General features: G+C 39.6%; 1 protein-coding gene across 3 annotated transcripts; it reads right to left on the bottom strand.

The window, feature by feature from the left end:
- Nucleotides 1-8871: 8871 nt before the first annotated feature.
- Nucleotides 8872-53466, bottom strand: SS18 (SS18 subunit of BAF chromatin remodeling complex). Of its 3 annotated transcripts, XM_085314347.1 has the most exons (11): nt 53048-53466; nt 49849-49925; nt 48664-48748; nt 34908-35061; nt 28281-28502; nt 19450-19617; nt 18611-18715; nt 16370-16462; nt 15530-15652; nt 12738-12871; nt 8872-10579 (listed from the first exon to the last, which is right to left on the bottom strand). In XM_085314347.1, the coding sequence occupies exons 1-11, from the start codon at nt 53114-53116 to the stop codon at nt 10553-10555; spliced, it is 1257 nt and encodes a 418-aa protein (XP_085170473.1). In that variant the 5' UTR covers nt 53117-53466; the 3' UTR covers nt 8872-10552. The 3 variants fall into 3 exon arrangements, with proteins under 3 accessions (XP_085170473.1, XP_085170474.1, XP_085170475.1); XM_085314348.1 differs by lacking the exon at nt 16370-16462 and having other exon boundaries at nt 53048-53376; XM_085314349.1 differs by lacking the exons at nt 16370-16462; nt 18611-18715 and having other exon boundaries at nt 53048-53380.
- Nucleotides 53467-67877: the final 14411 nt, after the last annotated feature.

Genomic DNA, 67877 nt, shown 5'->3' with positions numbered 1-67877 from the left:
AGAAATCAGTTTTTCAGAATAGCCTGGGAGTTGTGAATAAAGAAGAACTTTGCTATGTTTATTTAGAGAATCTAACCCCTTGGAGCCAGCATTTTCACTAATGCATTTTACATTAGCGGGCTGCATCAGGAAATCCTGACTTTTGGTGYCAGGGGGGTAATTAATATCAGATCATGTTTGCAAAATGGTTGTGTTTATGTGGGAATGAGGACTGAGCTCTAACTGGCAGGATTTGAAGTACTCAACTTTGCTATGGAGTTTCAACAACTTACTGGAGAGTGGGATGTTGAAATTAAAGTACTGGGTTTTGATGGCTTAGTAAAGCTTCTGTTGCTGAAGAGAGTTAGTCTTTTGGATTCTACTCTTAAGCCCTTGAGAAGTGTCTGAAGTATTTTCCTTAAAAATTTTAGGGATTTGTAGATAACATAGAAATGGTTGTTTTGTTCCTGTGGTCTCAGACGTTCCAGGAAGTGTCAAAATATGCGTAATTAGTTCCTTTCTTAGCATATTACCTCACATAATACATCCTTCCAAATCCCTGTGTTTACTAGCAAGGCAAAATCCAAATATAGTGTAAAAATATTTTTTTCAGCACACCTCAGAAGTACTTGCTTGTGGGAGCAAACCAGCTAGCACAGTCTGAGCAGTAGGTATGGTTCAATGCCAGCCTGTTTCCCACCAGCTGTGATCTCACTCAAACTAAGAAAGGTGTTTGAAAATGTATTTGATGAGGTATTTCTTCAACCACTGTCATGTCCTGTTATTGCAGTAYGAGGTAGGTGCCAAATTTATTTCTTCAGATTGGACAGAGTCTACAAGAAGGAGGGATGAGTAGTAGTTAAAAATATTTTTGTTCCTCTGGCTCTTTTCTTGCACCCTAATCCCCTAAATTTTGGAGAAACTAAGAGGGGAGTTAAAAGGAGCCAACTGCTAAAGCCATCCTCCACAGGCCAAAACTCCTTCTCACTCTGAAGTGATGTGGCACTTGGCAGGTTCTCCATAAGACAGTGTATTTACTCCCTTCTCTATTAGACACCACTGGAAGTTCATGGCTCCCTCAGTTCACCTTTGACTGAGATTAAATCAAAGGTGAAATCTATGCTACATCTAATATTCTTATTGTAATGAGCTGATATACTATCAGGGATCTTATGGTCAGCTCACTGTTTGATAAATACGATCAATACATGTTATTTCCCTCTGAGATCCATCCACCATCATCTTTCCATACTCACCTCTTGACAGTAGTCATTTGGGGATAATTATCCCCACCAAGACCCTACCTACAATGTGCCCATTGTCTTTCCTCCTGCCATAAACTGGTCTGATACTGGCCCTAAGAGACAACAAATCTAGACTATGTCACTATTATTGCTGTTATTTTACTAGTTCCTTGATCCTAAGATAGGGGTAACAATCTAACCATTTTCTATAGCTATAGGAAAGCTACAGGTACCTAATGAATTATTTYCTATCGTGTATCTATGCAACCAATTATTTCTATCTATCTATTATTTCTATCTATGCCTAGGAACAGTGCCCTAAACTCAAATATTCCTCAGCAACATTGTCTATAGCTTTTGTTCTCTGTGGAGGATTGGACCATCTCTTCCTTTTCTCTTTCTACCAGTATCTCTGGAGAGCTGTATTTCATTTTGTGGCTTGTCTTGAATTAATTTCAGCAAGTTCTACTATTTGTTTAAGCTTAGCCTAACAAAGCTCTTCCTCTTTTGTTTGAAGGCATTGATGAGTTCTTGATCCTCTATATTGAGATAATTTGTACTTCTACCCATAGCATAATTTCTTTAAGGATTTGCCTGCTCTCCTGAACACCTTTTTCTTTAGACCTTTCCCCTCATGTTACCGCTTCAATTTTGGAGATTACAGAAGTCATCTCTATGGAAGTTCTCTGTTTGTTAGGTTTCCTGAAGATACCTGTGTGCCTGCCTGCCTGCCTACCCTCCATTGAACTCCCYGGCAAATTTCAGAGAGGGATGTTTCCAGACAATAAAGAAGAAACTTTCATCCAGAAGAAACTAGGCAGGAGGGCAGGTTGCCCAGAGAAGTTGTGCATTTGGAGTTTCTAAAGATCTGCCTGTAGAAAATCCTAACTAACCTAATCTGATCTCACAGCTGACCAYGCATAGTGCAGGATGCTGCACTAAAGACCTCCTGAGGTACCTTCCAACCTGAATTACACTATGATCCTGCCTGATGWCTCCTGAGAATGCCATCAACCATCTAGGCCACTGTAAAGTATCAAGTTGTTCCCCTTGTATTGCCACTGATGCTACGGACCTTAACTGTCCCTTGTCTTTGCAGATCTCTGGAAACTCTTAACTTCGTGGATGTTTCTAAGCCTTACTACCTCATTCTCCTCACAGTTTGCTAAGTCCCTTTATTCAAACATCTATTTTATGCTTTAGAAGGCAATATAGCTCTCAGGTTCATCAGTATACAGCAAACATGCTGCTGTAATACATAGACCCCTTGCCTACACAGGGTCTCATGAACCTATGCCCACAGTGCACTTAGGGACCTACACTCCTTGGACATCATGTACCTAGGAGAAAAGAGGGCATCAGTCTCTCCTGCTCTGAAGACCTTGACTTGCAGAACATGGGTGGGGCAAGGGGAAGARTGTCACATGCTGGGCCAGTGAAAGCAGGAAATAAATCTGAAAATTCGTGAAGCCTCACATAATGATGGAATAGTAACTCTTCTTCTTAATGTAACCACAGGTGCTCTAGGATGGTCTAAGTGATTGGAACTGAGAAATCAAGGTTGGGAAAGATTCCACAAGACCTTGTGGATTTTTACATTTCCTTAGCTAACCTTTGTGGAGGACTTTAWTAAAACATCTTCCTGGTAGTGGGCTTTCCCACCTCAGAGTCATTGGCCACTGAGAAGAAAGCCTTTTCAGAGCAATGAACGCCCTCTTCCTCACATTTACTGGTTTGTGAAAGGTGTTGTGCCCTTTTTGAGGTGCAAAGGACAGTTCCCTGCACAGATTGTCAACCAGAAGCCATACTTCCAAATGACGGGGATGATGTAAATTCAYTAATCCATACTTGTCTCTTAGGCCTAGAGCCAACCTCCTCATAACATTGGAGAAGGTAGTTTCAAACACAGACTGAAGTAGAAACTGGAGAGGAGATGATTGGCAGCTCCATATAGATTCTTAAAATAAAAAGAGAGAGAAAGAAAAGAAAAGAAAGAAGTTACAGCCACTTTCCAGCATCTCCAGCAATTCTACTTTTGCATCTGTGTCAGTCTTCAGAGGCAGTCTTGCCTGCTGCCCTTCTAGAAGATGAACATGGTCAAAAGTTGAGCTATCATGGCAGACAGAAACAGGAGAGATGATCAATATGGTTGCCCAGAGAAAGAGCCAAAACGGAGAGAATGAGCTTCTCAGTTTTTGCCTAAATATACAAATTGTCTGCATGACTGATAYCACAGTAAAACGTGGTAGCCTACCAGTTAATCAGTTATTGAACCAATGTGTTGCAGAAACATAGCTAAATATGTATCAGCCCGCATGACCCCCTGCAGCATCYTCCTGTAAAAACTCTCAGTGTAAGTGTAAGCAGCTCAGTAAAAGGTGCTTTGGTACATTAGCTCATTTCAAACTAACTGATGCAAATTAGTAGTACAGACATACCGTTAAGTGCTCACTCAGACAGTGACTAGCTGTCAGCGGTCATTTAAACAATGATCACAGGGTAGAGCACCAGGAAAATCTAGTTAGGATGTCACTGCTATCGTGCTTGTCCCACAGACTTCAGGTCTATTGCATTTTAAACTACAAGTTGTCAACAGGCAAAACAACTAACCAAGCAGTCCAATTCATTCATCTCCATGTTTGTTATTCCTTCCTCTGGGTGGGTCTCTCATGTCCTCRGTTTCCTGCTTCCCTTGTTTGCTGTCAGAGAACGGGAAGCACAAAGCAATGCAAGATTGGAGGGCAAGTAATACCGGCCACGAACCCGAACTAAGCTGCTGATATAATGAAATATCAGTGTTGTCCTTACTGCAACAGCACAGCAACATTTGTAGCAAGCACCACTGAACACTAGGCTCTGTTAGACCTATTAGTATGCACACAAGCTATCTGTAGTGGTTACAGATCTCCTTGTACCCATCAGACATCCATTCACAGACCTCAAATCAACCGCTCACCATCAGTCAGTAACTTTGTGAGTTACAAATAGATGCCTACAGGTTTGCCTCAGTTTTGCTATGCTCTTATCTTCCCTGAGCATAGGTGGTTACAAGAGCAGGTGACAAATTTGAAATCAGTTTCAAGTTGATTAGTTTTGTCACTTTCAGGTGGGCATGCTCTCTGGGCTAAGAAATTTAAGAGTCATGTTTATGGGCAGAAGGCTCTTCCCTGAACTGCAAGCTTTTAAATAAGGTGTCTCATTGTAGGAGGTAAACTTTTTATCCCAGCTGAGAAAATAGTCTTGGGAGCAAATACAGACATAGCTATCTTGGTGCTCACACGAACAGCTGGCCCCAAAATGATATGTATCACTGCTGGGGGTAGGGGGAATTTTGATATCAATAACCTTTGAGATTGACCTGACAATCCAGCCATCCTAACCATCATATTGACCTGACAAGAAAGTATTTTAACAAGCAAGGCTATAATCAGTATTTAGACAGAAACTCTAAGAACTGTGGCACTTGTTAATACTGTAGCTCTGTGGAAAAAGAGGTCTGAAGCCTCTGAGCTGAGAACCAGAAAAGCTACTACTGAACAAATGTAAAGGTAACATAATACTGCAGACTGAAAATTCTTCATCTGATTTAAAGTTTGCTAAGAAAAAAGAGGCACTAGCACTGATGTAGCTTAATTTCATGAAAGTAAAATGTGTATTTCTACCAAATCTGCCATAGCAAATGGTATTTTTCTACAAAAGTATTTGTAATAGACCTATGTCAAGATGCCAGCACATTTCTGGCAACATACTACTGTAGTAGGTGATTAGAATTTATGCTGTGTAAAATTAACTTTTAGCTGAAATGAAAATAATGAACCAAAATACAAAAGGATTCATAAAGCAATTCACCCATTGCTTAAAAAAAATGTCAGGTCAAGTGAACATCATGCAGTGTTCTGCAGAATTCACAGACTAACAGCTTTGGATATTCTAGCAGCTTCTTTCCATCAGTTCTTTTAGACAAAAACCTGCAAGTAAATATGCAAAACCACTAGCATGCTGAACTACCTTGACTTAAGATTAAGTGAAGAATAATATGGCGAAATTAGAAAACATTACTTATAGAAGAATGAGGAAAAATACCTAATAAAATAATCAGATGTCAGGCATGGGAAATCATACAATCTGCTAAATTAGTCAAGAATTTTTATTGAAAACTTATGTCGCTAGAAACTTATGGGAATTGAGTGATAGCATCCAGCACCTTGCCAGCTTGAAACATAGATAGGAATTGGAGAGGGATATATAAGGCCTTTACGATAGGCGTGTGTTTCATGGAAGCCAACGTGCCCATTCTATCACAAGCTGAGAGCTGAAACTGCTCCGTACAATGCCCTCCGAAGAGCCAAATGCATCGCTCAAAGGGAGGTAGAAAATGAGTTGAGCAATTAGCCAGAGAAGCTGATGGCTGAGGAGTCATGTTACTAACATATGACCTCAAAACACAAAAAACACACACCCGTAATTTTTCAGTGGTGCCACTGATCAGAAGCAGAAATTAATAGGGCCAATTCTGSGTTTATGAGCAACTTCACCAAAAAGCCAGATTTAGAAGCTATGTAATAACCATGCAACTTATAAATACATTTACTAGGATAAGTAGTAATATACATTAGCAAATACATCCTAGGCATCTCATTACTTGCATTATTTTGACGCTTCATTTCACCATCATGGGGAAAAAACCTAGATCTGAACAGATCAGCCACACCAGTTCAGATCTACATTTAATTTTAGTTCTGCAATCTAATTCAATAGTCTGCTCCTAATAATGCCTACTACCAGCTTTTTCAGTCCGATAAGGATGACAAAAAGAAATCTAAACATTCTTCCACTTCCTGTCTGCAAGACACCAACAGGAATTTCTTCCAAATTCTAGCATGTCGCTTGTTATTTAATGATGTGAAACTTGAGGCTTTACATTCTTTCAGAATAAACTGTTTCATCTGATCAGATGTAACTGTGCATGTTTGGATATACATAAATATCTAATTCCTTTTTTAATCCTACTAAGCCTCTGGCCTCAACAATATCTTGTGGACTGAGTTTGCATTTCATAAAAAAGCATTTCGTATTATCAATTCAAATTGCTGCTCATCTTCAACATACCTTGTAGGTATCCTTGCACAAGTTGCACTATTTACTACACACCTCTATGTTACCCATCACCTTCTTTGAAATGAACAATCCCTATCTGCTAAACTTTTACTCATACTTCATTCTTTCATTGTCATTCATTACCCACTTACCTTTTACCTCACCTATCCTTCTCTGAGACAAGAGAAAAGAATTTACACAAAAATTTAAGTGTTGRAAGAACTCTGATCAGTGTTATGGTGGTTTAACACTCCATACCATCACATCTTAAACATTTTGTTGGCACTGTGATCTCTGATACTGAAGTTTCCTTGAACTAGCCTTCTCCTGATAGTTAACTAACTGCAGATGAGTAAATTGATACTACTCTTTCCAATACCCATTTTGCTGTATTGGTCAATAACAGCTCTCTTATGCCATTTATTAAGTTCWGCTATGGCTATGTTCAGGTCCTGAAGAATTTAAGTAGCACCATTTTCACCTCATTTTGCTATCTCAACATTGATTACTTATTTGCACTTCTTCTGATAGGTGTTAATCAGTGTATCCCAATACAGCTGTACTGGGATAATAAATTGGCATAATTTATTATCAAGCATCATCATATTTAACATTTACTCCTATTCTCCCATCTTATCTTCTTTACATTGTTTGACAGTCCATCTTACTGTATGGTCCATTTTCACAATAACAGCTTCTCAGAGAATTTAAGGCTGTGTGAATATACCAATATAGATCAATTCCATCAGACTTGCTCATCTTTACAATAATTCTAGTACATGTGAGAGGCAGATTTTTGTGAGAGTTTTTTGGGGTGGAGGGATGTAAGCATATATCATCTGGTATAGTATTTAACATCAGTTTAACTTACTACTTCATCCAGTTATCTAGTCTCTCCAGAAGATTCATTTGGCTTGATTTTTCATAGAGTATCTCCTGTATGATCCTATTTTATGGTACAGCAACTATTGCTCATGAAGAAAAATCAGCCACTTTTAAAAATTTCTTCAGGGCTTCTGCTTCTGGCTGAATTCCACCTGGCCTTGCTGATGTAATAACTTCTTTTCATTTCGTAAACTTAAGTACTCCCTTTTCTGGAACTATAACTTTCCTATGCTATGTGTACATACATACATATACACACACACACACACACACACACACACACACACACACACACACATATATATATATATAAAATAAAGATTAAGTTCTCAACATCCTCTGTGGTGAGAACTGCAAGAAGTACAAGGATATTTTCCACCAATGTCCGTTTTCCTGTATCAGGAGTATCACCTTAAAAGGTCAATTAATTCAAATGTTTAGAAGTACAGGTATCAAAACAAAAGTGAGACTATTTGGAAAAAGAAAAAAGTTTGTTCTTTCTGCTTTATCCAGCATGTTTTTTTTTTTTTTTTTTTTTAACACAAATTTCTCTGATTAATAAACAATAAACAGTCATCCCTTTGGATATCTTGACAAGAAAATGTTTTTTTTTGTTAAAACACTGAAGTGAATTCCACTCCAAATAGCGAGTCAGCTTCATCGTAAGTCATTCACAAAGTAGAAGGGGAAGTAAAATCATCTGAAACGAAGGAGCAAAATGTGATAGCAAAAATCACAATGCTATGACAAGTAAAAATCACGTCCTTCATTTATTCTGTCTCTTCACTCTTAAGACATTTGTACCATTTCTGTTTATGTATTTGATTTGCTATATAGGTCTCCCCCCTCCCTACCCCTCTTATTTTCTGCATTTGACATTTTACATGCAAAATGTAACACCTTCTCTACTAGTTTCCTGTTGGTTGGATTTTATTTAATCAAGGATACATATTAAAATGAACCTTGTATCTTGCTGTTTCATCATCTTTCTCCTTTTACGCATTGTTGCTTTTTTGTTTAGGGAAAACTGATTTTTTTTAATACAGAGTTTTAGTAGAAATACTCACTTTTGAGTAGAGCTACTGTGTCTCAAGTTTTTCTTCTAGCATAGTATCAGAGGAATAAGGCAATTTTTGTCACCATCAATTAAAAACTTTTACGAAACAGGACTGTTATAAAACAATTAAACCTTGCAAATGCAGTAGTCTCTAGGAAGGAAACCCTGGAGGAAATTCTGCTTATTAAAATTGCAATTTTAGTTTCCATTAAAAAGAAGAATAAGACAACAGAAGATGGGCTGGCAAGACAAATTATTTCTTAATGTCAGTTGAGCTTATTTCAAATAAGATAACGTATCTACACCAGGTTGGGTTCAACACATTTTTGCCTCCTCAACTCATTTATCTAATTCAGTCATCTTGATTATAACCTCATGGACCTGCATTTTCAGGAAGAATTTCATAACAAACAACCTACACAACATGCTGATTACTGAACAGTTAATTCTAATTAAGTTGGCTATAGCAAGAGAATTTTGATAAAGTCCTAGAATGTAAATACAGTTTGGTTATCCTGGCCCAACTTCCATATAATAAAACCCACAGCAGAGTCTCCAGATGAGACATCAGAGTGATAGAGATCTAATTTAAAGAAACAAATGAGAAAATTAAAATCACAAATAATTTATTCTTCCATTAGAATTGATGGAGTACAGTTTTAAATAGCAATGAAGTACACAGTGGTGGAAAATTGGCACAGAACCTACAAGTATTTCATTCATAATAATGCTCCTCATACCATATCTCTTCAAATCTTGACGTGTATTTTCTATCAACCAACTTTAAGTAAAAGAAAATTGTTTTCTCTTTAAAAATGATGAAAAAAATTAAAATCTTGTTTTCCACATATAAGGTCATACACATAATATAAACATCCTTTTTTTTCCCCCATATTCAAACATGATTGCCAACTGAAAAAATATGATTTTACTCCTGGGCTAATTTTAAGTTATGTCCTTTATAAAAGTTGCCAGGAATTCTTGTATGCATATATTCTTGCATATCAGAATATCCATTATTTTATCTGATGTACAGTTGCAGGACTGTCTCAAAACCAATTTTTGTTTACTATGCTACTGATCAAGGTGCTGCGTCTATCTCACATGCAACACTATAAGCATTAATGCAGTTCAAAATAAATTTGGCATTTACCTCACCAACAGGTTTTAATTTGATGTTCTAAGACATCTCTTGGTCTCATGTTAACCAGTAAGAAGAATGGACACACACACARAATGCCCCCTTTCTAAAGATATTAACTCCCAGTTAGGAAAGTTTAGATAGGTTTTACAAAGTCTTCTAGGCTATTTTGATACATACAAATTATTCAACTAAAGGTTAAAATACACTTACACAATACAGTCCTGTTCTCCATATTCTTTTCCAAATTCTTTGCATATTCAAGTCAAGTATAATTAACACTTGTCATTTTCTGTGTTATTGCAATTATTAGGAAGGATTACAGCTTGCTTGATGTGAAGCTGTGACAAAACACAGAGATATAACCCAAATATTTATCTTGTTAACCCAAAAAGTTTGCAGGAAATTGTCAAACTATGTTAGAAACAATTTTTACAAAAATGCTTCACTCAAAAACTGGAAAGCTTAAAAAATTAATCTTTGCACAAGACTATATTATACTGTCCTTAATTATGTTCCCATTTAGATGACTGGGATTCTTATTCTTTGTATATGAACCTATCAGTGATGTATGATGCTCTTCGTCTTTTTTCACTGTTATCTTTACTGTACACCATTTCGAGGACTTATACAATCAAGCACTTATCATGCCCCTATCCATTTTAACAGTAGATTTCTTATTCTGCCCAGCGAGTAGTGTACTGTCTTGCATATTTACCACATGAAAAACATAATATACAAAATATTGCTGTTGTAAAAAGTGTGCATTTCCCCTTTCCCCCTACAAAAAAAAATCCGTGGAAAAAATATTAAATTCCCATAACCTTCATAAACATACAAAGCTGTTCGCACCTTTCCATCTGTAACAGTCTATTTGATATACAGTTCTCAGCTCACTGCAAATTATGTCACATATTTTCTGTCCAATATTGCCATCTAGAGTAGAGATGGGAAATCAGTTTCTCAAAATCTACAGTCTTTTGTAATTAACCCATGAAGACTGTGTAGTATAAAACAGCCATTTATCCACGAGATTTTTTTCCAAAAGCTAGATGGATTGGGAAGTTCTCATCTCAGGAAGATGTCCACAGTGTTGAGGAAACAATATGGCTGCTAATAGATACTGCCTACCGGAATGTGAGTATTTTTTCACTGTTGATAATTTCCATACTGACCCTAAAAAGGAAATTTAAAATAAGGAATTAGACTAGCAGGTAGCTTTCCAGTATTAAAAGCTGAAATCAGAAGAACAATCATGTTAAATGGTATAAACATATGACAGTAAGTGGTAAGTTGATTTAAGTAGTAAAAAGTTTCACCTCACTAAATCCTTTATGTTTTCATGTGTAAATAAGACTAATGATATGGATTTAAAACCAGGAACTTAATAGAATCATGTCTTTAAATACAGCAGACTGCTGTGAAATTTGCAAAACACTCAAAAATAAAAGATGGGAATTACTTCCCACCTAAACATCCAAGTATATTTTAAAAAGACTATGTCACCTAAATTCAAAGAAGTTTAGAAAACTAAACTGCTTGCAGACATATCTAATATACTCATGTAACAGGCATCACAGAACAGACGGATAAAAKTAACTCAAAAACCAAGGCACATTATGGTGAACATGAATATGTAATCAGCTTATTCCACAGGAATCAAATTTTCTGTCGATCTGATCCACAGAATTATTCCCCTTGTTGATATCCTCTACTTCCTTTGACGGAGAAGTCCAATGCGACGTACTGAAGAGGAGGGCAGAGGTGAAAGCCTCAATGCTACAGACTTACCATAATCTTTTACCAGTGTTCAGAGCTCATAGAAGAAGTTAGCATGCTATCAAGCAAACATTCTTCAAAGTGCTATTTCACAAAAATTTGTTTTTTTTTTTTTCTGTCAACATTCCACATAAATACTATCACAATAAGGCAATACTTTAAATGCCATTTTTATGTTGCAATGTCACATTTCTCCATTGTAACACACTGATCAATGGGGAARAAGAGTTTCAGAACAGCTGCCAGATGAGTATTTAAGCAGTGTAATTCCTACAGGAATGGCTAGTATGAAAGAGTGGGAAGGCCTTCTATAATTGAATTTCCCAATGGAACTTAGATTGCACAAACTGGAGGACTAGAACATACCTACACAGAGGGTTATCCATTTTTACCATGAAAGAATCTGAAACTCAGCAAACTGAGTTTCCTTCACCCTACATTTGCCACCAGCAAAGCATTTTCCTACAGATTATTTTTCGTATGAGAGAGACATTACTGCCTGCAAAATTTATTTTTTAAATAATTAGGAGAAATAATTCCACCTCTAAGCTACCACACTAAAAGAGTCTGTCCCTTTCTCCTCGTCTTTTCTAAATTCTGCAGAAAGGGAGTAAACTATTCTCCTTTTGAAATGCTGATACTTGTATATATTCTTATTTCTAAGGTAAGTTCTTATTAAAAATTCAACCAACCCTTTACTGACCTATCACAATTCTCTTTGAACACCAGAACCTCAATTCGATCATAGTATATATTCAGTTATATCGATTTTATTTATGCCAAGTAATWCTGTCTACTCCAATGATGTTCCTGAACTGTTTATACTGCTAAGATTAGACTTTTATAGTTTAGTAACGTTTACATGAGTAATGCCTCTGCTTCGTGCTTTAATGAGAAGGTAGTTTTACAGGAGTCCTCAAGAACAACTCCAGCCTAGTGGGCATTTTTCTTTAATTTATCTCAGTAGTGATAGGAAAGCAGCAGTTGATTTTCAAGTCACTTTCCCATGTTCAGCATTCCTTTATACTGCTTAGAGGAAACCTGTGCAAAAGCAGGCTTCATACCTGCAGTTCTACATACACATACATACATACACACACAGTTCTACAACAGACGAACTTTAGTCGTTCACTTCAGGTACTTCTGCAGCTGGAGAGGAAGATTACTGGATTTGTGTTTGTGGAAAATTCAGACATTTTTAATGCAAAGTAGTAATGAACAATGAGTCTACATGGGATCAACTTTCACAACAATCATTTACCTTTTCACCTTTAGATTATGAAGCAGATCACTTCAGTTTTTAAGGTTCAAAAATACAGTCTGTAGGCCCTCACTTTGCCAAACTGCATTAAACTCTACAAACTCAGAAAAGAATGACTTATCACATCTCCAGATAATTATTTCTGAATAACTCATATGGAAATAAAAGCAAAAGAGTTGCCTATACACAACAGAGACCATGTTCTCAAATTCATTAGCTTAAACGCCTGCAACAAACTAAAACTATTGAATGAGCATGTGAGAATCACAATATTCTGTTTAAATGAATGCATACCTGATCATATCCATAAGGCCTCTGCTGCGGTGGCTGTGGTGGCCCAGGCTGTGTGGGTCTGTATCCCCCATACTGCTGGCCCTGTCCTTGTGGATAATTTGGATACTGAGGTCCTGGGCCACTCTGGGAAGGGCCTGGAAATCATTAAAATGGAAATAACAGAAGAAGGAAGAATTGATTAAAGGAGTTAGAAAGAAGCAGTGGTAAAAGCATTACCTTTTAAATTCAGCAGGGCTCAGAAATAGCACTACTGTGCAATAAGGCCATCTCCTACCTAAAAATGTATCAAGGATCAGTGGTCCTCCTCTTACACTGGAATACACCTTAGCTGACAGGGCCTGTGCTCTAACCATAGATCACTTTTTATTACCAATGCACATAGTTCCACACACTAGGTCACAGGACAGGAAGAATAAGGCAAAAAATTACAAACAGGAATCATGATCATTTCGTAGGATTTAAGGAGACACACTCTCCTCCTGCAATATGCTGCTCCAGGTCCAGACCCTTTCATTCCAGGAGCATTCAAAATGATCACTTGCATTTAGCATTTGGACTTTTGAAGAGACTAGCAGTGCTGCACTGCCTAATAATCAGTTCTCACATCATGGCAGGCAATCATAAATGGAGTAAGCAAGCAAGTTACACACATAAAATATGAGCTGTGACAATCAGTAAATGCTACTGTGGAATGGAAAAAGGCACCCTCTACTCACTGCTCACTCCTCTGGTCATTTTCACTTTCCCAGAAAAGGGTAGAAAAGAACTTTGGCTCCAGCTTTTTTTTGGCTGTAAAAGGAAGCAGTTCTTTTGTCTATACAAATTTTCTGCCACCACTTACAGGGACTCTTCTTTCCAGCCAGTTTACCACTGGAAGCTGCATGTTACTACCATAAGGCACTGCAGACACGTTCCAAACAAAACAAACTTCATCCCCTCCCACCTWATGAAGATGAGGTACTAAATCTTTCAGTGATACTCCAAGTGGCTTGTTTGCAACAGATGTCTTGTAAGTTACATTTTTCAGCACCACCCCTTAAATTGGTAGGGTCGGGAATTCCTGCAGCTCTCTAGGAAGTGCCTTCTGTGCAAATCTATTTTTTTTCCAGAAAAAAATGAATATGTTTTAGCAATAACGTGATTCACTGCTAGCAAGTGCTAGTTTTAGCTACAGGCATTGAACGTTTAGACGACATCAGCTGCTAACTTTGGATAATTTTGGATCTGTGACAGAGTCAAAAAGATGACCTGGAGAAGGAAAGCTTCATAGGCTATTACCTTTCTTCTCAGGCCTCAAATCCCCTTGAACTATACAGTTTCAGCTTTCTGCCGGGAGACAAAACTTAGAAGATTGATAACAACGACTGAGATGCTGATTTATTTTTTCAAATTAGTAAACAATTAAATATTAAGTCCAAGCAAAAATACTACATCCTAAAAAGCGCTGCGTTCATCTGACAAATGAAACTTGGTTTCATTTATTCATGGCAATTCTTCACAGTGATTCTTCATAGTAGAATTGTAAATGTTCAGTAACGGATTTTGTAAAATAAAAATGGAATCTATTTATTTGGGACTTTAATACCTATTTTTGCTAAAAAAATTATTTAATAATTGGAAATTGAGAAATACACTATCCGGGTGTACAAATTCTCTAGTAATTCTTAACCAGAGTAAGTCAGATTTATTTGTTTACAATATTTAGAATACTAGACTAGACAGACCTTCACTCTGTTCTTCTGTTAAGCTTAGCAGAATACAAGTACATTAATATTATTTTAGAACTATCAATTCATCCATAACCTTAAAAAGTTTGTCAAATCTCAGTGGATCCTTTCAAAACTTAACTCTATCTCAACATAACTAGATTTGATGTGAAACTGGCATTTATCTAGATGGCAAACAAASAAGGTGTGCATGTCCTTGCATATCCACAAACCTGAATTCTTACCGTTTAAATCTGCAACAAAGCTAAAAGTTAAATGTATGGAATGAGATTTCAGAAATTCCTTTTTAAAGGTTGCTGCTTCTAAGATAAATATGTACAGTTGTACAATATGCAAGCAAGGAAAACTTAAGAGTAATGTTTTCAGTATGACCTTCTGTCCTAAGTTTTTAAATAATAATGCACAAAAAAATCACATACTAGCACTACAAGATTCCTGTTAGAGAGAACATCCTTGAATCCAAGGATTATATCATCTCATGTGTGACAAAGAATTTTTATTGTGTCACATGTGACACAACAACTTTAGGAAGTTTTCATTACCACTGCAAATACTTTCTAAGACAAACTCTTTCCAAAGCTGCATTGGTAATGCTTATATCAGTTTCTTTATTCATCAATGTAAGAATTTTAAAATGATTCATACAGGTTAGATGAAATTCTACACTAGTTTTTAAAGAGATGCATTTCTAAACTGCAAAAGCAGAGACAAAGGAATGAGAAAAAGTTTTTTACCATCTTTATTTCCTGAGCTTAATATTCACCTACAGAGAATGGAAAAGAGCAGAGTCTTTTAGAGTCTTTCTAAATTACAGATACCTGTGCCAGTATTGTCTAGAAACCCCTCAGTTTGCCACGCTATCAACCTGTCTGAAGTTTGCCAGCAGATCTACTTCCCAATGGATGCTGTCTCCTGCACTTTCTTGTTCTGGCCCAGTGAGATTGAGGGCATAGTGCTCTTTTGCATAAAACTCAATCTTCAACCCAGTGAAATCGAGTTGGARTAACATATAAGGATCTCACTCAGTCTTTTCTACGATTACTGTCTGCCTCTTCAGGTTCTTACCATAACCCTGCTGTTGCCCTGGATAGCCTTGCTGGCCTGGATATTGCTGCTGTTGTGGTGGATAACCCTGCTGTTGTGGTGGTCCTTGATACGCATCTTGCTGCTGACCATATTGTGAGTTTCCTGTAATATGATTGGAAGAAAGAAAAAAAAAATTAAAGATACTTACTTTATTAAATTTTTCCTTCTAAGATGCACAGCCAACAACACAAGAACAAAATGAAAATGCAATATTGATTTCAAAAACTGAACGAAACAAAGAAAATTCAAACCAAACAGAAGGAATTCGGCCAAACAAACTGCAGTTAAAGCCAATTTTGCAAAGTTGAACTGCAGCATTTTCAGCATCTCTGCCAAACGAGCATTACATTTACTGGAACATCACAGTCATAAGATCATGACTATGCTAAATAAAATAAAAAAGACAAAATTAAGGACAGCTACAAGAGCACAGACTAGCTACACAAGATCAGCAAGCTGTTTCCTAATGGCACTATAATTATACAAAATATATACACACACAAAAATAAGATATACAACTGAACCAATAAATTTACGTTTAAATAAAAATTTCCATTGAGGGGAAAAAAAAATCTCTATAGTGTTTTAGTCATTTTACTGTTGTTAGAAATGGCAAATTATGGTTATACGTTTTAGGTGTTTGCAAGAAATTATTCTGAATGCTTCACGTTCCCTGCAATTTTCAAGACAGCCAGCAACTAGTATTCTACAAGAGCTTTGCATGGGTATAAGTTGTGTTGTGCAAGAATTTTTGTTCCCGTTGCAGGTGGGGGAGGAAAGGGAATGTATGTGCGTATGTGTGTGAAGGTATATAGATACCTCCTTCGTAGTAATGTTGTGAGGAATCCTCATAAGGCCTATCGTAGCCTTGTTCAGGATACGACGGTTGCTGATAACCGTAATCATTATGACCTACATCAATTCGACAAGAGACAGGAAGAAACGTTAATGGCCTCTGAGTGAAAACCCTAAAAATATTTAATCTTTCAGAAAAATGAAAAAAATTTCAACTGGAAATACATGAAAAAAATTCAATTGTATTAGCCAAAGATTTATTAATATGATTTCCTTTCATACTGAATTAACATGTGACAGGAAAAAAAAAGGCTTGATGCAGTAGTTTTAGCAACATCACAGCAAGGGATGCTCTTAACCTTCTGATAATCCTCGGTGGTGGTGGCGGTGGGGGGGAAGTACTTTCTCTTTCACCCCCCAAAAAAAGAAGAAAGCATTTAGGCCTTTCACATGTAAATAACCTGAATTCAATTAGCACGAACAAAAAAGCAATTACCATACTTTGTCTAACACCTGTTCTGCTGATCTCCAATTCAAAAGCTATATGCTATAAGAAGTGTGAAATATAACAAATAAAAGTTCAATTAAGTTATGAACCATAGTCAGTATTAAATTCTGCTCTGAAGTAAGAGGAAAAAAAAATTCTCAAGGCTGACTTTTCCCTAAAAGCAGAATTCCTAGAAGTCTTAAAGAACTTTTCCTGTATTGCGTTCCATGAGTAGATTCATTACAAAAGAACCTTCCTTTTCAGAGACTACAGACATCTCCAGTTAAGAAACCAACATATGGAGTAAGCACCCTACCTGTTAGTTGTTTTAAGACCAATACATTTGCAGATGACCAAAACATATCATATTGCTAAGTTGGTAAATGCTAAATTTTGTTAAAATCTGGGATAAAATTACACTGAGTAGCTAAAATAAGAAAATCGATCTAAAAGATCCTTGTAATCAGTTCTGCAACTGTATCATACTTCACTGATTGAATCTAATTTAAATACATAACCATTAACATAAGTTTCATAATATCTTCTTTTTATGTTCTGTAAAACAGTAATAATGAGGCAGTTACAAAGAATTAACTTTTAGGAGGAATAAGTATTAGCAAATTCATCTGTGCTGTCACTGAGCTGTCAATGATAATGTCCAATTTCCCTTACTACAGTGAATTACCTGTAATTATTTAGAGGTCATATGTTTAACATAAAAGTCCCAAAATGAAAGTTCAATAATTATGACTGAATGCAACTTGTAAAATACCTTTGCATGTAAGTATCCAAAAATAACATGTGTAAGCTTATATGCAATACCTTTAGACATAGTCCTGGGTATCTTAATAATTCAATTTAACATCAACTAAAAACATCAAACTTGTGTCCTTTCATTTGCAACAAGAAGTTCCTGTGGCAATATACAGCTTTGCTTTGCAAATATTTTTTTAAAATATTAATATCTACCACTTTCCTTGAACTTCATAAGATGTCATTAAGATGCAGACAGGGTTATCACAGCAGCCAAGAGCCAATGTCTTTATTCTCCCAGCCTGTGCTCAGCCTGAAAACAAGTAACTGCAACTCTAACTTAAAGCACAATCTGATAGCCTTTGGGATTCTAAATTCGAAGAGGCAGAAGAATAGATTTGTGCAATTCAAAGTTAAGGTCTTGTCTTGAAAGCACTGGAGGACTTTTAAAGAGGATTCACAATTATAAGCTCCTTAGGGCAGGGACCATTTTATGCCTGTGTAAAACATAAACTAAGCTAAAGGCCCATAACATAGCAGCAATAAAACATTGTGACTTACATTAAAACTAAAAGCTAATTAAAAAAACAAAAACAAAAAAACCCAGAAAAACGTATCTTTTCAGGAAGTTTTTCCACTCCAATAAAATCTTTTATAAAAGGGTATCACCCACTCTCTTACTTATTATAGTTACGACTGTTCTAATTCAGCTCAACTATATTAGATATAATATGGAACCCTTCATACTTTTAGACAAACCAATTACAAAATCTTCATTTTGAAATACTGGTATCGATGTTATGGTAACAAAYGGAAGTATTACAAATTGCGTACTTTAAGTTGTAAAATTAACTAATCATAATAACTCAAGCTGTAGTAACAATTCTGGATTGGGAAAGTTTTGTAAATGCAAAGTATGATATTCAGTTACTGTTGCCCCATTCAGTAATTTTGGGCAAAGTAATGTCTACATTAATACTGGGCAGGTATAGAAAATGGGAAAGTTAACATTTATGAGAGATTACCATCAGGGTAATACTGCTGGTTCATGCCTTCTGGAGGACCTTGTCCACCATGACTGTATTGGTCCCCATAATAGTCTTCCTGGCCTGAGTACTGCTGTGGTGGGCCTGAAAAACCACAACCAGTCAATATGTAAATAACTTGTTTTCTCTGTTATAAAGCTTGCTAATTGCTGATTCTAGTATGAGAAATATTTCTCAAATGTACTCCCCACCCATACTGCTGCATTTCAGACAACATATGTAATCTGTTTTACTTAAAATACACTCTCACACACACATGCGCGCGCACACCCCCCCGCCCCCCAATTCTTTGGCTGCACTAGATCTGAGCACATATATCACACTTCATTTCTGAGCTTGTTTTATGAATACGTATGTAAAAGTACTATGGCACTTAAAATAAGATTGTTCCCCCTTCTAAAAGGGCTGCAAAGAAAAAAAAAAGGTGCAAGATTGTGGAACATTTTCCCTTTCCTTTCTTTTTTGGATTGAGCAAATTCAGAACTAAACAGGTACTCAGCTCCTTTTCTGTATTTGTCAGTATTTTTAACATTGAAACAGAACTCTGCATCAGCGTATCTGAGATGCAGTTTGAGATACTTTTTGTCAGAAAGAACTCAAAACAGAAGAAATATTTGTCTTCAAATTTCATTCATGGTGATATCAGTAATCTGCTGCAAGATCCACCCTTAAGAAGATAACAAAAAAACGTCCACAAAGTCTACAACTGTGACACTCAATAATTTGATACAAATTTGATGTAAGCAAGAAAATGATTTAAAATAGTTTTAAAGGTGGTTATTCAAAACTGATATAAAAACACTGAAATAAATTCTTACCTTGCTGTGGTGGCCTATATGGAGGAATCTGTCTCTGACCCATCATGTGATTTCCTTGATTAACTTGACCCATCATTCCTATAGGTGGCTGCTGCCCCTGGTAATGCTGGCCTCCTGCCTGTGGCATATTGTATTGCTGTGAAGGAGGCTGCTGGTGCATCATTGGACCTGTAAAAAGAAAAACAGGGATTATATCTTCRGTAATACACGACCTTTAATTAAATTAAAAAAAACACACTAATATAGAAACTCAACCTTAAAAATGTAAATTAAAAAAGGTCCTACATTTCTAGTGCTTCCAAAGTACGGGTTGCTTCTGGATATCTGCATATTCAGATAATTCAGTGACCAAGTTACAGAAACTCAGCCTGAGCAGTAGGACTACTTTCAAGATGTTTTTCCTTTAAAGTACAGTTCCAATAGTTTACTCATATACAAAAGTAATCAAAACATTTTTTTCCTTTATTTAAAGAGTCCCTACAAAGGACATGTAGATGAAAACCTGATGGTTTGAAACTCTGACAGATTGAACTGTCTGATAGATTGCAACTTTCAGTATGACAAGTGACAGAAACATTACTTAACATTGTGAATTACTTGCAGCATGGTTTTGATACTGTTGTTATAGTCCATCAATGGGCAACTTAGCTGTTATCACAAAATACAAAATTTTACTTGGCCTATCAAGACAAACTACTTGTACCACTGGGTCAGGCTATCACACAACAGGTGTTATACAGAAAGTGTCCCAGAAACACAGGCTCTGCCCTCTGCCACCACAGAACAGCCTCAAGCAGCCTATAATATAAAGTTTTCTTTCATATCAAGATGGAAAAAGTTACTGTGAGCCACAGGAAGAGATTAGGAAAGAATAAGCATTGTCAATATTTTATTAATCAGGGAAATCTGGTTAAGACTGAAGTTGAAGAAATGTAAACTTGAGTATTGAAAACTGACAGTAGAAGAACTTTTATTGACATCATAAGGCAGTGAAAATTATAATGAAGCTATCTGAATATATCCGATTGTAGAAGAGGTTGATACAGTTTTTAACAAAGAATAGCTTCCTCACTTCCTCTGTAGCAACACTTCAGAAGAGTTATTCTAGTACTACAAAAATGAGAACCAAACAGTTGTGAAAAGGAGCTAAACTTTTTAAACAATATTTTAAGATGTTTATTCAAGCTAAATGATGCTTATTTTACACTTTATAATGTTGAAACCCTAAGTTTTTTGCAAAGAAGCTAAGCTGTAATCACTCTTGTGAAAAAACAAAGTGAACCAAAGTATCAAACTATCACCGCTTCTCCTTGTCCCTGTACTAGGAAATAAAGAAAGGTGTCATATTTCTTCTACTGAAAGCTACTTCTTGCTATTGCTTTTAATTTTTGTTTAAATAACTGAGAGTTGGAGCACAAGGAGAAAGTAGTATGTAGAAAACTCAGCAGTGGAAAATTAGCTGGACACAGTCAATACAGAGACAGTCAATTCAGAGAATGGATTTACACAGGGAAAGGAATACATAGCCACTTAAGTTTTGTCTATACAGGGTTACTGAAGAAATTTAAGCCAAATTAATTAACGGTATGAATTCAAAATCTGTTAGTTAAATCCTATTAAACCCCTGTGTGGAATCTCTCAGTGAGAAGTAAAGTAGCCTTAGTTTTGTTAAGCTTTATTTTCTTCTGAAGATGCATACTGGCTACTCTAAAGATGATCCAGTCATGCTTCTGTTTTTCAGCATGACAATTTCTGTGTCCTGATTTTAAAGTAATAAAATGGTTTAAATTAAGATTCTGTAATTATTTTTCACTTAACTACAACATATTTTATTTTTGATCTTCTGAGTAAGCAGGTAATTCACATCATTCCATTTCACTGCGTTTTTGTTTGGAAGTACTGAGAAAGATTAATCAGCTTTGGGGAAAAAAAAAAAAAAAAAAAAAAAAACTTGTTGCTGTGATGTTCCTAGATCTCAGGAAAGCTTGTTAATTAACAATATTAATATTAGTCACAATACAATGTGATAAAATGTGTTGGGTCCCCATGGTGCAATGTAGAGGTTTTCTGTTTGCTTTTTAAATTAGAACTTCATTAACGCTTTGTAGAGTCACAATGAGAATTCACTACCCTGTTATTAACACAACACAAAATGATACAGAGTGTCTGGCTTATTTCCAGTTTGTTCCCATTTCTCTCTTACCAAAAAGATACCTAAAAGAAGAATCATGGTCTCTAACATCTCAGAACAGGATCATTTTATGCAGTAGTTTTGAGGGGCGAGGGAAATTTAAAATTTTCTTTCAAAAAACTAAGCCTACAATAGTTACATATTCATCATATTACTACCTAATGTCATAAAACTGTAACTAAGAAAATCTCTTCACAAAACTGTAGTCAAGAACTGTCACTAGTTCATTATCTAAGAGTTTCTAATACTTATAGCATGTATTTTTCAGCCCATGTGAAATACAGATTTTGAAATGTCAACTAGGTCACAGTACACCATATTCTAAGGAAGTCACATCCAAGTCTGGAAGAGATCATAAGACATCACGTGAAAAATTTCACAGAAAGAGCACTGCAAGAGAATGCTCACTGCTTCCTAAAACTCTCTTTAGAAATAAATCAGTTTTTGATGAATTTCTAGAACTATTTATTCCAGAGGGGACAGAATATCTGATTTGCATTGAGCCCAAAATAAGCTCAAGAAAATATTATGTAGTGCTATTACTGTAAATATGCAGGTACAAAAACGATTACAGTCTTTCCAAGAAAGACCAGTAACTTTGACAGTACAAATCCAGATATGCATTGTTAAGTATTTCTGTATATTAAGGAGGGGCCTTCACATGTCAATATATTGTGAGCATTCTTATGATAAAAGAAAGGCTGAAGAAAACAATTTTAAGATAGTAATTAGAAAATCAGTAATGTAGGTCCTATGAGAAGTGCAGGTACTTTTGGTAGGCACTAAATAGGCATTTGAAAAATGCACTGTGTAAACCCAAATCAGTCTTTCAGAGCAAGTGAATGTGTAATAAAGCCAGTCAATAGGCAAAAACTGAGCTACTGTTTTTGTTCAATTTCCTGTAACTAAAAATAGTCTGCATTTGTTCCATTATCAAGAATGCACAAAGTTCTCTGCAGCTACTCAGTCCAGAGAGTCTTCTACAGCTACTAAATAAAATGTTCCACCTCCAGACAGTGTCTCATACACAGGACTAGTATAGGGAAGAAAATGGTATTGGAGTATCTCATAAATCCACTGATCTGGTAAAACTCTGCCAAGAAATTTCTTAAGGAAACTGACAACCTGTTTTTCAAATATTTAAGAACAATGGGGCAAAACAAAATGCAAACTAGAAGTGAGTCCCAGAGCAACCTGATAAATTTGAGACCAGACATGGGTTGAGGGTCAAAGAGCTGCAGAAAATCATAGCTGTTTAAAACAGCTCCTTATCCCTGTCTCTGCTACTGAGACTCACGTACTGGTTACAAATGCTGTAAGAGGACAAGAATAACTGACAATACGGTCAAAAACTCTGAAAATGGGAAATGAGGCACCATACTCACAAGTGAACTGGTGGTACTGCTGTTCCAGCTGAAGAACTAAGGGAACATGCTGGGATTAATTGAAAAGCAGTAGTTTCTTCAGTCTTCAATAATACAGTGACTATGTTGCTTAAAAAGTGCTTATTTTTTTTAGGTGTTTTATAATGTGCACACATACTGGTAAAGCAGCCAGATACCCACATCTATGTTATCAGCAAAATGCCGCACCAGATGCTCTAAATTTCACTTTTGTGCACACTATTATACAATCACAAAATGCTTGCCTAGAAATTTGGTGGCCCTCAGCAAAATTTTTCTTTCGTTCTTCAGGGTTACAAACAAACAAATAAAAGCAAACATAGGAAATAATCGTTTTCAAACATAATTGATAATGACAATTCCTGAGAGATCTAGTTTAGAAACTCTACCATATAATAAATTTAATCTTCAATTTTCTCAGGATTTGTGACAAAAGTTAGAAATTCCACTAGAGTCTAGATACTCTTGCCAAATGGACCAAAATCTTATTAAAAAAAGAAAAAAGAAAAAAAACCACATCATTAAGGGTCTGTTTAAACAATTTCTCAAAAAACTTAAAACTTTATCTTGAAAGTTTTCTGCTACTCCTGATACGATTTAGACTGAAAATTTAACAGTAGAAACTTCTCCACATTTTCACTCAAAGTCTTCATCTCAAATTGAATCTGAAGTTTCTATGCCTAACCATTTCAGATATAATTTAAAAAAATGATAGACAGAAATGTTAGACAAAAAAMCCCACAATGGTTACCAACATTTCCTTTCTCATTTTACATTACATAAGAAAGATGCATTTCTCTATCAAAAACAATTATCATGACACCTGTTTCTATCTTTGCTTTCTGAAGACAGGAGAACTGCTGTGTGTCTACAGCTAGACATCCTGGAAAGCCAGCTACAGCACAATGGCACTTCAGAATTTGAAGACAATTTTACTTCTTTTTAATAGGTGTGATGTCCAAAATACTGGGGTTTAACTCTATTGACACTGCTGTGCTTTATCCATGATACCATGGCAAGTAAGCAGGTGAGATACTCAAAATCAACAGCCTCTCTTTATATGGGAATAAACAGATAGCAAGACATTCACAAAGGGTCATCAACCTTGGAAATCACTTTATCCCAAACTGTCACAGCCTGAATATATTTGTATTTTGGATAAGATAGGGTGTTCCTATCTTTCTATTTCTTTACATGGACAACAAAAGGAGATAAGGAATTCCTCTCCTGCCTAGCGCTAGCTGTCTCTGTGCTGTCTTTGTAGTTGCTTTTGGTTGAAAGGGCTCTGAAATGTAATGGATTTTTTTAAGTTGATATAAATGAAATCTCACTAAAATCTCACCATCACATTCCAGAACTGCTCTTTTGCAAATGACCAAGTCAACACGACATCCTCATGTACAGTTCAAAGTAAACTAACCTCTCCCATTCCTCTGAGCCTTTCCTAGAAGCATTGTATAACGCCCGCTAAAGAAAGAGTTTGGCAACTTAGTTCAAACACTTCTGGCAAGGGTAGAGACTCTGGCAAAATGATCTGAAAAACATGATCTGAGATAGTCAAGCTAGTACTTCCTTGGTCCCTACTTTCAAAGCACTGGAATTCTACATTCATATTCCATTAAAATATTTCATTCAGTATAATGTAAGTAGCTTCCCAAACATAGAAGAAAACCACCCATAAAAAAAGGAGTTTCCACCACATTCACTTAACTACTGCTCATTCCTATCTTTTCCACAAAAAGAGCAAATATTCCTTGTGGATCTCCCAAAGTGCTAAGGTAGCTTTTTAACTAAGAGTCACCTGTAAAATCTTCTGTTTAAACAATCTATTTCTTAAGTCCAGAATGACTGAAATTTTACTTTAGCTAGATTGACTACATAAAAACAATACTGTGAAAATTTTGCTTCTCCTTTAACACATTCCTTTGGCTAGCGTTTTATAAACTAGTGTAAATTAGTAATAGGGATAGACTAGGGAGAGAAAGTAAAATCTAACACTGGACTCTGTTATTGTGTGTTGTATTTTTTAATTATAGCTTCCTTTCTTCCCTAACACCATCTGACTCAAAATGTATGTACAGTGAGATACTTTCACACAGAAAAAAGTTATGCCAAGAACATTCAAAACTTAGATCAACMATTTCTGTGTTTATGGCATATTCTTCTATTATAGGATGCCATGCTTTTACTTTATGGGTCCTGGCTTTATTCAGTATACAGTAGATACTCATTGAAAAGCTATTCAGTATTTTGTTTCATTCTAATTGTTCAGTGTGAGATGCCACGTCTATTCAAACATGAAGACAGAGTTTATTCACAACTTTTCTTATGGCAGTATAACCAAAATGTCCAAATCTTCATTAAAAATATCCTTTACAATACGCCTGTGAAATCAGATGGTATTACAATCTATCAGATTCATTCCTCTACAGATGRGGAACCCATGCACAGAAAGATTAAGGTCAAAAACATCTACTAATTTTTAACAGTCAATTTGAGATGCTGGGACCTTACCTTTCAGATTATCCAGCATTATATTTAATTAGTATTGTAACTGATAGGAATAGTAGGATCTCACACTCTCAGTATGGATTATCCCATGAGAGACAAAGAAGCAAACCTTGTTAAGGGCTCACAAATATTCCCCGACAGCAGTACTGAGGCTCAAAAATTTTGGTTTCTTTTCCGTTTCTGAAAAGCAGTATATCCTACTGATCAAAACAACAACAACAAAAAAACACTTCAAGCCATAATGTTTTTATTCCTTTTTTGTTTGGTTGTATCTAAGTGCACTTCCTATCTGCTCATTCTTGTTTCCTCACTCAGACAAGGAGCCTGCAGTGTTGAGGTTTGGCTACTCCATCTGCTAAGCCAGACTGAATCTTGGCTACCTCTCTGAATCTGTTTCACCATCTCACAGAGTTGTCTGCAATTCTTTACTCTGCTGTCTCGGAGTCACAGGAGAAGAAATATACAAAATATTTCCCCTAACTTGTCACCAAACCTCACAACGAATGCATTAACCAAGAGTGGAAAATGGAGGAAAATATTATATAGACAGGGGTTGGAATAATCTTAGGTCAAAGAACTAGTGTACCAATACTTAACAAATGCACACCTTCAGTCTTCTGGATACTCACGAGTATTTAAAATCTGACAAAGCTGGGGAAGTATTTGAAATGGCAAATGTAGTTTTGCTGGGAGAACAGACAAATTTCAAAGCCTTGCTATAAGACAAGGAGCAACTGCATTMCTACATTTTACATATGAACTGCTCCATTTCTTTTTGTGCAACATTTAAAATATTTTGAAGAATGTAATTTTTCACTCCATTTTCAGAAATGGCCCCATACTTCTGTAAAAATTCCACGAAAAAAAAAATCAGTTTGAAGCAGACATTTGACACAGAAAAATCTCAGTCTAGAGGGTCAAAATTGGTAAAATTAGAAGCACTCAATGTGAAAGCTTACTATGACCTTAAGTCAACGCTATCAACTCCAATGACACAGCTGTTCTAAAAAGAAATTTTGTCCTCTAGCCTAGAATTTGGTTAGATACTGCTTTATCCTTTATTCCCCAAAGATACTACAGTACTATCACCTGTCCAGAACAGAAACCTAAGTATCTTTCTGTCTAATTCCTAATGAGCTATTCCCAAGTTTGAAAGGAGTATTGAAAATACAGCAGGGGAATATTACCAGAAAGAGTAAAGAACTATTTTGAGATGGGAGAATGAGATGGGAGTCTTAAGTTGTAAGCCAATCATACAAAGTTTTTTTCTGTAGAGCAATTAAGTGGATGGCTTCCTCCTACAAACTACTGAATATTTACTGCTAACTCTCTGCAACTAGGCAACTTTAACTGAGCATGCACAGGACTTTCCTAAAGCAATACAAATTTTATAAAATTACTGCGTAATGTATTGTCCAGAACACACAGATACTGATTCAGAGATGGACAAAAATATTCCCAGTTGTGATGGATTTCTCTGCCCTGTGCCCATTTTTTTCTTTCCTTTACTGTCAGATTTCAAGAACAATGCCATTAACAATGTGTATGATGCAAGACTCAGCATTCCTCTTTTCACTACTTGTAAGAAAACTGCAGAAATACCTAGTTTGTCTTATTTTGGATCTCATATTAACTTTACATTTAGTCTGTTATAAACCCTTAACTGATCTAATAAAGTATACCTCATGAACTACTGACATCCATATAACAAAATGAAGCATTAGCCTCTAGGGAGAGTATATTGTGATAATAAGAATCCATGTCACTGGAATATTATTTTTATAATGACCACAAAAAGAATCTTAAACAGGGGAAAATGTTTTCTCCTACAGCATCAGAAAGGAAGAAAAACCTCAGTCTTATTAAAGACAGATCAGTTGAAGGGTATGAGTTCATACAGACTGAACAAAAACATTTACTGTGGTAATGCTTACACAGTACAAGCATTCTAAAACAAATTGTACAGCATGTCTTCTAGTGAGTGGCATGTTTGGATCCAGTGTAGTAAAAGACTTAACAAGTAAGCTGAAAATACTGCTTGCTGGCTTATAAAACACATTAATGAGAATATACAGTACAGGTACTATTCAATAATTTGGTCTGTTGTGACTCTAATGCCATATTTTAATACTGTAATGTCCTTGCACTTCAACAAAGACCATACTGTCAACAGGCTATATCATCTGTTTATGCTATGCAAATATCCTAGATATAAAATTAGTTTAGAATTTTACTATATGCACAAGGACATCTCCTAAAAACAGTAGGGAGTGGCAGATTTGTTTCCAGAACTGAATTTTATTTCTTAATCTTAAAGATTTTCCAAGCTAAAACAACATGCTGCAAAGTACTAAGATTAATTAGGCATAAAATCTGAGGGCTACCTGGCTTTAATTTTTCGATTTACCCAAGACATTGAAGAGCAGAGATTAATTTTATCCACTCACACAATACTTAGAAATGTAGAATCTGAGAAAGATAAACAGCAGTTCAGATTTATGACCCATGAAAACTGATCCAATCACAGATTTTAATGCAATACCGGAAAATAGTTCAACCTATGCAAACAGTCACTGACACACAGGAGAAAGGAGATGTAGAGTTTTACAAACATGGGACAAGTATTTAAGAGGAAAAAACTAATCTGCAAGAACAAGCCTTTTGAAAAACATGTCTGTATACAAAACCTGTTTAATTTTTATAGAAGTTAAGAGTGCTTCGCTTACCTTGGTTTGGTTGCATGTTCATGTTTGGTCTGGGACCATAGTTGCCCATTGGCTGTCCCTGGCTCATAGTCATCTGATTCTGCACTGGCATACTCTGTGAGGATGGCACTGAATGGTTATAACCACCCATTGACGCGTGACTACTTGAAGGCATGTTCATGGAACTGTTTGTCATATTGAGCTGGTTAGGTCCAGGTCCTTGCATAGGCATRTGGTTAGGTCCTTCACAGAAATAAAGAGGGGAAGGGCAGGAGAAGAATTTTACATTAAGCACCATAAAGCAAGCAAATAGTCACACTGAATCACAAAACCAAATAAAGTCATTAAATAGATTTACTTATGCTAAAGCATAAGTATTTGCTAGTCATTTCCTGACCTACTTAACTCCTAAAATACAATTAACAACGTTAAAGTTCAGTTCTACTCTGAAAAAAATTATCTGGGAGAGCAGTTGAAGCTGTTAGAACAAAACTATATTATTATAAAACTCATTTTATACCTGTATCATATGTAAAGCTAGTCTTTTTAATATTGCCTAACATCCTGAATTTCAACTTGAATTGTACTTGAATAGAGTACAGCAAGTTCACTAGGTTAAAAAAAAAATCCATCTAGAACATTTTTGTGTATTCAAACAAATCATAATAGACACTTTTTTGAACTAAAAGTTTTTTTTTTTTTTAAAAAAAAAAGATCAGGTAGAATTAATATTGATATGCTACAACTACATAGAGAATAGGCATGGCTAAAGACATATTTAATGCTGTTTGACCACCAAATCTATAGCCAACATTTTGCAAGCGTATTTAATGACTACAAGGGTGGAAGAGGATAACCGGAAGGGTAGTCACCAAATACCAGCTCACCTCTCACCCTTGCAAAGAGGCAAAAGAGCAGCAACCTGGTCATACACGTATACAGCCAATTACATCTGCTCAGCCTTTAGTTTCTCCTTTCCTGGCAACACAGGTTGGAGTTAGACTGTTCTCTGAATTACGTTTACTCTCAATAGATATTTTAAAAACCATGAACATTAGCTTGCCAGCATGTCATCTGACTATTTTAGCCATCACTTTAGCCAGCAGAAGCAAAAAATGATCAGGAGTAAAATTAATAAGATTAGATGTAAATATGACAAGAAAAAAGAAAAGCTAGTGAAATGCAGGAAATGCAAGGCTTATACATGCTACAAGCACCATATGAAGAATTTACGAAGAAACAAATGACTAGAGTACGTGACAGAGAGAGTAGGTCAACTGCAAACTAGGCAAGTGTTGATATACAGCTCATAAAGAATACATCACCATTGCCAAACATGCCACGTTTTTCTAGTTACATAAGCCGCAAAAAGCTATGAAATAGAGAAAACTTAGAGGAATCTAAAAGAAGCTATTCCAGTAAAGTTGTAGGAGGATACAGCTATTTGCTTACATATCTCCACATGCAAAAAAAGTTATCTGCCTTCAGATGAAAACAGCTGCTGAGTATTGCCTTGGCCAAAGAAATAACTAATCTAGCACAGAATGAAGGCAAAAAGAAGGATTTAGACTAGGAAAGTTGTACTCAAGGTCACAGATGCAATATCAACTGATATGCAAACAAAAACGGACGCAGTACTCAAGATGAGGCCTTACCAGGGCTGAGTAGAGGGGCAGGATCACCTCCCTCCACCTGCTGGCAACGCTCTTCCTAGTGCACCCCAGAGTATCACTGGCTTTCTTAGCCACAAGATCACATTGCTGGCTCATGGTCAACTTTTGTCCACCAGCACTCCCAGGTCCTTCCCTGCAGAGCTGCTTTCCAGAAGGTCAGCCCCCAGCTGACCCTCCCAGCTGACCAGGGCATGGAGCTATTCCTCCCTAGGTGCAGGACTCTGCACTTGCCCTTGTTGAACTTCATGAGGTCTCTTTCTGCCCAGCTCTCTGCCCAACTCTCCAGCCTGTCCAGTGCTGTCTCTCTGAATGGCAGCACAGCCCTCAGGTGTATCAGCCACTCCTCACAGCTTGGTATCATGAGCAAACTTGCTGAGGAGGCGCTCTGTCCCTTCATTTGTCCCCATTGATGAATAAGTTGAACAGGATGGGACCCAGTACTGAGCCCTGGGGAACAAAACTAGCCACAGGCCTCCAACTAGACTTTGCATAACTCTAAGCTCTGCCTTTCAGCCGGTTCTCAATCCACCTCACTGTCCACCTGTCTAACCCACACTTACTGAGCTTGCCTAGCAGGATGTTACAGCAGACAGTCAAAAGCCTTGCTGAAGCCAAGGTAGGSCACATCCACTGCTCTCCCCTCATCTACCCAGCCAGTCATTCCATCCCTTGGTGAATCCATACTGACTACTCCTGACCACCTTCTTTTTCTCCATATGCTTGGAGATGACATCGAGAATGAGCTGTTCCATCCCCTTTCCAGGGATGGAGGTGAGGCTGACTGGCCTGTAGTAGCCTGAGTCCTCCTTCTTGCCCCTTTTGAAGGCTGGAGTGACACTGTCTTTCTTCCAGTTCTCAGGTACCTCTCCAGTTCTCCAGGACCTTTCAAAGATGATGGAGAGCAGCCTAGCAACAACATCCATCAGCTCCCTGAGTACTTGGGACTGCATTCCTTATGGTCCATGGATTTGTGGGCATCAAATTTGCCTAAAAGATCTCTAATCCAATCCTCCTCAAGCAAAGAAAAAGTCTTCCTTTCTCCAGACTTTCTCTCTCATCTCCAGTGTCTGGGATTTTTGAGGGGTGCCTTTAGCACTAAAGGCTAAAGTAAAGAAGGCATTCAGTAACTCTCTTCTCTGCATCCTTCGTCACCAGGGACCCTGCCCCATTCAGCAGCAAGCCCACGTTTTCCCCTTCCAGACTCCCCAGCACAAGAGACATGGAGCTGCTGGAGAGAGTCTAGTGTAGGGCTAAAGATGATCAGAGGACTGGAACATCTGCCTTATGAGGAACGGCTGCAAGAACTGAGCCTGTTTAGCCTGGAGGAAAGAAGACTGAGGGGGGAATCTTATCAATGTGGATAAGTATCTGAAGGGAGGGTGTTAAGGGGACGGGCACAAACTCTTTTCAGTTGCSCCGTGYGACAGGACAACAGGCAAATGGCAARAACTGAACCACAGGAAGTTCCGCCTGACCRTGAGGGGRAATTTCTTCCCTGTGAGAGTGATGGAGCACTGGAATAGGTTGCCCAGAGAGGTTGTGGAGTCTCCTTCTCTGGAGATRTTCAAGGCCCGCCTGGATGYAGCCCTGTCTAACATGCTCTAGGTGGTCCTGCTTGAGCAGAGAGGTTGGACTAGATGATCTCCAGAGGTCCCTTCTAACCTCAACCATTCTGTGATTCTGTGAAAAAAGATGCAGAAGGAAAAGAATGATGGTCAAGGACCACAGCTAATAAAAGTCAGCATAAAGAAATAGAGAACATGTTTAAAGAAGCTCCTCTGGCCCTTTTCAGGATGCCTTGCTGAAATGAACATATAAGCTTATTTTATCAAAGAAAATGAAAAGGGTAATAAAGATATCGTATGTGCAGTTCACTGTTGCAGCAGAACAAAAACTAAAATTGAGAAGAGATTGCTGAATTGTGCAAAGGCAGATCCACCACAAACACAGAAGAAGGATCTCAGTACACAGCGTTATGATCATGACATGGAACTATAGATGCCTATACTGACACCTCTCCAAATGAAGAGTGCCTAAAAGTTACAGAGCCAACAACGTGGCCTAATTGGGAAATAAATGAGACCATCCCTAACAATGAGATCTTCAACGTTTTAAGGGAAAGCTAAGATGGCGGAAAGCTCTAGACTGTGGTGTCAAGAATTACAGGACGGAGAAGATTACTTTCTCAATACCTTTCCTAAAAAAGTAAAGGAGGACACAGGATTAGTGCTAGAAAGCCTAAGAAATTACTGATCTTCAGTAATAAAAATGAAACAAAATGGAGAAGATGAAAAATATGCAAGAGAAAAGAGGAAATGTCACATGTGCATGTTCTAGGATCAAAACCAGGAAATTAGCAAGAATATGAGAGACAAGGACAGGAAAAGCTGAGACTACTGTATAAAAAAAAAATCTTCCAAATGAAAGATATTGAGAACGTTTGACACACGATACAATATTTTTATTATAAAATTTGCCAAAAAGACTTCATGAAGTTCTCCTGCACATAAGGACAAAATAATTACATTTCTTTTTAATATGAAATAAGTATGAAAAATAGAGTAAAATATGAAGAGCATATGTGTTGTTAAAATAACTACATTACACTATAATTATGTGTTATATAAAAGTTAGTTAAATAAACATTTTTTGACTGTAAACAAAAAAATCATTTGCCTTTTAACTATTTATGGACAATGTCTGAGCTCTGAGACTAAGTCTTAAGTCTGCCCAAACGCATCTGGGACTACGTTCATAGGAAGGAAAGAACAATTCCAGAAAACTTCTTGGTAACATATAAGCACTTATTGTTCAGGAAGGACACTTACCAGTGCCAAGATCTTTACAGAACCCTATGGCCTAATCTTACCATTCAACCTTCTATAGGGACATCCATATTACAAAATAGGCTCAAGAAATCAGGGAGATAACCACCTACCACCAGTACAGCCCAGTTCAACCTCTCCAACATCAAGACCACCCATACTTTGAATTACACAAACTCAATTAATGTCACCCTTCAAACACATCTTTTTTCAGGTTAAAAAGCAACTAAATTTTATGGTAAGTGTCCCATGTCAGAAAGCAAATGCATACCGAGAATAAATGATTACAAGTATATACCTATGAAGTACAGAAAGGTACAAGTACAGCCAAACTAGCAGGCACTTTAAAAAACAGCTATCCCCTTAATAAGACAATTCTGTTTCCCCTTCTCCAAAGCGTAACTATGAAATGATTTTAGCATGCCTTCCCAATATTAGAGATACCCTCATCTTAAGCTGTTTATCTTCACGTCCTCAGAGACGACTTTAAACACAGAAGGGAAGGAACAGACATCCAAAAAAGGGAATATGTTGGAAGAAAGGCTAAATTAAAGCTTAGGTGGAAACTGTATTTAAATATCTGTTTAAATGAATACCCAAACAAATCTATTTACCTTTCACATATTTTCATAAGAGCTCTCTTCTTTTCCTACCTAATTACAAAATATGTATGTTTAAGCAGTGACTTTTCTCCCTTGCGGTTCAGCAGTGAAGTCATTATGCTCACATTGCRACTCAGTAATCCTTCTCCTTGGAAAAGATCATTATAACAACAATAATATGATTACACTAGAAGGTCAAAGAGACTGATCTGTGAGAGGCGATGCTATTCTCAATGGGAGATGATGGATCTTAGATGGATAGGAGACTCCTCAACCAGAATAACCTCTGCTCTACTTAAGGAGCAGCATGTATTGGTCTTTCMACTTCCAAATACAGACCATGACCAAAACATACGATGAAACTAACTTCTCTAGATCATTTATTATACTTGTTGCATGCAGCCTCTGCAGGCTATCCAGCTACTTTTCTCAGAAAAGTTATCACTAACATTATCAGGTCAATTTTATCAAGATTTGAAGGGAAATTATATTATAGCACTTGTTTTTTTACCTTCATATTTTAAATTTTGCATAGTGATTGTTTATTGGTATGGAGCTCATCCTTGTAAATTTGAGAGATGGATTTTGAAAGATCCTTTGACAACAGTTTTCTTTCCTGAAAGAATCAATGCCTTGAAGAGATTTTGTATGAAAAGTTCCTCCATATAAAAAAGCGAAGGAGTCCTGAACAAAAGGAATCCTAGGAATGCAATTTTAAGTTGAAAGCCAATTCACACGAAGTAGGCAGTGTGACTTTATGAGTGGAAATACTGGAAAACAGCATCTCTATAAAGAGCCAAGCTTTTCCAGGGCTCTCTCCATTCTGCTATGACTGCTGAAGGGAACAGTTACTCCCAAGCCAGGCTGGTGCAATGTGGAATTTTATCATCTTGTTTCATTGCTTTGTTTTTCTGACTTTTCAAGCACTTTTCTTTTTATTACAAAACAGAATGATATAAAAACTGACTTAAAATTTACACCCTGAACAATGATCTGGAGGCCATTTCTTCACAAATCCCTTACCATTTCAACATGTCTTCAATAATAAAGAACACACAAGATTAGTGGAAAGTGGATGGCTTTCTATATAAAAAGACATATATACACACACACACTTTTTTTTTTAAAGTCTACCCAAGCTTGAAACATCCTCTTTGAGAGATATCTATTTTATTACTAATTATTTAGCTATGATGATTTCACATTATATTTTTGTGGAAGGATTTGTATTCATTCAGCCACAGGCCAATACTGTTCTCCAGTAAGCCTTCTAAAGCCAGCTGTACTGTATGGTTTCAAACAGACTAAATTTAGCCAGTTCTGTTCATCAGAGGAATGCTGTGTGTCAGCTACATCAAAGCCCAAGGGCAGCCTGATAAACACTGAATACAGGTCACGTAGCTCTGTAGCTAACAAACTCTAAGAGAGCTTGTACTCGGGGGCATTCAAAGCAGTTTTGTCATCAACAATCTAGTATCCCTTGAGCCCCCATGTCGTTTCAGTTGCTAAGCAACGCTGGTGTTAATGTCTTGGAGGAGAAAAACTTACCAGGCATCTGGCCGTTCATCTGGTTCTGCATGTGTGGTGCAGGAGGGCCCCCACCTACCATACCATCTGAAGACATGTTGTGAGAACGCGGAGGTGGGGGAGGGCCACTCTGACTCATCCCTCCTGGACCCATAGGCATATTCTGTGTGGGTGGCTGAAAGGAGACAGTTTAGTCAAACAAGAGAAGCAGTTAGTCTGACAAATATATTATATGTACATATGGTACAGCAGTTGCCTATATTGTTAAGTGGCGTATGAAAGAAAGCATTGAAAAAACATTTTTTGCTTTTTTTCCTGACAAATTTAACTCCTCTTAATATTAATTTTCATAAAACATGTAATATTTCTATCAATTTTACATGAGGTATTACATGAAGGTTCTATAGAATTGCCTGTAAGTATTACTTCAAAATAAAAAATACAAATCAATGCCTTATTAAAAAATTATATCCAAACAGTTTAAGATTGCTAGAATTACTCTCCCACATACACACAAAAGCCTTCCTTCAAAGTAACATTYGTTCCACAGAAAAATAATTCTTCTATTATAATTCTCTCACATCAACAGTTTGTTGCTGTTAACAGACCTCGCACCAGGACAAAGCAGGTACAACAAGAGATGAAAGCCTCTAAATGCTCATAGAGTAGCAAAAATTTGCACCTGGGTGTGGTAAAATGTTTGAGATCTCTTCTTTTYCCCCCCCTGAAGCACTGAAGGCCTAGTTCATAATTTTGTGCCAAACACCCCCTACAGACTGGAAGCACATTAGTGCTGGCCTCCAAAGGTCCAGAGACAGCTGCCTAGAAAGGATGTTTTTGGCAAATTTCCTAATGAAATTGTGAGGAAAATAACTGAATAACCTTGAGAGTTCAAAGAGAGAGAGCAAGAAAAACAATAAATACAAAGGGGAATTTACTGTTAGGTTCTACTCAGGGCAATGTAAGAGGATACAAGAACTGCTAGTAGTTCCATTTTCCTATTAAAATCACCTGTGAGACTATACTTAAACCCTTCACAAGCCTTAGCCAAAAGCTTTCAAGGAAACAAAAACAATCTCTGTGACAGAGAAAACCCTAGGTCTATGGTTTTTGAAGATCCTCTCTAAAAAAGCCATAACTATTCATGCAAAATCATTTCCTGTGAAATAGATGTATCTATTTTTCAGTACTTATCTTCATAGAACAAGGGGATAARCCTTATGTGGTTCTCTGGTCTAGTCCCCCTCTTAACTATACCTATTCATCAGGAGGTTCCTAAGCACAAAATAAGAGTAGAAAAAATTCCTTCAAAATGAGTGTAAAGCAGGATCCCTGTTTTGCCTTGCAGAGGGCAACACATGCAACAAGCACATTAAAACATGTAGGTAACAGAGACATGTGCCCGCTTCTCCCGAGGCAAATGGCTGTATGATATTATAGCCACTAATCTGTTTTTTCAACATTCTCTTCAAAAGAGGCTGTCACATAAAGGTATTATCTTCCTTGTTATACTCAAAAAAATTCCTAAAGAACTTAGTGAAAGGCATTTTTCTTCAGCAGGAAGAAGGAGATGACTTGTCTTACTAGAATTCCTTTTTTCCTCTACAATGGAGAGAACAACCTTTTATAAGCAAGTTTCTTCCTTATCCTGTAGTAGGAGGGGGAGAARGTAAAAAAGCTGAGAGTAAAAAACAACTCTACTCTCCAAACAGTATAAGGAGTGAAATGTAGTTCCATTTTGCTTGATCTTTCTTCACAGTGAAGTCGAGAAGAGAGAAGAAAGGCCACTCCAGCTAGGTCTTGCTTCCTCTCACCTTCAAAAGATTACTATCATCCTATTTCAGCATCTGATAAGTTATCTAAAACCAGTGCACAGAGAAACAAGTAATTATAAAACTAAAATTATTTTTCATTTTCTTTTAGCACAAGTATTTCTTGAAATAGCAGCAAACCAATACGCACTTGCTATTACTACACAAACTGCTAGAGCTGAGTGTAACAATAGCCCTGTTTCAGCACAGGGCAGGGCCAAAAAACCAACCTGGAGCAAACAAACCATGCCAGTACTTTCCTGTTAACTTTTCAAAACTAAGGTGAACTTCTTAGTCAGACTTCAATTATAAGTCATTAGTAAATTCACTGTTCACACATTCTGATAATGAGAAATGCTGCAAGTACTAAAAAAATTAGGTCATACCTAGTTTTTCTGTAGGTGCAGTTGCCAAAGTTGTGAATATGCCAGTATTCTTATGCATGAGACAATATATAAAAAAAAATCCAATGACTATTTAGACAAAACTATATTTTCCAGCTCTAAGTTTATTCTGGAAGTTTTCTGAATATGTATTGGTTAAATATTGAGATAGACAGCAGTGGTATTAAAGAGTTCAGACAGAGTTCAGAGACCAAACATTCAAAGGCAGAAAAAAAMCCCAACTACTAATGGTTTTTAAAATTACATTAAAATGAAAATCTGCAAGGGACTTCAAGAACTGCTGGGAACTACATGGGAAGAGAGGCAGTAATTAACAATCCAAAAATGGTACTATCAGAAAATAAGCATGAGGAACTTCTGGATATGGGAACACTCCTAAATACCAGTATGAATCCATTTGAAACTCGGGGGTGGAGGGAAAGCCAGGAAAAGTTTCTAACTGCTAACATACAYCACCTTTCTTCAAAATAAACTACTCCATGAGATGACTAAAAGGTAGCAAACAAACACTGCAGCTCTTGTATAAATAAAACAGTAGGATGAATTACAGAAATCACAAATCTGAGAGCATTGTTCTCCAAGCTACAAGTAAATTGATCAAAATAGACTCCAAGAGCATTAAAAAGATAGACAAGCTAGTGGAGTGTCAATAAATGACATTTTATCTTTCTAATCTACTTGAATTTTTCAAGAATATATGCAAAAAATGCTTAGCTGCATATTTAACAAAAATTTGATAGAAGTTTTGACAAAGACTTTCTGAAAAAATACTTTTTCCAGGGCTACACACTTTCATTGATCAGAAACTGCCCAAAGGGAAGAAATAAACATCTACTTTATGCTACATTCAAAGGATAAAGGAACATATGAAGATTTCCTGGACACATTCATTAGTAAATGTCAACATCTGAAGATGCTATAATGTTAATAATTGAAAACTATGGAAGAAAGAATAAACAGAATGATGCCAGGTGGAATTCAACACAGAAATATAAGGCAATTATACCAGACTGAACAATCCTCTCTCTCTCTCTCTCCCTTAGAATTCTTCTGCTACTGTAATCTGGAAAAAGAATTGACCATGACCCAGACAGTCTGGTGAGAAAACAAGATACCCCCTCCCCACACACCCCCATCACCAACTATTCAAAATATGCATGTTCTCTTCCTAACTGTTTGCTGTGCTTGTTATATCAAAAGTGAGGTAAAAAAAATATAAGAAATAAAATGTCATGGTATTTCTGATGACTGACTTTGGAAAAGTAACCAGGAAAAAAAAAAGAGCAGAAGAATACCAAAGACAAGCACCTAGTGACTAGAGAATTCAAATACCTTTCACGTCAATCAAGTTGCAAAAGACTTTTTTAAATAAAAAGAAATCAAACATACATAAGAGGATATGACAGAAATACAATTTAATGTATGACACAGAAAACACAGGTGATCCAATTCATGCTTGAACAAAATACCCCAAGGACATAGTCAATAAATTGAGAAATAACATTAAACACAAGACAACAAAAATCATATAAACCTGAGAATTCATCAACATAAGGCACTAGAAAAAGGTCTAAACTGGATTCAGAAATAATTATACATCCATATACACAATAGACTTATATTAGGATATTTTTAAAGTGTGTTTTAAGCCTTCATGGCTGGGGTCATAAGCCAATCACTACTTGAGAGAAATTAAAAATAAATGCCTCCTGCTGGTATAATTTATCATTTAGTGAAATTCATCCAGAACTCTTTACTGGCCACAACTAGAAGAAAAAAAAAAAGAAAAATTTGATTTAAAATGGCAACTTGCATGTTTTTAATCAGAGTTAATGCAGGCTTTTAGAGATGATGAGCCTCATTTAAATGTTCTTTAATTATAAAAAAATTCCTGCRTCACTTTGCCAATTTCTGTAACTTYTATAAAGAACAAAAAGGTTATCTCCAGTAACATGCACTAAGCATAAACAGATCTTTAAAAATTGCCAGTAACACGCACTACATATAAACAGATCTTTTAAAACACAAACTGAACAAACAATATTCAAATTCAAGTGCTAAAAAACAAAAGAAAAACTCACATCCTTTTTCAAAAGTAAAGTGATCCAAGATAAATCCTACTCACTTGATCTAAAAATGAAGGATGAGATCACATCCAAAGGCAGTCAGATGGACAGAATAAGAGAAAAGTTACTTTCTCCTYCTTGCAGGATGAGTGATAGAAAGGAAAGGAAGTTAAAATCACTGCTGATTTTGTTCCTATTATGAAATAGACAACTAAATATGAAATATTTAATATTCCACTATCAGTAAAAAGTTAAACTAAACAAGCRTAAGCTCAGAGTGAGATACAGCTTTACTTGCTAACCTTTTTGTCTCTCCYCCCCAAATATACAGGTTGTAATTTCTAGTCACTATGAGCCTTTAAAATTTATCAGAGCACGAAAAAGAATTATAACTATTTTGCCTAGCTCCAGAAGGGTAAATTGGAGAGACCAAAACTGACATGCAATCATGACAGTGAAGAAAAAAATAACCCACATTCTCTCAAAGAAAAGTAAACATTAAAATTTAACTGACGATTTTCAGCAAATCCTACTGAACTGAAAAGTCATTTGGAAGTACGCACTGAAAACGAGTCATACCATACATTTTCAAGGTTTTCCTTTGAAGTAAYAGAATAGATCAGAAGCAAGAGAGCAAACAAAAACAATTTATCATGGTGGAACTGTACATCTAGAATTTTCATCTATTATCTCTTTTGTGCCCTAGTTTAAATGCAGATTTGCCATCACTACTGCCATCAATAGCAGGCTTTAAGATTTGTCWATGGAATAATCATTACTATAAAAACCCAGGTGAAATACCAACTCAGTAGTCAAAAATCTTAAAGTCATAAAAATGTAAGAGACAAGAAATTTTTTAAACACACTAATATATACTACTACTAATCTATATAAATAGCAATAAGTATTTTTAATATACTATTACAGCTATAATTTTCCTGCAGTTTTGAGTAACAATTAAAAGCTACATGCAATGCAAACATAAAAGCCTTTCTGATCTTTCCAGAAATAGCAAAATGCTCAAACTCAGGATTTAATCATCTTTGTTTTCATTTCTCAAATATAATTTTCTGCAAAGCAAAATATCCCATCCCAGGAGGTACCTTGCCCTGCAATCGAACTGCTAATATCACAGCCCTTGTCCCAGTCTCAGAGAACAGTTGTCTGTTGATAGGTGGTGATGGCACCTGCAGAGTACTTACTGAGGTGTCAGAGCGGGAAATAAGATCATAAAGGAGTAAATTTTTGAGATCTGAAAAAGGTGAGTTTTATTTAATTGGTTTATGTCTCTTATTCTACAAAGAGCAGGATATTCTTGTACTGAAAATATCTTAAAATAAGGAACCCATATCAATTCTTAGAACTTGTGGGTTTYGGGAGGCGRGGGAAGATTTCTKCATGAAAAGCATTTACAATCACGTCTAAAAGGGAAGTTTAATTACAAAYGTAATTTGTGCTCTCACTGCTGAAAGTACCAGCTGTGACACCAGCAGTAAGGAATTCTAAATTTAGAATGACAACCACTTTCTAAATCTCTGTTCATATTAATACCTTTAAAAGCAAAAAGAACTCCTATTTAGTATTTGCACAAAATGTTAAAATATTTGAAATAATAAAACATTTTGTCTAAAGAGTAAACTGGAATCCTTAACTGTTTCAAATTGCACAACGGATTGTGTGGAAGTATTTCATTGTYTGAATATTCTTTGACATTACATTAATAACCATAAAATTTAACCCTAAAATACTTGCTAATGTCTACATGGCAACAGCTCTTACAATACTTAAAAAGTAATAAAATACAATTTTTAATTCTTGGTATTACTAGAGATGTTTTAAATTGCAAGTTAAAAAAATCCAGTACAAGTTCAGATTATTTTATTGTAACAGACAAGGAATAAGTAACTGTGGGCATAAACCTGAGGAATATACAGCTACAGAAATCAAATTCATAGGCTCTGCAACAACCCCACAAGGCAGTTCAATTTTGTTTTGAAAATGATCTGCCCCTGCCCTTGAATACCTTCCTGGCAGAAGTAATTTAGAGAACCTCTAAATTCAGTGACATTTTTGAAGGATGCTATTGTCAAAATAATTAAAAGCAGGAACCTTCTGTTCTCAACAATGTATCTCCTGCCTCTTTAGCTTTTAAGATGCTTTCAGTGCACTACTTTGRGAAAAGTGTGAACCAGTATGGGTGAAAGGACTGGCATCCATGCATTTCACTGGGGGAMGTATGAACCTGTACAGGCGAAAGGACTTGCATCCGTATAAACGGCATCTGTTTTACAAGACTGCCTGGTACAGCTTGCTCAGAAAACTGTCTAGAGGAAAACAAAAACAAGACAAAATTTATTCTATAGATACTGTACTTGACTAGAGTCAAGTCACATCTTGAAGTACAAAAGGATTACATTTGAGAGCATTCTCCTTAATCAAATTGCCTGTTATTTTTACTAATTACTCAAATAGCTACAAAAGTCAGTGTGYAGTAAGAGTAGGGTTTTTGTGTACAGTACACTAGCTCCCCATGTGGACATACAGGATTAGCACTACACGTGGAACAGTTTACTGATCCTCTTATTCAAAGTAAAGTATGCTATCAGCCTGCAAAATCACCCCTAACATGCTAATATCTTAAAATAACATTCTGATGAGAGTATCTTTCAGKGGAAGTGTTGATTCAAGAAGCTCTCTCCAGCTGCTCTCCCTTTCCCAGTTCCATCCTTTCYGTTGTCCCGACACACCCGTTTACARGGCCCTGCAGTGAATCAGAACTACTCTAGAATCAAAATCCCCTCCCCAACACACACCACTAACCTAGACYGGTTCATCATAAAGCAACATTAAAACACAGCAGAACTGCAGGGAATGAGAGTACAGCACTGCTTAAGTCAGCATAAGCATTATCGTAAGGAGGAAAAAAAAAATCTTGTCAAACAACAGCCAAACTTCCCCCMAGCATTTGAAAGTCTTCATTTCAGTCTCTCTGGAGCAAAATGAACAACTCTGAAAACCAATTTTTATTGCAGGACTATGGCACATAAGTGTAAATTCAGAGTCCATAGTTTGAAAATTCTTTTAAAAAGGCATTGTACCTAATTCTCTTTTGCTAGAGYAGGAAGACTACTGGCCCTAAAGAGGTGTATCAACATAAAAATGGGTGTGCTATAGAGATTCAATGAACTGGCTAGGAGAGGAACAACCCACTACAACTTAATTGGTAAGAAACTTGGCTGTCATGCCTTCAAATGAGGACATTTTGCAGTTTCCTGGGTTTTTGTGACTAACAAGTTTTCTTCCATTCTTTGTTTAATAAAATAAAATAAAAAACCTCACTAGTTAGTTGTAAAACTAATTCTCTTCTGGTTACATTTTTATGGCAACAGTATAGGGAACTACAGTTTTCACTGAGAGGCCAGAAGTCACATGGTATCTAAAGCCTCAAGCAAATAAAACGGATACAGAAGATCACCTGTGGCCTTGGAGTAAAGATAATTAGTTGATACGGACACACTAGACCTCTTTGTAAAAAGCTTACGTAACTAGATCACAATGCATGTTCTTATGACTAGTTACTACAGCCATACCTAAGAACCAGGCTATTGACAGAAATAGAGAAGTACATTTCATCTCTAACAGACCTAGAGACATACAAAAAAAAAAAAAAAAAAAAAAACTTATTTACTTATTTACCATCTTGTTCAACGTGCTTAGTCTCCGAGATCGCTCCAATACCGCAGTATTGTGGTATTACGGTACCAACTTAGAAAACACAGATTTCTTATTCTTCAGCAAAGACAGCCAAACTGTAGGCTAGAGAGATTAGTCAAAGAGGCTTACATCTTGTGTTTCTTGCTCATAAATCATGAAATAAACATAGTAAATGAAAAAAACTATAGTATAAGAAGAGTTGTAAGAAGGAAAAATTTAAGAAACGATATTCTTTGGGAAGGATGTAGGCACAAAAAGGTTAACTTTTATCAACTATAGATTTGCACTGGCTAGATAATTTGTAAGAACAATATAGGAACATGAAACAAATTCTTTTAACTGCATCAAGTAGAGTAGCTTCACTTTCCTCTCATTCCAAGAGCAGCAGGAAATCATTCTTTTCTTTAAGCRACTCTAATGTGTAACTCAAAAAATAAAAGCATCCAAATTACTTGTTTTAAAGAAAACAAGTACTGATGATGATGTGTCTAGAATTCCTCCTCAGATTCCACCCACCATATTGTGCAGGTACACTCCAATAGCTTTTCTCCCTTTCTCAAAATTAATTAATATTAGTTAATAGTTAACTCACATTGTGTTCCTGTTCTCATCTCTCATCTAACCTTTCTCTTAAAGTCTTTTAGACATCATGCTTTTTGAAAACTGTTTATGAAACACTTAACAAAAGCAGGTTTTTTTCAGAATCCATGCTGAGCTGACTAATAGCTCACTTGCCTCCTGACAGGAAACATTCAACTTTTCTTTTACTCCCTGTTCTTATTAATTCAGGTTACAAATAGCTGAGAATTACTGAATTTGGCACAGACYTGTGCTCCAAAAAGCTAATGCTGAGCATCCAGTAAAACATACAACTTTGTGTTAAGATAATTAAGAAAATGTTTACCCTACTATTCACTGTACACAGAATTGAGACAGAGATTTAAAGACTGATGCCAGATGTAACCAGCAGGAAAACAGATATGAACAGACCTTCTCCTATCCTAAAGATCAGACTTTCCCAAGTAACTTCATACATACTAGACAAGAATTTTATTAGGTAGGATTCTCATCTTTAAAAATATAAATTTTACAAATAGAAATACAACTCAAATTTTAAATAGCTTAATAGCAAGAGTTCTTTTCTGCAAGCCATCTGGCTTTTTCAAGTTATATCAGTACAATTTGATTAGTGTGTGTGTGTGTGTGTGTGTGTGTGTGTGTGTATACTTATTCTGAACATAAAAACCTTTGTACTGTTCAATTCCTAGGTCTCTGAGCTGTTTCTATAAACTCATATATTCTAATCATGTCACAGCTACATTAAACCTGTACATTAAACATTGCCCTTTTCAAAAGTACTAAGTGACATTCTGCAAAATGAAGAAGTATCATGGAGGGAAGACAGATGGAGTAGATAGATCTATTTTCACTTAAAGTTTTGCAATGCCTTTTTAATGTCACTGAAATACTAAGATCACAYGAGACTTTTGACTAAGTAAAACCATTCTTATGATACTCATTTAGSTATCTGAATTGTACAGTTATTTGGCCAAAATAAACCGTCTTCCATCGAGGAACTTGAAGCAAATATTTTTRGTGAAGTTCTGGTTACAATGTTTAATGATTTTCCCTGTGGAAGCAGATACTTTGGAAGTAACCAGTATTTCAGTGGAGCTAATATTGAGTGTTTGTTTTAAAAAAGCAGCAATTTGCAAGTGGTTTGCAAATACAGTGACAAGGATTCCACTCWGGCCTTTATGACAATTTTCCAGCTCAGTTGGGAATGGTATTCATGAAGGGACAACATCAGTCCTGCAAAGAATTTTAGTTTCAAGAGAAACTTCTCTCTCAAAACCAAAATAACACACTCACTTTTCAATACTAATACCAAAATATTTCCAAAAATATTACGAAATGAAATGAAAAACAATTTAATAAGTTGTGCACATTTTTCCACAACTCTGAGATACAATGAATTTTCTTGTAAGTCATTTCACATATGTAGTTTACCTTGTTACTAAAAAGACAGGCACTTTTAATAGAATAGTAGAAAACTGGCACATTATAAAAGTGAACGATGACTGTATGCATTTATTTTCATTAGCTTCTTGAAATACACACTGAAATCAAATGCTCCACAAACACAATAAAACTTGACATCTATCGGAAGGACAACCTCTAAAGAATCATCTTCTCTTTGTAACATAAAAAACAGTGTTCCAAATAAAGTAATTCCTGCACAGCTCYGTATTTACCTGTCATAAAGCCAACACCAAAATGAATGGGGGGGGGGGGGAAATCAAGTGCAGGACAAAAATTCCCCTTCTGTTTTTCCAATAGAGTGATGCTCACTGGACCATCATTGCCATTTGGCAAAACAAAGTATTGGGAAAAGGAAGAACAGATGGATTAGAAAAATCTATTGTCACTCAAAGTTTTGTGATGGCTTTTTAATGCCACTGTCTCTTAAGAGACCTTAAAAACTAARTAATTGTCAGAGGAGGACAGGATACCTGTTTTACTGTTTTAGATTTCTTTTTATTTGGAAACATACCCACCCACCCCTTTACTAGCTATTTTGTGGGTTCTCAAGTCGTTTCAGAGACTTACTATCGATTGCATCTTTGTTCTCTACAATTCAAGTAGAATAACATATTGCTATTGCTTCCCAGATTGCAGTGTCAAAAACAGCACAGATGGAAACCTAAATAATGCAAGTGTCCTATTCCTCACTGTGTAAGGCCTTTTTGGACAGTTTATCCCACTCAGTGGTGGTAAACAGACTTACTTTCCTCTGCTATCCAAGAAATAGGAGGTTTGGCAGAACCTGCCAAAATTCAGTAAGAGGCAGCAAAAWGTTGCATCAATTTTGCATGCTGACTTAAACCACCATATTTATCCAGTAAAAACTCCAAAGCAGGCCCACCTTTAGTAATGCTGAGAAAAGCACAGCTGAGAAGAGACTGCTTGAATTAGAGTTCACTCCCTGCTTCTTTTGCCTTCCAATGTGATGGAAGGCCTATTCTCACAGGAGTCATAATTTAATATGAAACACTAATGATGCATACAAAGACAACATAAGCCTTGCTATAACACTGAAGTTTAGACAAGGTCTTTCTAGCTCTTTTCATTTAGTTTGCAACGTTTACTTTACCTGTTCCCCTTTTCCTCCGTTCCAAGCTGCTTTCAGAAGCATTTCTGTGCACCAATATAGCTGATTCACTATATTCCTGTTTAGCATAAGATTCATCTTACTCCTACAGGCAATACTGCACTTCACTTCAAAAAGGACGCACAGTCATTTTATTAGTATAGTGCATTCTGAAACACATGGCCAGTGGCACAGAAGCTGATTACTTTAACATCCACACGAACATCCAATACAAGAGACAAGAAGGAGGCAGTAACTAGCTGGTATGAGGCAGTAAGAAGATGTAGGGGAGAGCATACTACAAGCATTTTTCCCTACAATATGAAGTGTTAAGCTTAAGGACTACTATGAAAGGATACAACAAAGTACTGTTAGGTTCAAGTCATTTTTGGTTATATTAAAAATGTTTATTCACCAGAGCATTTAGCTTTGTTTTCAGCATGAACGCTACCTYAACAATAGAATCCTCATTTTAACTTCAGTTTGTCATCTGTAACTATTACTTTTTATGAAATGTTTTAAGTTCTGAAGTTCCTTTRGAGTGTATTTATCTGATTAAAATCAGGACAAGATAGACATAAGTACAGTTTAGTAGGAGAACAATCTTATAGACATGAATAGATCAGATATACTCTAATGTTAAGAGAAGTTAATTAGAATAAAGCCCTCTTAATTTACATGGGAAGCTACTGCATTGGCAACACCATAAGCTTCGTGTATTATACTTTACGATTAAATAGTAGATGTTTACAGATGCAATATCTTGCTCCATATTTAACTGTTGCCTTGAGTTTAATAAGATTGTACAACAGCTGCCACAGAAGAGTGGTGAACTGTAACCTAATACCTCTAAGTCAGCTTTGGCCTCATCAGCTCTCAAACAGAAAACCAAAGGGAAAGAGTTTGAAGCAATAGCATCTTACACTGAAAAGGCAATAGCTCACATGTTCCTAAGTTCTTTTGGCTACAATTAAGTGAGAAGATAGCAACTTTAAAGATTAATTTTCTTGAAAACCAAAATAGTTTTCATTAYCTGATTAAATTATTCACATTTCAGGCAAATCTTCAATGATCTGAGTTGGTAGATGTTTATGCTTAGATACAACTGAACATCCTAATTTGGTCTTGTATTTTATTTTAGAAGGAAGAGTAACCAAGAAATTACCTTTTCCTCTCCCTCCCCTCCCCCAATCCACATTTTCCCCACTACCGTGAAATCTCACTTACAYACAGGATCAGAAATACACTTCAGTTCTGATCTGCAGAAATCCTTCTTGCTCCCATCTTTGTTTTCTCTTAAGGAGAGAGTGTCACTACATTCAACTGTGTAAACAGAGCTGTCCACCAGAGACTAGAATAAGGTCAAATTCATTTCCAATTGTCATCAGAACCAGGATACGAATTCACCCTCCAAAAACCTATTAGTTGAGTAATACGCACAACCCTCTTAAAGGTTCCCAACCATCAGCMCCAATGAAGTTACAACAATAGATCTATAAGAGAAGCCTCTACAGGCACATAGGTTGGACATAATGAAGCACTGTTTCTAYAGTCCTCTAGGTACCAACTTGAAAGAATACTGCACTAGTAGCAATGATCRGAGAAAACTTCTCCAGAGACCAAAGAAAAAGTAATTTAACTTCAGTTYGTGAAATCTAATATTAGAAATGGTTGTTTTACAGACTCTTTTTAGTTTCATGTTACATAAACGAATCAAGACTACATTAATTCAAGAAAAGTCTTATTACCAAAACCAAATAACTTACTAATGTTACTAATAATAAATCCTCCAATCRTTCTGATAAAGACATAATRCAAACAGGTAACAAGCTATTTTAAAATTTGTCRTCTTTCCCTTGCTTATCTTCCTTAYAGAGCAGTAAGGAAAGAGGAAAAAACAATGGTCAATATTTTATAAAATAAGGGCTTCAGAAATACAGAGAAACCGCAGATTGAAGAAAAACAGCAAGTATTTTCAAAAAATTGCTTAATTTTTAAAGATACACAGCACATCAAGATGACCTTGCAGAACCTTGTTTTTTGCATATTATCACTATCCAGCTTAAAAAGGTTGCTTCCTGGTACTACAGAAGAGCAAAGAATTTTGAAGAGGCTCACTTAGAGACTAAAGCAAAGCTGATAAAGATTTACCTACCTCRTTTCACTGAGGCTGAAGAATGGATAATACTCTAGCCAAAAAAAAATAACCACACAAAACTCCATCACTTTTCCCTAAGCTCCAAAGCATAATAGATAAATCAGAATACTGTTATAGGGGCTGACTGGGAAGAGTCACACAAGGAGTGTTCTTAGTCTCCTTTTTTTCTCYTCTACTATCTGAAGCAGGCTAGATAACTTGTGCACTGTATATTTAATCCAAAGCATCAGTTTTCAGTTAAACAAATCAGATCTTAAATAAGAAGGACAGAAACAGTGAGATTACTAGATTCCAAACACTCTATAAAAAAATTCCATTTTGCACTCAGTGTACAGTAAATCTTAGGCTAAATGTTTGGTCAGTATCTCTAGCATCTTTTTTGTCAGGAACACAAATAAAATCCACTCTCAGTTTTATAGTATTTTGTATTTGCTGCTGGTAGTAAAGATTGCTTTATAATATTTTGTACTTACTGCTGGTAGTAGAGACTGCATGTTCTGGTTGGAGTCAGCAATAGTAGCTAGATAAACCAAGTTAGTATGCAGCATCTGCTGGTATCTATCAAAGTGAACAAAGAAAGACAGATCTTAAGTCATGAGTACAGTAATATTAGAATTTACTCAACTTTTCACATGTAAATAAAGTATACAAACCTTGTAAAACCTATGAACCTAYGTAAAATAAGGTTCAAAAGAGACATGAGAACATTTAGGAATCCTGTGTCTTTGCCAGCACTTCCCTATTGCCCAGCTTTTGGTAATTCCTCCACAGAGATACAGCCAGTTTTGACAACAATCTTTCTATGAAAATCTAAAGTAGAGTGACAGTGTTCTCATCTATTTTACTTCCTGCCCCAACCTAAATCACTAGAAAACATATAGACTGCATAGGTGTGTGTGCGTGTTTGGTAGAGTTTGTCTCACGAGCACTACAAGAATCTCCTTTCATTATGYCCCCAGATGCAAGATACCATACACTTACGTGAATTATGACAAAGAACAGTACAAACATTTTAACAGAAGCCTGAGCTTTGAAGATCTGCTATGGAATCATTTATTTTCTGCTACAGAACCACATCCCATGACATCTAAGCGACATTTGCAAGAATAACCTTCAAAGCAGGAGCAGATTATGGACATGTAACTACTGTATCAAGTTATACGCAAACCTGTTCCACACTCTACTCACATCAAYAAAAACATTTGTTWAAAAAAAAAAAATACCTACCTTTTGCCCCCCACAGACTACCAATCATCTTAGGAAGGGACTCAATAGCCATACTGTGATGTCCTATCTGGCACATAATGGAATATTTGTCAAAATACTATGGTATGGTATGTTATACTATGTTATCTTCGAAGGTTTGAGGAAAAGCTACTTCCTTCCCAAACTGTAATTATGATACAGGTGAAAAAAGTCTCTATACTGTGGTTATGTAGTCCCCATAAGTGTCATCCTGCGATCATCTTGCAGTAAAGTTACAATGTTTCAGTSACCAAAGTGATAGTACTACTGCAARCAAAATATATCGTAAATGTAGTATCTGCAGCATTTTCATATTCATACTAGCACAGATCTCCTATGGATAAAACAAATCAAGAATTGCAGTCTAGATGGAAATTCACACAGTTCACAGTAGATTTGGATTAATGTCTTACTGAGAGCATTCAGATGTCTTTCCTTTGTTCTGATAGTCCATTATACACTGAATAAGATGGTTATTTTCATCCAACATCTGAAACAACAAAGMAGAAATTTAGAATAAGTTTCATGCTCTTTTTATGGAAAGCAACTGAAGATGAGTTTGAGTCTTACTCCCTTCTCAGAGATATTTTTTAAAGTGTTCCAAAAAGCCCTATCTTAACCAATTATTTATAGAATCTCTTTTACTACCATCTCCCTCCTCTTCCCTCCAGCCTTCATTTGAAAAGTGTCAAGTCACTGCTGTAGCTATGTATCTGAAGACTTTCCATTCAAGTATCTACACAAAGTTCTTRCAACATTTTCAAAATGTTTCAGTTTCTTTATCTTTACCCAGAAACTTGTTTAAAARCTTATGTCCTGAATTTCCTCTCTTCTATTAAAGCCTGTAGCTGTTCAAAARTTTACTAATAATAGGTATTGAAAGCCTATGGATAGCTACTGAACTTACCAGACAGCCTTTGTTTCAAGGAAATGCATAGGAAAGTTAGGCTGTATTTATTCTAGGATTCTGTAGCTTAACAGCACTTTATAAATACTCTATAACTGGCACAATAGTCGTATCATCCTTCAGAACTGTTCAGAAATATGAGAATATGTGAATTGCCATCCTGGAGAAAAAAAAAAAACTAACCTTGGGACATTGCAGATTTCATTGCTTTCTACAAAAAAAGCTCATGAATTCAAGATGTTGCYGAGTTCTACAAACAGGAAAAATAATATACTCTGGTCTCTCAAGAGTTGCACATTCCCACATGCACATCTTGTGATCACTCTCCTGCACTCTGGTCAGACAAGAGACAGCAGAGCTATGGCTAATCTGATTTACCTTGGGTAATTTGACTAGTAGCTGAACTAAACAAAAAATTTACTGTCAAATGGAAATTTTTGCATCAATTTTTCCCTGAATTTTTCCCTTCAGTGGAGGGTTAGTTTAGATCTCTTTCCCAGCTGCTGAATTTCACAAAACTAGCAAGATCTTAATTATCTCCCTTCTTCCAAACATGGTTGAAATTAACYAGTAGGCTCATGATTCTGAAAGAAAAGCACAGATACCATAATTACATCATCCCCAACTCCATAGGAATCTAACATTAGAAAAACATCAAAAGATACTTCTTTTTTTCTTCCGAATAACCTATGTATACTATAAAGAAGGTACAGACTCAGAAATTTCATGCAGTCCACTCAGGAACTACATCCACGTAAGAACAAACAACCCAACAAACCAAACAAGTCTGTCTAAATTCAAACCAGTAACTCATCAGAATTGACTAGGAGGATAAGGGAAGAATTATCCTTTGCCTAAAATTGCTAAGACCTGGAAACAGTATCCTTAAGCAATGGACAGATACAGAATTGCAATGTTCTGAACAACTGTCTGAGCTCCAGAAACTAGGCAGAGTTGTACTTCCATGCTCTAGAGGGGACTGCAGACATATTCTTATACAGACGTTTCATGGGTACTAACATCCAGTTTTGTAATAAATATAGTGGCTATTTTCACCAGAAAAATGAGGTAAAAAAGTAGTGTGGGTGTRTACATACGTATGTGTATATACACACACATACATAYATATATACACACACACACRTGTRTATATRTRTRYRCAYASAGAGAGWGTRTGTGWGAGAGAGAGAGAGAGAGATACAAGTCTAACAGCACACTTGTAAAGGAAGCCTTGGATTAAGGCTCTGATCAGGATGCTTCCCATCTCCTAGAAGATGGCACACACTTAAGGATAGTCAGTTCATCAGACTGCCACTTAAACGATTTCRTTCTCTTCAACCCGTCCTCACCAGTAAGCCAGACCTCTTTGAAGGAAAGAGTTAAAAAAAATAATAATAAATCTTGGAATTCTAAGGCCAGGAAAAAAGCAAATAAGATGGAATACAACTGTAGCCTAAACTCAGCTGCACGTGCTGTTTTATACGATTTTCATCCAGCAGTTGCTGATTAAAAAYTGAAATAGTTCTCTGAAAGAATTATAAGCACCTAACACCAAAAAAGAATCTAGGTTTCCAGACAGATGAAGACACCTACAAGGCTTCCCACAGCTTTGGAACACTACAAAAACTTGTCAGCTATAACTATACTAGGATTTTGTGAGCACTGCTGTATCAAATTAATGATGTCTACAGCACAAGAAAAGAAAACTGAAGTGACTATGTTCTGTAAATTCATTCCACTAAGCTGAAGGCTCTACTAACTACCTGTAGGCAACTCTCCAGTCAGTAGGCATGTATTTTTGGGCTACACTTCTCAAACACTATTTCTGCTACGCCGCTATGGAGGTCTGCATCCTAACTCCGAGGTCTTCTTTGAGGTCCTGATCCCTACAACTTAAGACGCCTCACTGACACTCTTGTCCTCCAATAAATCAATAAAACCTGCCAGCTAGCTCTACCTGAACGGCACCTCCTCCTACAGGAGGAGCTGACGGGCAAAAATTAAACAGGTTTCAGATCACAACTTAACTTTAGACTCTCAGTCTTCAGTTTAAGTTCCCAGACTTAACGGACTTGAGTTCTGCACCGCGACGTGCCCCTCTGCCGACACYGCGCACTGTTGGGTACCACAAGCTCTGGAGCCCGAGCGGACAYGCCGCCTGCCATCGCCCCAGCCACGGCCTTCCCCCCTCACACCACCCTGGGGTTCGCCTGGGTTTCGGGGGCTACCAGCTGGGCCGAGCTGGGGGGGCCTCCGCTCCCCGACGGCGGCACAGGCCAAGCCTGACACGGGCTTGGCAACAGCAGGGCTGAAGCGCGGTCTGAAAGCGCCTCTCGCGGGAAGGACCCGGCCGACTTCTCCATTTCCCCAGGGCGCCGGGCGAAGGCGCCGCGGGCTACAGCTCGCGCCCGGCACACGCTGAGCCCGCGAGCGGCCGCGGCACCGCGCTCCGCCGCGGCCGGCTCCCCTTGGGGGGTGGGGGGCGGGGGCAACGGCCGCCCCTCGCGCTCCTCCCCCCGCCCCGCGGCCCCGGAACAAGTGCCTGAGCGCAGCGGGGCAGCCCCGCGCCCACCCCACGCCGCGCGGGGACGGACCCCGCCGCGGGCCGCCCGCAGCCGCCCCCCCTCCGCCTCCACGCGCGTCCCGGCGGCAGGAAGCAGCTGCAGCCCCCGGGGCCGGGCCGGGCCGGGCCCCTCCTCCCTCACCTTCTGGATGGCGGCCGGCGTGATCTCGCCCTTCCCCCGCTGCCGCGGGGCCGCGAACGCCACCGACATGTCGGGCCGCTGCAAGGAGGGGCCGGCCGCCGGCCCGGCCCCCGCTCGCGCGCCTCGCGGAACCAGCAGCAGCAGCAGCGGGAGGCGGCGGCGATCCGGGAAGAACGCGCGGCGCGGCGCGGGGTGGGGGGGCGGCCGCCCGCCGGGCCAGCCCGTCTCTATCCCGCCCGGGGGAGGGCGAAAGACGAAAGTGTATTCTCACCCTCTCCCGCACGGAGAGGCAGGCTCGTAAGGCAGTGGCCGCCACAGTTAACGTTAAAAAAAAAAAGCAACAGGAGCAAGAGTCGGCGCTGCTGCTTTTAAACGTGGCCTCCCTCAGCGACGCGACCCTCTTGGCTACCCCTTTCCCTTTGTAGCGTTGGTACGTTCCTGCTCAACGCTGCTCCGCTCCGGGCTGGCAGCGAAGTGGTACGGCCGGCGGGGGGGGGAGGGGGGAGGGGCCGTAGTGCTCATGTTACACAGGCGCCTCCTCTCCCCTCCACCCGCGGCCGAGGTGGTTGCACCCAGGCGGCCCGCTCTGGCGGCAGTGCGGGGCGGTGGGGGCAGGGAGGCGCCGTGAGGCGGCCGCTGCCGCTGCCGGGGCTGCGCTCGTTGGAGTCTCGGGCGAGGCCGCGGCGGCTTCGGCGCGGCGCCGTCAGACTCGATCGTGCGGGGAGCCGCGCACGCAGCCCCGGGGGCTGCGAGGCCGCGGGAGTGCCGCTGCCGCTGGGGCGTTTCGGCCGCGGGCGGTGGCGCAGGCGGTTTGTCCAGCAGCGTGTGCGCCGTCCTTTCCAGGCTGCTGGTTTCGTGTGTTGCCGCCAAGTCATTGCCAAAACTGGCAGGCTAAAATAAATAAATAAATTTTAGAAAGGGAGAGGAGCAGGACCTAGAGGTGTCCAGCTGGCTTGTGTGGTGGTGGTTGCGTACTGCTCTCCCCTGCCACAGCTCGCCTGTCATGAAAACGAAACCAAAGGAGGAGAAACAACTGAAATAGCTGTTGCTATGACTTTTAATAAATCATAGACGCTGAAATTGCAAAAAGCAGTGTTGGATTTTTTTCAGTGCTGCCTTTGGAGGGGTCTCGGGGGGCTCACCACAGATCCTCATATTTAAGCTTGCGAAGTGTAGGGCTGTTCTTTAACAAGAGTTTCAAAAGTAATGGCAAAAGACAGTAGAAAATCACAAACTAAAATTTTCTAAATCTACTTTTTCTCAGGCCTCTCTCTGCCCTGCTTGTATGCTGTTTAGTGCCGCACTGAAGGCCATGAATACTGTCTCTTCCTGATCCTTGGGGCATTTATCCTTGGGGCAGCAGCTGATTTCTGCTCTCGTGGTTGATAGATAAGTCTGTTCCTGTGGCTGACTGGACACTGCTCTGTTGCATGACACCACACGACAAAATGTGAATATCGTCCCTTATTYCACGCATTTCTGTCTTTGCCTCTCTCAGCTGTTGCTGGCTCAAGTCCCTGGCTCTTCCCTCCAGYCCTAGCCGGTTTGGTTACAACACACATTTGTCAGTGGCATCCTCGGCCACCCCGTGGCTGTGCAGCTGCTTCCCAACTGGCATATTCTCTCCTCAGACTGTTTCTAGGCTGGCTTGTTTCCTCAGCCCCATGGAGATTCTTCTCTTCCTGGCTCTGCTATCCTAGGATTGACTATGACTGCCCATCACCCCATTTTTTTTTCCTTTGACAACCAGTTCCCAGGTTTCTATCTCCAAGCTGTTCTTTCATTCCCACAGCATCCAAGGCTGCTTCCCTCCAAGGGCCTGTCACCTAGGCCTGATTCTCTCTGTTCCCAGAATGGTGCTTCTGCTCTGTCTCTTCAGATTATAYAGGGCCCTTAGTTGATGTGATGCTAATTGCTGTCCTCCAGAAAATGACTCTGGGCCAGTCATTTCACCGTAGGGTCATTCTAAGGAGGAGGAGTGGTGCCAGCATATCCATTAGGTTGTTTGTGTTTCTAAGCATTTCACTCATCACCATGGTATCTGAGTCCATTTTACTTTTTTTGTACRAGTAGGGTTTYTTCTCTCTTCCAAAACATTTTATTATTATCTGCAGCAGCAGCATATTATAGGAATGCAAAGGCAAAAAGGAAGAGTTGAAGAAACCTTTTTTTCTGAAGTTGATGAGCTTTATGGTCATTCATGGTTATTGTTGAATATTCTTGGAGTGAACTCATGCCACAGAGATGATGCTCTGTGCTCAAATCAATATTATTTCTGGATAGTACAAATGACAATCCTAGGAATGAAGAGTACAAGATCACAGTGGCCAGAACATAATAACTCCTAGCCAGCTGCAATTAGAAAAAATAGGACTTACTTTAGCRGAAGTAGATACTTGGCTTTTGAGAATTAGTGAGGTGTCTGACAGTGTTCCTAGGCTGCAGACACCTTCAACAGYCTGAGGACAAACACATTCGCATGAAGTGTTCTGAACACTGACAATTCTTCAAATGCTTTTCTCTTCCCACAAGTATAACTTATCTTGCTGTCATCCTCTAGTTAGACAACCACTGCTTCTGAAATGTTTTGCATTGGGGTATCTTGGTGATTACAGTATTTGTCACAGTGTGGGTTAGGTGTCAGCCACATAGCAATTGTTTTTAAGCTCTGAATGGTGTATCGTGCTCTTCCTACACTTTCAGGCTGATGATCAGTGGAAGAAGAAAAGTAGGCTTGTGGGAATCCACAGGTGAGGAACCTTAAAATGAAAGGAGTAATTGCCCCTCCAAATTCTCAGAGGTGGTCCAAATTAAATACCAGATACTTTAAAGTGCATTTGTATTTTCAATCCCAAATGCAGAAGAGTASTGTTTTGAATTCAGCTGTTTGATATCAGAGGAAGATACAGTCATAAGAAAAGATCATTTATTTATAACAAAATTGTCTCTTTTGCCTGGTTTTATCTGACAGTTGTAAATTAAATCCAGTTATTCGCCTTTCTTTGTGATGACTTTACATGTGTTTAAAATTTTGGGTTTCCCTGTTTATAAATAGCAACAGATCTAAAGAACAGTTCAAAAAAAGAGACTGCAGCTTCATTTTTTAACATAAAAAGAGAAATTCATGTTGAAAATCAACATTTAAATAACGACACAGATGCATACAGGCAGGGAAATAGATAGCTACAATGGAAATGTGCCACATGTCTCAGAACACATAACCACAACAGGGTGTCTCTTTTATGACGTTCTTAATGCACTGCAATATGCCTAGATATCGAAGGGCATATGGTATATTTTCTTTTTAATTGCACATTTCTTTACTTTTGTGAGTTACTCACAACCTTAACTTTATTTAATTGTAATTTTGATGCATAAATCTAGATCATCACTACGAGTTTCAAATACAAATATGTTTCATCTAGCTCTTCCATCTCTATTCCAACAAGAGTGTAGTACCTTATTTTTAATAYGTATTTCAGTATTTCATATTTTTTTGGAAAGAGAATGCAGATAGAGAAGGATGGACCCTTTTCTGAAACACTGTTATCCTGTGTTTCCAACTCATCTTTCTCAAACACAAGTACAGGTAACGATACAGACTTTCARACTAGGGTCCAGAAATCATTAACACATGGTTCCTAGAGAAAGCTGTTTATTTGAAAGGAAGTGCATAACAGTGGAGTGATTTTAGCTTCCTCAAGAATGTGTCAAAATTCTTCATTGCACTGGATTTCCTTTGATTAATTTTGGGGAAAGCTATAAGATTTGCAATGATCTGGTCTTCTAACAGTTCTGAGAAAAAGAATAAACTAGCTTCAATTTCTGCCTATATTTTCTGCCATTTTTATTATTTGAATTTCCATAAATTCCCTAGAAAGAAGAGACAGATAAAAGAAGGGATCAGGAAACATTCTCTTTCACAAGCAGGAAAATCCAGAATGCTAAGTCGTCATAACTTTCAAATTTAAATTCAATACTTAAATTCAAATTTTAAGGTTGCTATTTACCAAGATGACAATACAAGACAGAGGAGAGGAAAGAAGTTTATGGTAATGCTGCTTACACCTGCTGACTAAAGATTGCAATTTTAAGCTGASAATGATTCCTGAGAGTTAGAAGTTTCTCAGAGACTAATATGTTGGTGACAGCACCTCATTTTATGCATTCACCTCGAACTGACAAGAAAGAATCATAGAATCAGTAAGGTTGGAAGGGACCTCTGGAGATCATCTAGTCCAACCTCCCTGCTCAGCAGGGTCACCTAGAGTATGTTAGACAGGGTTACATCCAGGTGGGCCTTGAACATCTCCAGAGAAGGAGACTCCACAACCTCTCTGGGCAACCWSGTCCAGTGCTCYGTCACTCTCACAGGGAAGAAATTCCCCCTCAYGTTCAGGCGGAACTTCCTGTGCTTCAATTTTTGCACATTGCCTCTTGTCCTGTCACACGGGGCAACTGAAAAGAGTTTGTGCCCATCCCCTTGACACCTTCCCTTCAGATACTTACCCACATTGATAAGATCCCCCCTCAGTCTTCTCTACCCCAGGCTAAACTGGCTCAGCTCTCGCAGCTGTTCCTCATAGGACAGGTGCTCCAGCCCTCTGAATATCCTCGTAGCCCTACGCTGGACTCTCTCCARTAGCTCCATGTCTCTCTTGTACTGGGGAGCCCAGAACTGGATGCAGTCCTCGAGATGAGGCCTCCCCAGGGCTGAGTAGAGGGGCAGGATCGCCTCCCTCSACCTGCTGGCAGCAGTCTTCCTAGTGCACTCCAGGAGACGATTGGCCTTCTTGGCCACAAGGGCACCTTCCTGGCTCATGGTCAGCCTGTCATCCACCAGCAYTCCCAGGTCTTTCTCWGCAGAGCTGCTCTCCTGAAGGTCAGCCTCCAGCTTGTACTGGTGCCTRGGGTTATTTTTCCCTCGGTGCAGGACTCTGCGCTTGCCCTTGTTGAACCTCASGAGGTTCCTCTCYGCCCARCTCTCCAGCCTGTGCAGGYTTCTGAATGGCAGCACAGCCCTCAGCTGTATCAGCCACTCCTCCCAGCTTGGTAGAATCAGCAAACTTGCTGAGGAGGCACTCTGTCCCCTCATCCAGGTCATTGAWGAAGTTGAACAGGATGGAACCCAGTACTGAGSCCTGGGGGAYGCCACTAGCCACAGGCCTCCAACTAGACTCTGCACCACTCATAACAACCCTCTGAGCTCTGCCTTTCAGYCAGTTCTCAATCCACCTCACTGTCCGCTCGTCTAACACACACTTCCTGAGCTTATCTAGGAGGATATTATGGGAGACAGTGTCAAAAGCCTTGCTGAAGCCAAGGTACACAACATCCACTCTCTGCCCTCATCTACCCAGCCARTCATTCCATCCTAGAAGGCTATCAGATTGGTTAAGCAGGATTTCCCCTTGGTGAATCCATGCTGGCTACTCCTGATCACCTTCTTTTCCTCCATRTGYCTGGAGATGACACCCAGAATGAGCTGTTSCATCACCTTTCCAGGGATGGAGGTGAGGCTGACTGGCCTGTAGTGTCCTGAGTCCTCCTTCTTGCCCCTTTTGAAGACTGGAGAGACATTGGCTTTGTTCCAGTCCTCAGGCACCTCTCCAGTTCTCCAGGACCTTTCAAAGATGATGGAGAGCGGCCTGGCAACAACATCTGCCAGCTCCCTCAGTACCCGTGGGTGCATCCCATCTGGGCCCATGGATTTGTGGATGTCTAGCCTGCCCAGAAGGTCTCTAATCCTTTCCTCCTCAACCAAAGGAAAGTCTTTACTTCTACRGRCTTTCTCCCTCACGTCCAGGCTGCAGGATTCATGAGGGCTGCCCTTAGCAGTGAAGACTGAAGCAAAGAAGGCATTCAGTAATTCTGCCTTCTCTGTATCCCTTGTCACCAGGGCCCCTGCCCCATTCAGCAGCGGGCCCACATTTTCCCTAGTCCTCCTCTTGCTGCTGATGTATTTGAAGAAGCCCTTCCTGTTGTCCTTGACATCCCTTGCCAGACTCAATTCCAACTGGGCCTTAGCCTTCCTCACTGCATCTCTACATACTCTGACTGCATTCCTATAATTCTCCCAAGTAGCCTGTCCCCTCTTCCACATTYTGTGGATTTTCTTCTTCTGCCTGAATTTGGCCAGGAGCTCCTTGCTCACSCATGCAGGTCTCCTGACTCTTTGCTGCACTTCTTACTCATAGGGATGCACCGCTCTTGGGCTTGGAGGAAGTGATGTTTGAATACTAGCCAGCTCTCCTGGACCCTCCTTCTTTCTAGGGCCTTAACCCATGAGACTCCACCAATTAGGTCTCTGAAGAGCCCAAAGTCCGCTCTCCTGAAGTCCAGGGTTGCAATCCTGCTTGTTTCCTTACTTCTTTCCTGATGGATCTTGAAATCTACCACCTTGTGGTCACTGCAGCCAAGGCTGCCTCCAACCTTCACATTTCTAAGCAGTCCCTCTCYGTTGGTAAGGACAAGGTCCAGCAGGACACCCTTCCTCGTAGGCTCCTYCACCMTTTGTGACAAGAAGTTATCATCACTGCATTGCAGGYGCCTCCTGGACTGTTTGTGCCTTGCTGTGTAGTCCCTCCAGCAGATGTCAGGGTGGTTGAAGTCCCCCATGAGAACCARGGCCTGTGATCATGAGGCTACTTCCAGCTGTCTATAGAAGGCCTTATCAACTTTCTCTTCCTGGTCAGGTGGCCTGTAGTAGACAYCCACAACAGTGTCCCCCRTGCTAGCCTGCCCTTTGACCTTTACCCATAAGCTCTCAACTGCCTCCTCCTCCTCCCCACCTAGGCAGAGCTYGATGCATTCCAGTTGCTCTCTCACATAAAGAGCAACTCCACCACCTCGCCTTCCTGGCCTGTCTCTCCTAGAAAGCACGTAGCCATCCACAGCAGCATTCCAGTCCTGTGAGCTATCCCACCATGATTGCAATGAGATCATGGCCCTGTGATCACACACAGATCTCCAGCTCCTCCTGTTTGTTCCCCACGCTGCGTACATTGGTGTACCAGCATTTCAAAGAGGTGGTCATGCCTGCAGGTTTCCCAGGAAGGGTGTGCGGGGGTCCCCATAGCCATGTCCCAAACATACATCCCCAGCTGCATGCACCCGTTGGAGGCCTCCCCAACCCAACTTGTATTTTGTTGTCTACCCTGTCTCTATGACACCCTCCTTCCCCCCTCCTACCTAGTTTAAAGCCCTCTTTACTAGGCTGGCCAACCTGTTTGCAAAGGCAAATGTGCCCTGCTTGGTGAGGTGAATCCCATCTCTCCCCACCAGTTGTTGGTCTTCAAACCATGTTCCATGATCATAGAATCCAAAACCCTGTTGCCAACACCAGCGATGTAGCCAGTCTTTGATTTGGGAAATCTTCCTATTCCTCCTCCCATGCCTCCCCCTAATCAGCAGGACCGATGAGAAGACCRCYTGGGCTCCCAGACCCTTGACCACCRTGCCCAAGGCCTTGAAGTCTTCCCTGATTGTCTCTAGTTTGCTCTCTGTATCGTTAGCACCCACGTTAAAGAGCAGCAGAGGGTAGTAGTCTGATGAGGGGACAATCCTTGGCAGTCTTTCAGACACTTCTCGTATTCTCGCCCCTGGCAGGCAGCAAACCTCTCTAGAGGAGGGATCAGGTCGGCAGATAGGCACCTCTGTCCCCCTCAGTGTGGAATCACCCAGTACAACCACTCACCGCCTCTTCGAGTGGTCATGCAAGGCACAGGGTCAGACGGCCCAGTTGCTTCCCTTGAGGCCAGGTCTGGGTTCTCTTCATCCTAGAGTGCRCTAAACCTGTTCTTCAACTGTAACTCCAGGTCTACAGGAGGATTAGGGGCCTTTCTTCTTTTTGTTTGAGAAGCAACTGGTTTCCAGCCTTCTTCAACGGTCCTGTGCTGCACTATTTCACTCTTCACAGAGTCCTCCGGCAACTCCCCTGCTGCAGGGGATTGGGACTCCGGGAGCAGCATGGTCTCCAAGAACACCCTGTCTATCTCCTGCTCACTTTCTCGCATGCTTCRCAATCTACTGACTTCATCCCGCAACTCCCTAACTTGATGACACAAATCGTCAACAACAGCGCACCTCTTGCAGGAGGGYGGACCATAAGTCCAGGCCTTCTGGAGAGGCTCCARGCACTTCCTGCAGYCTGGGACCTGTAAGACAGCATCTGCTACAAGAGGCTCTGTCTGGGTTGACGCTTCCGACACAGCTGATACAGCAATTCCAACAGTCACTGGCAAATATGCTTTACGGCGAGTTACAACCGTATTAGCAAGAGTGGGCACTACTGGTGCTGGAAGAAGATGTCCTCTTGCACCTAACTGCGCTCCTCCTGTGCAAACTGCTGCCTCTGTTTGCTGCGCTCTGGGAGCTGCACTCCMGGCCTGGCTCTTAAATAGAYCTCTTTTTACTATTGACCCACAGAGTACTTGATTCACCCTAAACAGGGRCTACCTGTGTCAAAAGCCCCAACTCCCTCTATTCAGGGGCAAGGGAGACTGCTCATTAGCAGTAGCTACACCCAGCTAGAGTGGGGGATAAGTGCTGGGGCTTCTTCCAGGAGACCCTAAGGCTACCTGCAGTTGCCCTTGCCCAGCTCCACTTACCTGTTAGCAGAGTCACTCTCTAGTCCCCTCGTCCCACAAGGGTCAGCAGACCACAATGTCCAACACRGGCCCCAGAAGTTCAAGGCAGAGCAGAGACAGTGCTGCACAAACTGCTGCRTCTGTTGGCTGCCTCTGTTAAAAGTAGGTATCATGGCTCAGAATCTAGTGTTAGTAGGATGGCAGGATGAATTTGAGCCTCTTTTCATGGATGACTATCATTTATCTTAAAGAAAGAGTTTTGAGTTTATGCCTGTGTTTTGTGACATTTTTAGATTAGCAATCAGGGAACAGTTACAGCAAATCTCAAGTGAGTAGCTTCTTTTGGTAGGTGAAGAGGAAAGGTAACAATAGGAAKAAATGCTATTTTTGGTTTAGTATTTCTATGGGCTTCATCAACTGGACTTGGTGTGATCTTGTGACTTTGGTGAGATTTCCTAGTGCCCAGAATCATGCTAATTCTTCTTGATGCAAAATGGAGCTAGCATCTGAAGGTGTGCCAGTGTAAATAGTTGCTCTTAGAAGATAGTTCAGATTCAGTTTCTTTAATTAATTAGTGAGTTGTTATCAAAATATACAACAATATCATATTGTTAGAGTAAATGGTCTCTCATGGTGTTTTTGCTTCCTAAAAGGGATCATGCTAATAGGGTAATTTTTTCTGGAATTTATTCTGTCAGCTTCTTATCTGGTTCTTTGAATTTTGCCATTTATTTTGCATTGGCCTTTGTATAGAATATTAATGAGAATATGAATATTGTATAGAGCCTGAAATGCAAGCTTATATGTTCTGATATAAAAYGAACTACCCAAACAGCGTGAAGACTACAAAGATGTTAGTGGCTCTACTATGTTTCAGAGGGGCAGTAGCAAAAACAGGAAAAACCATTGCAAAGYTAAGTTTTTATTTAAGTATTTGCCATGCTAGTTTGCAAATATAAATATTGAGAATGAAAAAACTCACACCATGTTCTGCAGTCTGCACTAATGGGAGTAAGTGCAACAGCTGCAGTGAGAAAATCTTTGTGTCCTGATTTTATTCTTCAAAAGGGAATCTCCAGCTTGTAGGAGTGTATGCTATAAATAAAGAATAGAAGAACATTTAGTCTAAACCTCCTTAGAACTGAACATTTGTAAAGAATTTCTAAAGGCTTTTATTTTATTTTAGACAAAGTATTGAAGCAAAGTACAGAAGCAAAATACTATAGTTCACTGGCTTCTTCATTTTTCTAATGTCAAAAGCAAAGCAGAAAAGAAAACATGAGAGAGTACTGCCCACCACTGCCGAGGAAAAGGTAGCAATGATCTTGATGATAACTGAATACTCATATCTGTATAAGGCAAGAAATTTGCAATGGAGASGCATGCTATGCTTCTGAAGATATTTCTGAGGACTCACTTGGTCATCACTGGCCTTCCAAAGACTCATGGCCATGAAAGACAGCAAAAGTGACTGAACAGCTATACGACATTACTTCTGCCTTGTTCTAAAGTTCTAAACAACTTGTTGAGGAAATAGAGAAAGAGAATTATATGAAATGCAATTTTCTGGCAGAGGGCAGGATCCCATGGCCTAAAGAAGACCTGGAACTTCTGCAGAAATAAATCAGCATGGACATCATCAATGAATGATCACTTTATAATTAAATTCAGAAAAAAAAACATGCACTCTATTCCTTAAAATATTATGAAAATGAGTCAAAACCGGTTACTTACAAGGCTTTTATGAGGAACACAATTTGCTTGCATAATTTTAAGCATATCTTTAAGAAGACCTAGCATCTTGAAAGTCTTCAAACCCATCTAGGAACTGAGAGATCAAAGCCAGATGCCAGTGATTTGGTGGTCTAAATTCTGCACAGCAGAAGATACAGGGACCAAAAAACTTGGATCTGTAGAAGCGTTTGAAGGAGAAGACATAACCGGTGGAGAAGTATAAAAAAGGAGCAGAGCAATTTTGTCCATTCCTTTGTTGCGCTGTCCTGCTGCCGTTTTATACTATTGAGTATGGTGTGCCTTTCAGGTGTTTTACAATGTACAATGCCATAGTACTCTAAATTCTAATCCACAGTTTGGCAGGAGACATGAGGATACTGCATATGGCAGCAAGTTGCACTCTTCTCTGCCAGAAAGCATTTTGGATGATACTTCCAATCTCTCTTTCTCCTTACTGATAAGTCTCTGTATGGTAGTACTGATCACAAACTTACAGCGTTGTAGTTCCTTCTGCTGGCTGTTATTTCTCAATCTGATGCTGCTTACATGTCTCTGTGCTGTCCTGYATATGTGATCGTAGATTCATGGAATCATAGCGTGCTTAAGGTTGGAAAGCATCTCTGCAGGTCGTCTGCTCCAACACCTCTACTCAAAGCAGAGTGAACTCAAGCAGGTTGCCCAGGACTGTGCTCAACTGAGTTGTGGATATCCAAGGATGGAGGATGGAGACCCCACAACTTATCAACCTGTTCCAGTGTTTGACCACCCTAACATTTTTTTAAAAAAAAGTTTAAATGGAATTTCTTATATTTCAGTTTTTGACCACTTCTTCTTGTCGTATCACTGAGCACCATTGAGACAAGTCTSGCTCCATCTTCTTTAAACCATCCTATCAGGTATTTAAACACCCTAATAGATACTCCTGAGCCGTCTCTTCTTAAAGCTAAACAACCTCAGCTCTTTCAGCCTTTCCTCGTATGATAGATACTCCAAGCCACTAGTCGTCTTAGTGGCCTGCCAGTGAACTTACTCTGGTATGTTAGTGTCTGTCTTGTACTGGGGAGTCCAGAGATGGACAGCAGTCCAGATATGGTCTCACCAATGCTGAGCAGAGGGGAGGGATCACCTCYCTTGACCTGCTGGTGACAGTCTTCCTGATGCAGCCGAGAATGTTGTTGGCCTTCTTTGCTGCAAGGGCACGTTGCTGGATCATGTTCATCTGGTTCACCAGTATCGCCATGTCTTTTTCTGCAAAGATGTTTTCCAGCTAGTCATCCTCTAACATGGTGTTCTTCTTCCACAGGTATCGGATTGGCAATTCCCACTGTTAAACTCCATGAGGTTCCTCTCTGCCCATTTCTCCAGCCAGGAGAAAACCACCTGCACCTTGTAACTGACCAAGGCCCCCAGGCTCTGTAGCCACATTTGGTACATTCCAGGTTGCCTGGGCAGTATCGTTGGTGACCACAGGGAAGAGCAGCAGAAGGCGTCAGAAGGRGACTGGACAAGCCTCAGCAGTCTCTCCACAACATCCTGGATCCAAGCCTTTGGCAAGCAGCTCACTTCCCTAGACAAGAGGTGAGGTTGGCAGATGGGTGCAGCAGGCAGTYACCACTTCCTCTGGGTGCTCCTGCGTGGCACTGTGTCTGTCGGCCCAGTTGCTTGACTTGAAACCATGCGAAGCTCCTCCTCAGCTTGGAGAGCAGTGAACCTATTCATGAGCTGCCAACTTTCAGAAGGAGCAGGAGCCTTCCTCCTCATACAGGGAGATGCCAGCTTCCAGCCTTCACCTTCTTTGGAGTTACCGCTTACAGTCCTGCAAGACACAGGCTGTAGGGTCTCTGAGAATATCTGCTCTCTCTCTCGTTCATCCTCTTGGATGCTATGCAGCTGGTTGACTTCCTCCCATAACTCCTTGACCTGGCAACACAACTCATCCACATGAGCTGCACGAGGGATGACTGCCAGCAKCAGCCTCTCAGGGAAACCCGAGGGGCACTCCCTGCAGCCTTGTAAAAACTTGTAGAGCTGCATCCTCTGCCAGAAGATCTGTCTGTGGGGACACCTGCAACAGGGCAGGGAAACCATCTCCAACAGCTACTGGGGAAAGCTCCCTGTTGTGTGTCACAACTGTATCTGAGAAGCRTATGCTGCTTTGAAGGGAGACAAGGATGTCTCCTCTGCACCTTTTGCCACAAACTGCTGCCTCTGATGGCTGTGCTCCGGGAGCTGGGCTCTAGGTCTGGCTCTTCTCTAGGCCTCTCTCTAGCACTCCCAAGGTCAGCTGGAATGAAGGCCTCCTGTGCCTCTGATCAGGGGCAACCCACAGAGCTTGCTAGCAGCAGCTAAACCTTGCTAGAGCTTCCCAGAAGTTGAGGAYGCCTATGGCTATCCTTACCTGACTGTCCTTAGCTGTCAGCAGCAAGCTGTGTCTGTTGGTGGCCTCTGTAGCTGCTCGGATGCATCTTGTTGGGCACTTCTGGCACATCTATCCACTGCCAGGATGGTGTCCAGCTCCTGAGCCCAGGGCCCACTGGGGTCCCAGGAAGAGCCCATGGGGATGAAACATGGCAAGACCCTGCCCCAGTCCCCCTGGGGGCCATGGCAGGACTGAGTGCGCGCTYGGGCTCCCAAAGCACAGATCAGGCAGCAGGGCCCAGATGCTGGAGCAGGGGTGGCTCTCCATGGGCCTCTTTCAGGGCTGGGGCTGCCAGGAGGTGCTGGGCAGGGGTAGGCTTTGCTGGGGCCCTGCAGGAAGATGATCCCATGCCCTAAAACCCTTCCCCATGGGGCCCTGGCTGGGCAACGAACACACAGGGAATGCTGATGTGTGGTAAGGCACCTCCCCCAGGGCTCTGCTGTCACCCATCTGCCTGCCAGCAACCCCTTGTGCTGGCTGTAGCCTGGAAGGTCTTGCCAACATCTGGAGAGCTCACAGCACCACTGGTCCCATCCCCCAAACCAACTGCCAAGAAAGGCAAGGGAGGAAGCAGCCAAAGAAGAAGTGAGTGGTCTGTCAGCACAGTTGTGGTTAGTTGCCAGTTTTATTCTCCAGGGGGCTGGATCTTGGTGCCCTTGCTTGGGGCTGGCACATGGCTCATCCTGCGTGGCCGTCACAGCCTGCTGTAGGGACGTTGTGACTGTCGTAATAACCTGGAGCGAGCTGCCCTTCGGTCTGGCCCCGTCTGGCCTGACCGGCTGCTGCTCTCAGGAGCTGGGGAGCTGGAGGACGATGATGATTGTGGCTGGCTGCTGCTGCTGGTGCCAGCCAGGTCTGGCTCCGCAGCGGAGGCTGTAAGGGAGCTGGAGGATGAGGACGATTCTGGCTGGCCGCTGCTGCTGGTGCCAGCCAGCTCTGACTGCTCGCTGGGGCTGCAAGGAGAAGCGGCAAGGTCAGCACCACGGCCCCAAGCCCCCACAGCCAGAGAGGCTGGAATAGTGCCCCCAGCCTTCCCGGAGGCAGAGACACTCTGCCAGTGCATCCTGGAGCACCCACTAGGGCCTGAGCCTGTGGGCGCCTGGGTGCTTTGCCTCTTACCAGGGCCCAAGCCGGCACACCCGTCGCATTCCCAGGTGTCGCTGGCAGTGCCCAGGGCMGAGCAGCACCGATGCGTCTCCTTGGAGGCAYGAGAGGAGCACAGCAGCWGCTGCCAGGGCCTGGGGAAGCAAAGGGGTTGGTRACGGTGGCAGCCAGGGCTGGCAGTGATGCCAAGAAGGCAGTCGTGGGCAAAGGGCCCGGAGTAAGGCAGTGCCCGGCAGAGCTCTTGTGCTAAGTGCCTRCTCCCAGAGCCCTTGGTGAGACCAAGCGCCTCCACAGAGCCCCAGGAGCACTCTCCACTGCTTGGAGGCCTGCTTGGTCAGCACTCGTTGGAGKTGGACATCCTTCCCGCCCTGCAAGCTCTGCATCTGCATGCCAAAGGGCAGTACCTTTCCCTGTCCCCATCCCCTGGAGGGGGTCCCTGCACCTCCTTGCCAGGCCTGCGGAGAGCCTGTGGGACCAGCATAGCAGYATCTACTGCTGCACAGGCAGCTGTGACATTGCTGCATTGGTGACATACCCACTTTCCTCCGCCTGCTCCCTGCCTTGCTTAGAAAGGCATTGGCTGGCATCACACTGGCTGTGCCTCTGATATAAGTCATCGTAGCCCCCATCTTCCTCCCAGGCTGGTGTTCTGCAGGAGAAGGAAGGGCAAGTCATGAGCCTCCAATGCACTGCAGATGCAGGACGTCCCTGCTCTCCTGGTCCCCTGCCCGACTCCCAGCTCCGAGAGGAGYCCTGCGGGCCAGGAGTGCTTTGGGAGCCCTTGGCCCGGCACAGCTCTTGTGCCCTTCTGCCTCAAAGACTGGGAGACAGTTACAGGCCACTCACTTGATGGGAACGAGGATGYCCATTCTTAACATTTCTGGGAGAAGTTTTCTCCTATTATTGCACTGGGGGCAGCGGAAGCACGACCTGCCCGCGCGGACGGCCTGTCCCTGCAGGAGAGACACAAGCAGCGTTAGCAGGA

Source organism: Rhea americana, unplaced genomic scaffold (assembly GCF_003343005.1).
Source record: "Rhea americana isolate MKP2758 unplaced genomic scaffold, rheAme1 scaffold_40, whole genome shotgun sequence".
Classification (NCBI taxonomy): Eukaryota; Metazoa; Chordata; class Aves; order Rheiformes; family Rheidae; genus Rhea; species Rhea americana.
This window is presented reverse-complemented; position numbering and strand designations above follow the sequence as displayed.